Raw genomic sequence first — 72,089 nt, forward strand, 5'->3', positions numbered from 1 at the left:
CAACCTGAGTTCTTCTTGTCAGAATGACCTTGTAGGACTATATAGAGTGATATTGCAACCATAACAGCAATTGAAGAAAGATCCAAAGCCCAGAACTCATAATAAATAGATGAGTCATAAATTGGAAGCAGGCATGTGTGGCACCCATATTTAAAAGGAGCACAGAAATAAATTAAAAAAGTAAAAATGAGATCTGGTAAATTGCCTGTCAGATAGCTGAGATCACTATAGCAAGCATAATCTTAGAATCATTATGACAATGCTGCATATATACAGGTTGAGACACAATGCAAATAATGCTAATTCCTTATATTTAATTAGAAATATTCTTATGTGAACTGAAAATTTATAGTTGCTTTAGGTTTCAAGGCCCAAGGTATATAAGTACAGTTTTCTCAAAGGCACAGTAGTCTCTACTCTTAAATGCATAATCAGATAGACAAACCCATATATGACACCTTGAAAATACTTGACTATGTAATTGCAAAATTCCTATCTGTCTTAGTGGAATGGAAAGAGTGAAGCCTTGAGGTCACCAAAGGATAGTTTTAAAACCTGGTTTTACTGCATACTAGCTGTGTGATATTTCATGAGGGAATTTCACAACTACTCTTGGTTTTCTTATCTGCAAAATGGGAGAAAGTAGATCTACCTTAATGATCTTCTAAGACAATGCTTGGAAGCAAGTGCTAGACACATTTTCTGATCCAGAACAAGATGCCACAAAAGAATCACAGCTGTTGCAACCATTTCTTGTAATTTTCTTTCTCCACTTGTTAGAAAGCAGAAATATATTCTAACAGCAAAGTTTCCTCTGAACACATTTGCATGGATAATAAGAAAATGACATCAAGTGGGGAAATTGAGTTAATTATTGAGTTAAAAACTGAGTTGAAATTAAGTTTAAGGCCTAATTCCTGTTACAGCTTCATCTATTTTCCCTTCTTTCTATTTCCTAGTCTTTTATATATACTGAGTACATGAGCTAGCCCAGGTGTTCAAACTACCCAGGGCGTTTTCATTATATAATGAGGACTAAAATAAATCCTTAGATGTTCAGCCTTACTTGAAAAAAGTGCTGTAGGTTCCTGATTCCTGCTATTAATAATTTTTTAGTTTAATGGTTTGAGTTCTCTGAAACGTAGAATGTGAAACAAGTTGAAGCTACTGTTAGTTATTAACATTTTGGTTCAAATCAGTTCCCAATTCTTTTTTGAGGGCTAATTTTAATAGAAAAATACCTGAGGGCTCTGGTTGAGAAGTAAGGGCCATCCTCTTGGAGAGAAACTGGCAGTACTGATGGCCAACAGCCCACTGCGATTACTGAGGATCGAGGCTAGTTCTACTAATGGTGGCATCTAGCACTGTGATGGATCCATCCACTTGTGGCTATATTTTTATCCCATTTCAGTAAGACACAGGCAAAAGTTGGCAAACACTCTTGGATTTGTAAATTATGTTAGTATGTCACAGAAAAAAGGATAAGCCTGCCAATTTGCACAGTTTTCTATCAGGTTTTCTCATGTTAGTATAGGGGTTTTTTTTAGAATGTTTGGCAACAAACAGATATATTTCCCTATTTTACTCTTGTCTGATCCATTTTTCAGGTAGATGTACATGTAAGTAATTACGATCTGTATTTTATCATGTAAATTTGAGGGTATTGCATGTGTTAGGAGTTCAGATTTGAATCAAAGTCTCCAGCACCTGGGCTTTGCACTTGAGTGATGTGTTCCATTTTTTAATAGCACTTTATTGTCTACTTATGTTGTTTAGTTGTCAGAGGTGACATCCACATTTTCAAATCTCTAGATCTTCTTTTACCTGTGGTGAAATTAAATACAATCATGTGGCACATTATTAATGCCAACTGATTATCTTGTTATATTAGATAAAAGGGATTGCATTTTCTATGTATTGTAAATCTCCTAACATTCAATCATATATACATTTTAGTAAGGTATCAATGATACGTCACATACATGATATATCACTCAATCTTGCTGGTTATAGGTATTGAGGGCAAGATTGTCAATCCTGGAGAAAATGGAGTGTGTTATACAGGAATTACCAATGCTATTATTTTCTAATTGGCTCAATATCTGAGAAAGGATAAATATAAAGATGCCATGAACAATTTTTGAAAATGCATGCTAACACCTCAAATCAAGCTATACAAGTAATTAACCAGGGAATAATTGGTATTTTGTAGTACCTGATTTGCTATTTTATTTTCAGTCAGTCAGTTTTCACATAAAACTTAGATATTAATATGTTTAATTCTGCAGAAAAATTAGTGATTAATACTTCCTATATTATATCACAGAAGAATGAGAAATTTGTCATTTTCAAGCCTGTATATAGTTTTCTATTCTTCTCCTTTTTCCCTATCCCTGCAACACACACCCACATCACACCCATTGCTTCCCAACACATACCCCACAATCCCCACTCATCTCAAGAATGGAGTCTCAGATGCCTTTTCAGGATGTTTGGAGATTTGGGTGAACACAAATGTCTCCAGAATTGCATAGGACACACTGTTTTGATAGACTTTTCAAATCAGTAGGGAGAGGGGGGCAATCTCACTTTTCTGACCTATAGGTTCTTGATCCTTTTTGGGAAGAATAAATGACATCCCCAGGGCACAGATTGTGGGTGCCTATTTCATGCTAACAGGAAATTCCTCAGTTACCTTATATTATTATCAATATTTTTGAGACAGTCTTGCTGTGTCACCCAGGCTGGAGTGCAGTGGCATAATCTTGGCTCACTGCAACCTCCGCCTCCCGGGTTCAAGTGGTTCTCCCGCCTCAGCCCCCAAATAGCTGAGATTATAGGCACATGCCACAATGACTAGCAAATTTTTGTATTTTTAGTAGAGATGGGGACTCCTCATGTTGCCCAGGCTAGTCTTGAACTCCTGAGCTCAGGTAGTCTGCCTGCTTTGGCCTCCCAAAGTGCTGGGATTACAGGTGCGAGCCACCGCACCCGGCCAGGTCACCTTATATTCTAGGCATTGTGTTTCACAGAAAAGAAATGAAGATTCAGAAAAGTTATTTATCCAAAATTGTCACTTATCCATTGTCAACCAACATTTATTCAGCACCTATATTTATCCAGGCAGATCTGAGATTCAAACACAGCTAAACTCATTCCATAAAGTTTTCTATGAGCTGACCAAATTTAATCACTCCCTCTTTTGAAGTACTTTTCTAAAATTATGTATTCACTTATTATGGAATATAGCATATGCTCTCTTATCGTTGTTGAAACATTTGTATTTTGTCCTCTTGTAGGCAATACATTTTTTGAGGGAAAGTCCTTCTCTTACTCTTACTTATCTATATCTCTCTCCCTACTTGGAGCCTTCTAGAATGTCTTTTTTCTTTTTAAATAGAAAGAAACATAATTAACAACATGCCACGTGGTTCCAACATCTAAATACCTGTTTATATCTTTCTTCTCTTAGTGACAGGATCATCCCTGTTAGAGAAAACCAAAGAGGGTTTTCTCTATCTCCAAATCTCTTTTGAATTCATCCCTTTCCTAGCCAGTCTCTTCCTTCATCATTTGTCATCTGGACTAGTACAGTGGTCCAGAGGTGTCCCAATGCATGAAGTCTCTCTCTCCTGTTTAATCTTTCCTGGCAGAACCATCATCATAAGCCTTTTCACAAACTGTCCCGCCACCACCATTGTAGCCTCATCACTACTCCCACCTGCCATGTATCTCAGTCACACCAAGTTGTTCCCTTTCCTTGAATGTGCTATGTTCTTTCTTGGCTCTGTATGTTGTCTCTCATTCTTTTGTTTTCCAGGTAAACTCTTTTCTGTTTATTTATTTATATATCCTGGAGAACCTTCTCTTTCTTCAAGTCTCAAGTCAAATGCCATTGCTTCATAGACACTCTCATAGATGCTCACTCTGATCCTCATTCTCAGACAGTGTCTTCAATGCTTTCTTCTCTTTTCATATTTCTATGATGTCTTAACAAAGTACCACAGACTACATGGCTTAAACAACAGAAATTTATTTTCTCACAGTTCTTGAGGCTGAAAATCCAAGATCAAGGTTCCAGTGGGGTTCAGTTTCTGGTGAGGGCTCCCTCTGACTTGCAGGTGGCTGCTTTGTCCTCACATGCACATGTCTTTTCAGTTTAGGGCCCCATCCTTGTAACCTCATTAACCTTAATTAGCTCCTAAAGACTTTATCTCCAAACCCAGTCATATGAATGGGTGGGGGGACGGAGGGAGTTACACAATTGTACAGCAAATTGAATATATTTTATTTAAGCATTATTCATGTTGAATATTTTTGCTTGTCTCTTGGTGTCACTAAAAAATGAACATTTAAAGCAGAAGGGCAGTGTTTGATTATGTTTGCCCTCTTTATTACAGTGCTGTCACACAGAGGGTGAACAAGGATTGTCAGAATGTGACTATGGAAGCCAAGAACTTGAATGACATGTGATTTATATGATGTATTTATTTCTCCCCCACTACCATTCCTTGAGTATACTGTTTTTTCCACCTTCAATCTGAAGAATTATAGAGATAAAAAAAGTCAAGGTAATCATTAATGAAAAGTGTCATTAGAATGATACCAAATTTCAACTTCCAATGGCACATGCGACACTGTAGAGATCAATGTGATCTGAAATTTTACTAACACTTTTTAATTACTATCTCTCTTTAAAATGATCTGATTGGATTTTCCTGAAATTAATAATCATCTAGAAGCATTGCAATATGCATATTGTTACCCCCACCTTTTATCCATATTGATTAAGCTATCTTTCCTGAGATTAAATTTACAAAATAGATTTAACAAGTTTTGGTGACGTAATATAGCCTCCCAATTATGCAACTGTTACTCCTAATATTACCTAAGAAAGGTGTTTGAATGGAACCACTGAATTAAAGTCTTGGAAGAATTTTATTTAGTCTAGGGCTGATTGCATTTTAATTTTTGTAAACATTTGCTAGTTGTCAATACTCACTTTTACTTCTTGAAAGACTTAATATTCATTCTGGGACCCTAAAGCTAGACAAAGGAATAAAATATTACAGAAAACTCTGTCCTTGTTTAAAAGTATTATTGTTCATAGGTGATTATGATGTTTGACCACATAACCCTGTAACATACAAGGGCCCCTGGCCATCAGCATTTGGTTAGATACTTGCCAATACTCCATAGAATAACTCATTTCAACGAAGATCATTGAGTGTCTAGGTGCCATGTAAGGAGCAAGATTGGGAACACAGAGACAAAGAGAGCATTTTCAGATTATGAGACTGACGTGCTGCCCACTGTGCTAAGAGGGGCTCTAAAGAAAGCATTTTCTTAAGGAGCCTGGTACCTACAGTGGGAGACAGATATGTAAACAAATCACAAGACAGTAAGGCATTTCTTTGCCAGTCTGAAAGCAGGTCAGTAGCTCAAGAGAGGACAGAAGTAAACTCTAGCTAGAGAGGAGAAAAAATGCATCTTATTTGGTGAAAGACAAAGCAGTGTGATTCAGGACTAGAAAAAGAAAGTATAAAATGAGAATATGGTGAGAACAGATTCTCAGAAGAATGACATAATCCCAGGACATTGCTGGATAAATTTGGGAAGGGAAATCTTAGAGGAGTTTGCAAAGATAAGGAGGCATAGAGAAGCACAATTATATAAAATGAAGTCAGATATGGGAACCACTGAAATGAAGGCTAGGTTTTAGGAGAGAAATATATATGTATGTTCTGGAAAGGAGCAACTGTGCTACTGAAACACAGCTTTTATTCTAAGTGCACAGAGATCCATAGCAGTGTTTCCGCAGGGATAGATGAAGGCCAAGTACTCTGATGACTTGGAGAGTCCCAAGGTTCATCCTTAGCAGAAGAGGTTTTAGCAGATAAAGATTTCACAAACTAAAAACATTGTCATAATCCTAGATAATAACAAACACAGGAAGTTAATATTTCCTTCACATCTCAAATAAGTAAGAGCTTTCACTCCTAATGAGGAATGTACCTGCCCATGGTGTTATTCAGAAGGCCCCCCATTCCTTTGAAATGCACATCTTTTCAAAGTTCAGACAAGGGAAGCTGAGATTGTTTTTAATTCTTCCCTAAGTAGTAGAACTTTGCAACTCACGCCCCTCTCCACTAAGCTCATTGCCATATGTGCCCTTGGAAATTAAATCATTTCACAATTTGACTTTTCCTTGAATGTAGAATTAGAAAACCACAATTTTAACAAAGTTGTCCTCACCTTCTAAATCAGAAAGATGTGATCAAGTTAATTATTGTAGATTGGAAATGTTAGGGCCAGTCCTCCCTGTAGAGGGAGCTGAATGTGGACACAATCGGAGCTCCTTGTGACCTGCTTTCAGAAGTGTAGAAAGTACGCAGCTGCGTGCCGTACTGCATAGGTCTCAGGTGATGCTTGTGAGCAGGAGCACTGTGGGGGACAGACAGGATCTGAGCCAGCCAAGCGACAGCACCAGAGGAACTCTCCAGGTCTATTATCACCTGGACTATTTAACTCTGTGTGCTTAAAATAAGCAGGTCCACAAAGATTTCAGACCCAGAAGTCAGGGAGGGGTATGAAGCAAAAGAGAGGGAGATTCTTCTGCTTCTAGGCAGGTTAGTCCAGTAACTGAATAAAATATTCTTAAGCTCTTATGTGCCAGCTATTATATTAGGCAATGGGAGGAACACAACAAATATGACAAGAGTTTCTACCCTCAAGCATCTTACGTTGAGTCCACCTATGGACTACATAGATGAGAAACCAAAAAAATTACATAGCTGTTTAAAAGGCAAAATACAGGACTCCAGGAGATCAACTGAAACTCTTAATTGAGGCTTTGGTTCATGAGAGAAGCTTTCCTAAAGATAATGGCATCTAAGACAAGACTTAAGTCATGAGGTACGGTTAGTCAAAAAGTTGGAAAGAGGGTCCCAAGCAAGTCAAAGACAAAGAGGGAAAGAGACTTACTGTAAATAGACCAAGGTGGCTAGAGCCCAGAGTGGATGTGAAGGTCAAGCCTGGGTTTTCCAGTTTCTTGCATGTGTTGCTTTTCTCCTTAAAGAAAGCTAGGAAGGGCCGGGCGCAGTGACTCATGCCTGTAATCTCAGTACTTTGGGAGGCTGAGGTGGGTGGATCACGAGGTCAAGAAATCAAGACCAGCGTGGCCAACATGGTGAAACCACATCTCTACTAAAAATACAAAAATTAGATGGCTGTGGTGGTGGGTGCCTGTAGTCCCAGCTACTCGGGAGGCTGACCAGGAGAATCGCTTGAACCCATGAGGCGGAAGTTGCAGTGAGCCGAGATCACACCACAGCACTCCAGCCTGGGCAACAGAGTGAGACTCCGTCTCAAAAAAAAGCTAGGAAAGCCTGCCTTTGGGTGTTGATGACTGAACATGAGATGAGAGTTGGATCCGATATGCATAAATCAGAATGCTTTGAACAGGTCAGGCTGACACACAGAAAGGCAGCATACTTATTCTAAGACAAACTCTTTAAAAGAAAATGAGCCTCACAAGTCAAGGAGACCAAAAACAGTCAACTCTGAAGACCAGGATAGTGAATGGGAAATGGAGGAAAAATCAGTAACCTAAAGGATAGAGGGTGAGAGTGGGAATAGGTGAGGAACAACAGCAAAGGGTTTGGTGAGATTCCTACAATCATTGCCTTCATATGTTCAGCTTATGGGATGACAGTTTTAGACCTTGTATGTGTGCCAAGCTGGCTAATGATTGAGAGTGATGTTTTGGGGCTTTTGATTTTTCATGGAGACAGTATTTTGTGAAAAGGCTTTTATTTTGTGCACGTAAGAGAAGACATCTATTTCCTTGGAAGGAGAAATGTTTTTAAAGGATCCACTTCATGTCTTATGTGCTTTTTTATTTTAACCTTTAAATAAAATGCCAAGATAAATGGGAAGAAATCTGCATGTATAGGTTATTCTTAAATCACTTTTTGCATGCACAGATGAATTTATTAATTCTTTTATAAAACGGTTCCAACCACCACACTGTTTTACATGCTGGAGATAGGTGAAGCTTATACCTTAGTGGAAAAGAAAGATGTGTACAAAATTAATAATTTTGTTTACATATTTATATATTAAACTGTTATAAAAAATGACATAGGACAATGGGATGGACGCTGAGGGGTAGCTATGAGTAAGGTGATGCAGCCAGCCACTTATGGATCTAGAGGAAGTTTTCCAGGCACTGAGAATGGTGAATGCAAGTGGCCTAGGCAGGGAACAAGTTTGAGAAGTATCAGGGCTTTTCAAAAGGGAGAATTGTAGAATTGTAGAAGAGAGAGAGAATTGTAGAAGAGGCAGAGGGGGAGAGAAATCATGGAGAATCTCATAGGCCATGGGGTTTTATTCTAGGAGTAGTGGGAAATTACTGAAAGCTTTTAAGCAAGGTTTGCTATGATATGATATGATTTGTAGTTGTATGTGTTGCAAAATAAACTTATGCAGGAAAAGTGGAAGCTGGAAACAAGCTAGCTATCCATTACAGTTGTTCGGTTGAGAGATGACGATGGTCTTAAAGAGTTGCAGTCTTACAGTAGAGATGGTAAATCCTGACTTCACTCTTTATAAGACGCCAGAGGCTTGGGAAATTACCTACTTCTTTGAGTCTCTAATTCTTCCCCTACAGCATAGCATACAATACTGTGCCCCCCCTCCCCCGGTAGAGATGTGGTGACTGTTAAATAAATAAGGTATGTTAAAGTTCCAGAACAGTGTCTGGCAAACAGCAGACTTTAATCTGCATTCATTCCTCCCCTAAGCAGGCATTCTCATTTACCTTCTCACAGAATTTGCAGGTCTGTCATGGAGAAAATGCTCCTTGATGTGGAGTTGTAGTCAAGAGGACACTAAGAAGAGCCTCGATAACTGTGGACCTTGTCCCCAAGATTTCCAGACACTTGGCTCCTCTAGCCATTTACTAAGAACATTTTCGTGAATAAATGAAATAAGAAGCTATGATTCAAGAGGAAATCAGAAATTCTGAGAGTATAATTGGAGTTCATTCAAATACCTAATTTAAAAAGTGGAAACACTGTGGCCTAGAGTAGTTTTGATAGCATAGCAGGAAACAAGCAACTAGTTAATCCTGGCCGGGCACAGTGGCTCACGCCTGTAATCCCAGCACTTTGAGAGGCCGAAGTGGGTGGATCACATAAGGTCAGGAGTTCAAGACCAGCCTAGCCACATGGTGAAAGCCCATCTCTACTAAAAATACAAAAATTAGCCTGGCATGGTGGTGGGCACCTGTAATCCCAGATAATCGGGAGGCTGAGGTCGAATAATTGCTTGAACCTGGGAGGTGGAGGTTGCGTGAGCTGAGGTCGTGCCACTGCACTCGAGCCTGGGTGATACAGTGCAAATCAGTCTCAATCAATCAATCAGTTGGTCCAGATCCCACACACACACAAAAATACACTGTTAGAGACTAGTACAACTCAGTAAATTTTTATTAAGCTGCTACATATGCTTAGTAGTGCGCTAAATAATAATTCAAAAGATCAGAGAATGGATTTCAGGGCTTCCTCCTATTTCCCTCCAGCCAAATGCCAAGCTGTTCACTTACTCTTAAAGTATTCCTTCATAGACACTAAATCTGTAATGGCATTTCCAGACCACAAATACTTCTCCACTGATTGCCACTCATCAGCCCTAGACGACCACCTGGTCATCACTGTGGGTGCTGTCACATGCTCCACTCTGTTCCATCTGGTCTCAACTAGAATAAGCACTGCAAAAACACCAAATGATGGGCAGTATCTAACATAATTTCTAGAGTGTCTTCTTAAAATAAAGATATTTGGACTAACACTGAGGTTTTTAAGCATTTTAATTTTAGCATTTTGTTCAAGATTGGTTTGGGAGGAATGCGATCTCCAGGGCACATCCTTGCCTTGACCCAGAGTCAACTTGGCATTTGACCTAAAATGAACTCAGCCTCCCACCAGGGTAGTTACTCCTATGGACACATTTTCATCAAACAACTTATTCGTTTGAAAATTGCTGTGATTTGGAAGTTAACATCCTGCTTGTCCAGGAGGACCTTGATTTAGTGGTAAGGGGGTTTATCTGCCCACCCATTCTCACTCCAGTAGCATATGTTGGACGGACCATTGCTGCTGGGAGTGAGTATAACCTGGCAACTTGTTGAGATTTTCTCTATACTCTACATCTCAGAAAATCTCAAACAAACAGTGCCCATTAGAAACAAGTTATTGAGCACACATATCTAGGCTGGACATTAGACTTTATTCAGAAACCAATCAATAAGTGTCAAAGTAGTGTTTACTTATAACAACTTGGTGGCATAAGCATTCACTATGCATCATGCTTTTAAAGCCTCCCAGCTGAGATAGATGGGATGGTTAGCATGGCTGGGGCCTTGCTTCTTTCCTTATACTTTCATCATCGAATAGGGAAGCCAGGAATTAGTCACCCAACATCCATGATTTTTTCCCTTAACACAGATGCTCTACACCAGGGAGAAGCTTTTTCTTTTTGTGAATAATTTACATATATATGCAAGCTGTTTTGGTTTTTTTTTCCATAGGCTAGTAGATTATTTCTGCGAATATGGAAATACAACTGCAGCACAGCTGGCAAAAGTCTTGCCAGTGTCATACCTTTGCAACTCATCACTCTGAGGTTGAAGGAAACATGCTTTTGAACCATGGTATTGAATCTATTTCTCCAATAACATTCGCTGGATGATAGTAAACCTATTAATGAGAAAACGGATCCAGAAATGAAATTCTGCACACCTCCCTCCCAAAAAAAATCTCTTGGAAGGATTCTGTGTTTCCTTTAGTGAACCTTGTCAAAGAAAAACTCTTGGCTGTATTCTTTGTAAACTGGTCCAACAAACAGGGAGAGAAATAAAAAGTACAATGTCAGCACTTTCAGCTTTAGGCATTATGTCTTGATTTCCTTGGTACTCCTGGGACAAAAGAACCAGTTTCCTAACTTGTTGAAATTCTTCTACTTTATTATTCCCAGTGTTGGCCAGCATTTCTGGCATTTCACTGCCTTCAAACTGTTGAAGCTAAACAGTAACCTCTTCAGAAAATGAGGTCCTTTTGCTTGAAGATCTCTTTTGGCACTTCAGGATATTTTTGCAAGTCACTTCCTGGCTCTTTTTAAATCTATTGTTTCCAAACTCAACCTCCCCAGTGAAGCACATAATGTCTTTGGCATGCATCCTCATCAAGGTCTTAGTAAACACAAAACAATGTTAGGTATAGATAAAGTAGGAATTTGCATACTTGGAGTGATTTAAGGGCATCATCACCTATCAGTATCTTTATATAATTTTTGTCTTGGTGACTGATATTTCCACCATTCGTGAAGTATTATTTCTGTTGGAGTAGTCTACCTTTTTGTATGTATTAGTTCATCATATAGTAAATAATCCAACCAGTCTTGATAAAATGGAATACAAAAAAAGCAAGGTGGAAAGTGTGAAGAGATTAAAATTAAAAATGGTACAACTAGGCTCTCTATTCAGTAGTGTCACCAACTGGCTGGGTGACTTTGTATGAGTAAGTGCTGAACCCTCTGGCCATCTACAAAATCAAGGCTGTCAACAAGGAGAGTGTTAAGGTTCTCACTGGTGTGATGAGAATGTGCATGAGATGAGCTAGAAGCAGGGCTCACTGACAGGACATGGCCTGTTAGCAGTTTGGATGGGTGTTTTGGAACTTAGGGTCCACAACTGATTACTGCACCCTGAAGAAAGAGGCTCTAATGAAGAGAAAAGTAGCAGTGAAGGAAAGACATTAAAGGTAATGGGGAATTTTGTGTTGTCCAGTTCAGCAACTGTTTATTGAGCATCTACTATGTGTGAAACACTGTGCTAAGTAATAGGGATACAAAGATGAACCTGAGAGAGTCCCTGCATCAAAGAGATCAAAGAGAACCTTACAAAAATGCATAGTAACAAAATATAATGGCCGCACATTAAGCCAGTTCTATGTTCCCCATGCTGTACGAGCCTGGAGGAGGAATCACCGGAAGATGCCTGGAGAAGATGACAACTGGACTAAGGCTAGCAGATAAAATGGAAGTTATCAAGGACAACAGGGAGTGAAAGAATATACCAGAAGAGCATTCTGTGGAGAGGAGAGAGCCAAAGCCAAGTTATGAAGATGTGAAAAGCACAATGTATGTGAGAAGCAGCCTTCTGACGATAAACTTATGGTTTAGCAGATTAGCTCCTGGGCACAAGACACCATGATTTTGTGGGTAGGAAGGAGAAGAAAAAAATATTCTTTTAAAAAATTTTCTCAGTTCTAGTGGGCATCATCATGTATGTTTCTGCTATTTTACTTCCCAGGCCTCAAGGTCATTAACTCCTGATTTCCAGTATATAGATGGAAGAGTTAGTCACATATTAAAGTCTTCAAATCCTTTTATCAAATTTATAGATGGTAGTGTTCATCTGAAGAATTAGGACATACTTTTAAATCCTTGGTTTGCCTCTGAATTCCTATACAGTGAAGCCAGAGACAAGATTTAGCTGAGATAGAAACCAGGGCTCGTTTCCCTGGTTTCAATACTCTACTTGTCACTACACAAATATCAGTTTAATTCACACTTAAATATTTAATAGCCTCTAATCATATTAAAAGCATTTAAATTTGCAGCTGAACTTTCATTTCACCTCTACTGCACAGAGAAATTAAAAAGTCAGTTTCCAGATGGCTGCATCATTCAGTGTGTGCTCTCAGAGGTGGCCTGGTTAATCTGGAATTCAGAGTCTGTTGAATGTGCTGGGAGATATCAGATTTCAATGCCCCAGGTATTCCTGAATCCCATAGCTCAGCTGTGCAGGGATTAGCTAGCCAATCTTTCTATTTCAGAATTTACTGTGTGCCCAGCACTGTACTAGACACAAGTGAGACCAAAGAATAATATTATCTCTAGTACATAATATTTTTCTTGTTACACGGGAGGTAAGCCAGCCTTGCTCACATTAATTATCAAAAATTGGGAAAAATAGTTTTAGTGAACTGCTGTGTAATATCACTTAGTTTTGTTTTGTTTGTTTTTGTTTTGAGATGGAGTCTTGCTCTGTTGCCAGGCTGGAGTGTAGTGGCGTGATCTCGGCTCACTGCAACCTCCGCCTCCTGGGTTCCAGCGATTCTTGTGCCTCAGCCTCCCAAGTAGCTGGGACTACAAGCATGCACCCCTATACCCAGCTAAATTTTGTATTTTTAGTAGAGACGGGGTTTCACCATGTTGGCTAGGATGGTCTCGATCTCCTGACCTCATGATCCACCTGTCTCAGCCTCCCAAAGTCCTGGGATTACAGGCGTGAGCCACTGCACCCAGCCTATCACTTAGTTTTTCAAAGTGAGTATCTTTCACTCGCTGGTGAGAAGCCCATGACAGAAACAGAAAAACGAAATAGGTCAGCTGTAAACTGTTTTGCACACTGAATCTGAGCCAAGTGGAGTCTGCAGGTATCAGGAAGTAATGTAAGTTTTCCTGGTTGAGAAGTGAGATCAGCCTTTAGATGTTGGTGGAAGGGATGGACTACAAAAGGCACCTTTGGCAACCCCTGACACCACTATCTCTCAAGTTCTATTAAAGATGTCTACTATTAAAAATGTCCAAAATGAATTATTTGGGACCGTTCACTGAATCATATATTTAATAAATATTTTTTAGTACACTCTTAAAAATGCCACGGGCTGAAAATGCCAACATGATAGACATAATATTTAGCATCAAGAATCTTACATTCTAGTAGGCATGGAAGACAAATACACAGTAAGCACAGTACAGTGTGAAAAGCACTACAATAAACATACAGTACCAGGTGTGATAACACAGAGGGGAATGTCTCCTAAACCTGCCTAGTCAGTCACAGATGCTGATAACCTTACAGGTGATATGATGCTTAATCTGCAAATAATTAAGCAGAGAAAGGTTTTCTAGGCTGAGAAGTGAGTGGGTCGAGACATACTCTGGAAGTTTTAGTTTAGAATGGCTGAGATGTAGGTATTTGGGGGCGTAGCAAAGATGAGGATGGAAACCAAGCAGGAAGGGGCCATGTCATGATGACAGCACTAAAACCCTTTTGAGAAACAAATTTTGGGAGAAGAAATAAACACGAATCAATTACCTTCCACTTACACTTTGCACCAAATCAGCAAATATATTGACTTCTGTTAAATGAATGACACACAGGATAGTTATGTTTCTGTGTAGCCTTCGAGAAACTACAAGGCGTTGGTACAAGGATTTGGTAAGGCTTACATACTCAGGGTGCCAACTGAAGACACTGGGCCCCTTGGGTCTAAGACAAAATGCGTTTCAATAATAAAGGAATGCTTCCTTTATTATTGAAAGCATTTATTTATCATGCAAGCATTTTAGAAAATACACACTAATTCCCCTAATAGGAAAGTTTCTATTGGTAAATCGCTCCTCTACTTATTCATTAATTTAACATAAATTCTTTTAATGTCCAGTCTATCCTGGGCTCCAAGATGTAAGATGTAGGGCTTTGGGAACCTCATCCCAAATCAATGAAAACATACGGCAGGACTCCTGGCTGGGCTCTCTGCTCTGTTGTCTCACTTTCTCCCTCTTCAGCATTTTATCCAGGTCCCAACTCCCTAGTTACTGCTGGCAGCTCTAAGGAACTTTGCCCTTCTCTATGCCCTGTGTTATATAGAACAAAAATTAAAAGGTAAATAATATATAGCTTTTCCATTCAAGAAGTTCATTTCCTAGGAAAAAGAATAAATGTACAAAATGAAATCCTGCTACAAAATGATTAGAGCTACAAAAATGTACAGGATGAATTAGAAGGCAGGTAGAGACAATGGAGGCAGTGAGACCAGCCAGCAGGCTGCTGAACTAGTCAGGAGGGAAGGGGAGGGAAAAGGTGACGGTGGATAGAACAGGGAAGACTTCAGGTTTTGGAGTTGTCCTGCTGTGTAGATTGTGGCCATGACTCAATGCTTATTAATGCATGGATCACATTTGCCTTCTGGTGACTTCTTTGGCCCAATGCCAGAATGTTAAATCACAAGGGGTAGAAATCAGCAGCAGAGTTTTCAGTGTTTTCCTGCAAATATTGTCAAGCCAGGAGGTCTCGGTTTACAGAGGAACTGGGGAAGTTACTAGGATTCGCTGATGGAAAACACAAAGATCAGATCGGGAGTCAACTATAGTTCCAGTTTGATAAACTGAACATCTCACAGCCACACAGTTGTGATTTTTTTTTTACAGTACAATTTTGAGCAACTCTCTATTATTCAGTTGATGGAGGGAGTGAAGACTCATTACCCTGGGGAATTTACTGTCTCTTATTTTACCTTCTCAAAATCAAAATTATGAAGTGGGAATTAATGCAACACAATGCAACATACCATATGCAACACAATGGAACCAAGCCTCGGCCATTTGCTAAACATTCTCTGCCACATAACACCTAAGTCACAGCTTGCCAGTGCTGGATAGTGTAGTTTTTTGTTCCATCTTAGTTGTGCAGCATTTTTTTTCTTTTCTGGTATTTAACAGTTCCACTAAAGCACTACTTCGGTGGGAAGAGAAATCTTTGAATTTCATCAGCTTGTAACTCATACACCTAGATTCATTTTAGTCCTGGCAAGAGCAATTGGTTCATCCTTAGCACAGGCTGTAACAGGAAGGTGATCTATTTGTTCATCAGGTGCACTATTGTTTTCATCAATGGATTGTCATTTTTAAAATTAAACCCTTAACAGTATACTATCATACCCTTTCTTCTCTGCTAGTTTTCTCTTCTCAGTTTTTCACATATTTGAATATAAACAGAATCGGAAATATGCTGAAATATACGTGATTGTGCTTTCAATGCTACTGCATAGGAGTATTTCTGAGCTTGTCATAAAATGTCGTAAATGACACAGGCACTACCAAGAAGCATTTAAATTCATTTACATATAATGAAAAGTTATTTTTCATAAATCATGCTTTCCCAAGTAAACTTCCTGATGAATCATCAAGCTTTTGTATCATAATTCAAGTACTGACCCTCTGCTATGAGGACAGCTTGCAGCAAAATTGTATTGGGATTAAAAATTTTGTTTTTCTACCATCTTTTGATAGAGCTTATTGATAATCTTACTGTTATTAAAATGAATAGCTAGTATAACTATTATGTATTTCTAAATTCCTTAGAGTCAATAAAAATTACCTCTTTTTTTTGCACAATGGCAATGTCAAGTATTCCTGGGTTTTTATACAATTTCATAAAATCTCTTCATTATGTATTGTTTTACAGTATATGAAAATTGTTATTAGTCAGCTGCCAATTGCTTCCATCTAAAAATAAATAAAACAAAAAATTGAGGAGAATCACACAACAATGGCATATAGAATTTAGCAATGGGAAGAATACGGGTGCCTGTTACTCAGCAGAAAACAGGCTGGAGGGTTGAAGCAGATAATATGGAAAATAAGTAAACAACCTGATTAAATTCCCCTCACATTTTTATTATAGCTTTGCTTTTAGTAAAATAATCTTTGTGTTTGTGTTTTCTTGATGTATTTTTGTTGGGGAAGAAGTTGCTAGCATCTTTATTCATGTTGGAATATCCTGGAGTGAAATTCAATGTCACTAGTTTGGTTTTTCGTATTTTGACTAGATGTCAGTTCACTAGTTGGAAGGTTCTGTGTCTGCAGTATTTGACCAGTTGACATTTCTGAAGGCTTTGCTTATGTAGTGTAAGAGTCATGAATTGAAAATTGGAATACCATGCATGAAAACTACCTTACTAAACATTTACAGTTTATCTTGTTCCAGCACTTAAAAAAAAAAAACCAAAAAACTTCATATTGTGTATGAAAAAGCAATTTAAAACCTTTGAGTATTTAAAGTATATTTATTTATTGCCTACTTAATCATGTTTTTCTTTCACGTCTTAGGCTGGGTTCCCTGGAAATAGACTTGAGATGCAGATGCATATGCAAGTAATATATTGGTATGTGTGCTAAGAGCAAAAAGTATGAGGGATTGAGGGAAGCTGGAGTGGGTATAAGAAGTTGAATTCTGGTGCAATGACAAAACAGAAGCTGTTTGCACAAGGAGCTCTGAAGCTGGCATAGATCTTCAGAGTTTCCCAAACTGGGCTGTGGTTCTTCCACTTCAACCAGTCATTGAATGTAGGCTGCTACTGCGGATGGGATGTCATCATGAGCAACATAACTCCCTTTGGTTCATGGCAATTCCTAGGGAGAAACAAAAGTGTGAACGGCCAGGAGCCAATACTCCTGGCAGTTGGGGGAATATGTACCTTTGTCCTGAAGGGAATATCTGGGCAGCACACCACAATATGGAGAACACCCACTGAAAACCCTGGACGTGGTATTACTACTTTTGGAGAATTTCTATTAAAGCTTATAGACATTTGACACTGAAAGCATTTAACTAAGAAATGGTATAGCATTGCGTATTTCAAAATTCATGGTTTAAAAAAATACAGTCTCTTAAAAACTCCACTGAATTGATGTGGCTTGAAGTTCTGGGTCTTGCTTTCTTCTTGACTCACCTCAGTGTATTAGTCATGGCTGCCTCTACCTTGAAAAATGCTTGAGGCACTGAAAAAGTTAGGATACGTTTACTTCTGAACAAAATGGAGGCTAACGTTATTTTCTGAAAAAATACTATGGTATGGATATTATTGGTATAAAATAATTTAGTAATAATCCTGGTAAAAATCTAAGAGTGAGTTTGAGAAATCAGTTTTGAACTCACAAATTTTATTTGTCCAGAGCAACAGGTATATTTCTGGTCATTTAACCAACATTTATTAAATATCTACCATATGTCAGAAACTACGGAGGAATCAGAAATGATTTCTTATTCTTGAAGAGTTTATAAACTATTTGTGATAATGACAGATTTATGTCATCAATATTGGTTACCCACAGAAAGATGGGATTCTGCCATATTTAGATACAATCACTATGATAGTTCAGAGAGGGGATAGATAAGACAGTTTATTTTGAATCAGTAAGAAAATATGTGTGGAAAATATGGCCTTCGATAGATGGAGGAGAACTGGATATTTGGAGTTTGGAAATGATCAGTATTTCTAGATTTAGGAAAGAATTTGAATGAAAACATTAAGATAGAGGTATGAGATTTCCAGATCAGCTGGAGCTAAGGAGAATTAAGTAAGTAAGTGTTAGACATGGCAAAGAATGCCAGCTAACTGAGGATCTTGAATGCTGGGCTAAGGATTCAAAGTTTGTAATAGACAAGTGGAAATTATTGAGGAGTTTTGACTCCAAGACTGAACAGATTTCACTTGAATTAACTCTAAATAGTTTTGTTTCTCTATTTCTTCTTACTGAAACACAGAACTCTTAATTTCAAACCGTTCAACTAGCATTTGTTGTTCACTTATTATATCCTTACTTTCTCAAAATCAGTTTCTAGTATACTCTATAGGACTATTTAAAAAATAAAAGAAACACATTTCCAATTTAAATGCCTTCTGAACAATTTTTTAAAAAAAATGCCGCTGGCACTTGAAGCTCAATATGTCCTAAACTACTCATAATTTACATCACACTAGCAAACGCACACACGCAAACACACACATACCACAAGCCTCCCATCCTGCTGGTTCTCATCACAATTAATTATATAATGAGGAAAAATGTGCTATTAAGTAAGTCTACCAGTAACCATTTCCACAGTCTAGACAGATTTTCTTTGTGTGTGTAGATGGTGTGGGAGTGGGAAGTTCGATTGTCTGCTTTTTCTTCATTCTGAGAAAACATTAAAATAGGCTTTTTGGTTTGGCCAACACAAGTCTCAGATTGAGACAAAGAAGATCAAAATTATTCTGCACAATAAAGTAAGAGGTTGTCTTCTTTAGATGAAAATATTATTATTATTTTAATAATTTTTTTTTCTGCAGGAGACAGGTTCTTTGAGAATTTGATACAGTGAGCACATTGTATAGGTGATTAATAAATATTTGTGGAATGAATGAATTAACATGCCATTAGGGTAGGTATAATTAGTTGTCAACATTTTATCGTTGTGGAAAATGTGACATAGATTAAATAACTTTCCCAAGAGCATTCCGTTAGGAAGTGGCAGGTCCATGCTCTTGACATATTGCAATATTACTTCTGGCAACATGGCAGGAAGGGATCAACAGAGCTGCTGTAAGCAGTAGTCCTAATCTGAACGTGAGAGGCAAAAGGATATTGGATTTTCTGCAGTTAGACTCCATGGGAGCTTGAGATATTTTAATTGACTATTAACTGAATGGATGATGCTAGAAGAATGGAACACTTGATCACCCAAGGCAAGAATCTTCATGTCTGACTTGACATTTTGTTCACCTCTTATATTCAGTCATTTGTCAGGCTGATCCATTCTTTACCGGTCTTTTCAAATCTATCTTCTTCCTTCTAGTTTCATAATCATTGCTATAAAGTTAATGCACTGAGATGATTTTAATGGCATTCTAAATTATCTATGTCCAGATTCATCTAAATCCTAAACACTTCTCTCAGAATAATCTCTCATTTGTACAATCCTCTAGTTTTTTCCAGACACACATTCTCACTCTTGTATTTTCCCCCCATTTACTAAGTTTTAAAAAGACGTTTCTTTTCAAAATTTAAATTACACTTTCCTTTTCTTGCTTCTTAAAAGAGGAAGAAGCTGTTCTTTCTAAGCAATTTTTCTATCTCTGTCTTTATCATCAATATTGCCATCCATTTTAAACTTCAGGTAAATGAAAATGCTTAAATTAAGATATGTTTCTGCTAAACCACATATCTATCATTTCTCATTTCTATATATTTTGTGTCTTTTACTCTCCCTCTAGGTTTTATCATATTAGACTTAGTCTGTTATTTAAGGTGGCTAACATGTTTGATAATCTTAATTCTGTTATGCAACATTGTCACTATCCCAGTCAGCTCTGAGTTATTTGATGAGCATTCTGCTGATATATCCATTCAAATTATCTAAAAATATCAACCCTAGATTCTGGGAAGATAGACTAGGAACTGGAGATATAGCCAATACATGTACAGCACAAAAGTGAGGCTGGTTAGAAAAGGCCATGGGGCCAATTCTTTTCTTCTTCCTTCTCTCACCATTTGCCATTTCCACCATAAACATTCTCTGCTCCTCTTTTCTCATCTCATCTGTAGGTGGAGATTATCGTAGTACTCACTTTATAGGTATTATAAAATTTAAATGAGATAATGCAGGCAAATAATGCGTGTTAACTATTATCATAATTAAGCTTACTACAAATTAGCAAAAACAACAGTCTGGCACGCATGAAAATCCTGATTATGGCAGGAGGGATTTATGCCAAACAGCTCATGAGAGTTCAGTTTTGTTTTATTATAATATGATTTTTATACCACCTACGCATCCAACAGAAATTATTTCCTCTCTAGTTTGCAAAAGATGCAAAGTCAAAGATCACAAAAGGAAAGTGGCCAAAAGCTATTTGCAAAGCTCTGTTACCTGAATTTACAGTCTTTTTTTTTTTTTTTTTTTTTTTTTTAAGGAATCTAGCTAGTTTGGCAAATCATCTCTACAACATTTGTTTGAGGTCAGTGTTAAGTTTTCATTTACAGCATTAGCCTACTTCATGGACTATTTATGTCAATATTGTAGTTTGGAATTTTAATTAAAGATGCAAAAAAAAAAATGTGACTGCAATGTGAGTAACACCTTTAGTTTACAATCGGATTTAGCTCCCTTTATTTATCAGGGTGAAGAAATTACTTTGTTACTCAAATACTAATACAAGCACTTAGTAATTTATATGTTATTCAAGTTATTATGGAAAAAAAAATCTATAAAAAAGGCTAATGTAACATTTAGGAGATTAGAGTTTTTAAAGTTCCCGTGTTAATATCATATTCATGTAATAATTTTAAACTGGAATTCAACCTCCAGATTTATGGGTTATATAGATATGCAGAATTAGAGCAGAAAATTAATTTCTTCCTCTCTCTCTTGCTCATTCTATATAGCAGCTAAAATTCACTCAGGGTCTTTTGTATACTATGTTTTAACTTATTTTAACAGCATCTTAACAAATTGATAGGTTTAGTAACCAAGTTACATATACACGCAGAGGAAAATATGTACTTCGAATAAAAGTTTCTATTTATTGCCCATGTATCTAATACTATATAAATATATACACACACATATATATACATATATATATTCTCAAATTATCATAACATTTTTGTAACATAAATTTTATTAATCTTATTTGTAAATGATAAAATTGGGGCTTATGGACTATAAATAACTTGCCTTAAGTCACAAATCAAAGATTTAAGGTGTTTATTTAACTTCAAAGCTTGCATATTATCCATTAAAACATAATGCTTCTGTGAGTTTCCTTTACAACTACGTCAAATAACATTTGTTAGGATACAGGTAAGGCTTCCCTAAATTTATGTTTACCAGTAGTATTAGGGATTGGAAGAAATATAAAAATAGAAGGTGGAGCAGAATGGCAGACTGGATTTGCTAAAATTCTACCTGCTAAAAAATACCTATATCTAGTATAAAATATATTTTATTATTTTGCTTGGTCCCAGCTTTAAGGGAGCATGCAAAGGGTTCAAGAAATAGAACAGGAGGCTGATTCTTGAGCAGTAAGCTCTACATTAGGTTTTTCTTGAAGGCAAATACCTATATTAGCACCATAACCAAGAGACTAAGCATTGGATTAGCTGCAAAGTGGGGAGGCTGAACCTGAGCCTCGTGGATTGAAATCAGAAGGGTAATAAAATGACCCCAGTCTGCATTAAAACCAGGGTTCAAAAAAATATAAAAGCAAATCCTCCCTGGGAAAAAAGCATCATAATGTTAGTTGTCTAGATTTTCCATGGATTAACATCTATGGCTCTCAATTGAAATGTACCATACACACAAGAAAATAAACTACTATCAACGAGAATCAGCAGAATAAAACAAACAATAAAGGTACATCTCCAAATAATTCCAATGTTAGATTTTTCAGATAGATAATAGAAAGTAATTCTATACAAAATACATGAAGACATACAAGAGTTAGAAAAATGAGCATGTAAAAAGAAATAACCAAAAATAATACCTAGGAGATTTGAAAAGTCTCCTTTTCAAATATAGAATATAGAACTTTCGTCATAAAATATGATTGATAAATAAAAACTGAATAAATGGGTTAGTTAGATCATATATAACTGAAGAGAAAGTTAACAAACTGGAAAATGGATGTACAGAAATAGCACAAAATATAATACAGACAAGATGAAAACTATGAAAAAGAAAATAAGATTTATGAATGACAGAATAGCAGTTCTAACTATGTTTAATTGTCTTCCCAGAAGGAGGATACAGAGATAATAGAAGAGAGACAATATATTGAGATATATTGTATATTAGTTAGTTTGGCCTGTGCTGTAGTAAAACAACCTCTATCCATCTCCATGGCGTAAAAGTTTGCCATTAGTCAAGTGGATGCTCTCAGTTCTGTTCTTCTGTTCTTCATGTAGTGAGTTCAGTAATCTAAACTGCTTTGATCTTGACACTCTCTACCACCCCTATCCAAAGTCTTCATGTTTGCTTTGAACAGAGATGAAAGAAATGGAGCAATACACAGGACTTTTCACCATCTCAATCTGGAGTGATACATATCTCTTCTGCTCACTTGTCATTGGCCAAAACAGACCCAAAACCTTTACAAAAGTATGACAATTAGACTGAAAGTAGATTTCTCAATAGCAACAATAAAAAGCAGGGAATAAAATAACATATTTGAAGGGCTGAGAGAAAATAATTTTCAACTTAGAATCATGTCCTCAGAAAAAATATGCATCAAGATGGAAGGCAGATTAAGATATTTTCAGAATACATATACATATATATTATTTAAATATAAAACCATAAATGAACTTATACTGAGTGACCTACCAAAGAATCTATTTCAGCAAGATAATAAATTTTCTCAGGAGGAATGCCCATGATGATTGTGGAAGAGTGGTAAAAAAAAGAAATTGGTAAATAAGTAGTGAAATCCAAACAGATATTTTTAAGTAAAATAATATCTAATTTATGGCATTTGAGAAAGGAAGAGAAATAAATTATTGGACAAAATTTTGCCTGTAAAATGAGAGATGATTGATCCAAATAATGTGTTATAAATATCCTTATATTGTTTGAGAGTGTAAATTATGATACTTGGAATAAGTTAGAATATAATGGTAAACCTCTGAGATATTCACCAAAAGAATAGAAAGAGAGGATATACCAGGAGAAGAAAATAATAAATTCAGAAAAATAAACCCAGTAAAAAAACTCAAGGGAGCTAGAAAGCAATAAAATAGAAAACACACACAAAAAATAAAAGCCATTGATTAGATAACACCTTACTTCCTCAGAATTTGTCTTAAATGATATTTTCAAGAACTTGTCAAAACATATTCATAGTAAAGAAATGGGAAAAGCCTACCAGTCTTAAATACTAACTAAAAGAACCTTGAGCAATACTAAGATCAGACAAAACTGACTTTAAGAAAAATGGCAATTTTAGGTTATCAAAAAGATTACTGCATAGTGCTAAAAAGTTCAATTGAAATAGCAAAATGCAACTAGTTTGAATGTGTGTGCATCTAAAGCAATGACATTAAAAAGATATAAATACAAAGCCAAAAGTTTGTTTCTTTAAAACATTAATAAAATAGTTTAACCTCTCTCAACATCAAGAATAATAGGAAAAGTAAGAGATAATTAGTATTATAAATGAAAAGTAGTCATAACCCCAGAATTCATAGAGTCTGAAGAGATAAGAAAATAATGCAAACAACTTTATGCCAACAAAATTTATTTTTAAAAAATCATGGCCAGGCAGGGTGGCTCATGCCTGTAATACCAGTACTTTGAGAGGCTAAGGTGGCAGATCACTGGAGGTCAGGTGTTTGATACCAGCCTCACCAACGTGGTGAAACCCCATCTCTACTATAAATACAAAAATTAGCTGGGCATGGTGGCACATGCCTATAATCCCAGCTACTTGGGAGGCTGAGGCAGGAGAATCGCTTGAACTTAGGAGGCAGAAGTTGCAGTGAGCCAAGATCGCGCCACTGCACTCCAGACTGGGTGACAGTGAGACTCTGTCTCAAAAAATTTTTTAAAAATGGGAAGAAAAATATAACTTACTAACAGTTATTCAAGAATTAGATCAATTACCAATAAAGAAGTTCAATACATAGTTTAAAATCTTCCAACAAAGAAACCAACTAGCCCACTTGGTTTCATAAACAAGTCTAGTGAAACTTCATGGAACAGATAAATATCCTTCACAAAGCTTTTTGGAGAAGAGAAAAAAGTTTACAGACCATTCATTTTAATAGCCTAGTGTAATATTTATAACAAAACACAAGGTGTGACAAATGTAAATCACAGACTAATCTTACTCATTAATACAGACCAACATTCTAAACAGAGTATCAGCAAATCCAGCCATATAAGCATGACAATACATCATGAGTAAGTTGAGCTTATTTCAGAAATAACTTGAGTTCAACACTGAAATTGTTTAAAGAAAAAAAGTGATTAAAAAAAGTGATAAACAGTAAGTGTCTTAAGGAATGCAGCAAAACTGTTCTATGAAATTCAATTTCTGTTTATGACCAGGAAGGCTTATAGCAAATATTCATTCTATTTTTATTTTTATTTTATTTATTTATTTATATTTTTTATTTTGTTTTTTTTTTTGAGACAGAGTCTTACCCTGTCACCCAGGCTGGAGTGCAGTGGCACCATCTCAGCTCACTGCAACCTCCGCCTCCCGGGTTCAAGCGATTCTCCTGCCTCATCCTTCCGAGTAGCTGGGATTGCAGGCGCACACCCTCACACCCGGCTAATTTTGTGTATCTTTAGTGTAGAGACGGGGTTTCACCATGTCGGCCAGGCTGGTCTCAAACTCCTGGCCTCATGGTCCGCCTGCCTCAGCCTCCCAAAGTGCTGGGATTACAGGCGTGAGCCACCGCGCCCAGTCAAGTATTTATTCTTAATATATAAAATGTCTGAAGCATTCCCACTATCACTGTTTCCACGCAACATTGTACTGGAAGTTCTAGAGGTACTATGTATACTAGCTAGTGAGGTAAGACAGTAAACAGGAAGTCAATGGTATCAATAAGAATTAGAGATAAATCATAGATATGATTGTCACAGAAAAAACTCTTGGCCAGGCGCGGAGGCTCACGCCTGCAATCCCAGCACTTTGGGAGGCCAAGGTGGGTGGATCATGAGGTCAGGAGATCGAGACCATCTGGCTAACACAATGAAACCCAGTCTCTACTAAAAATACAAAAATTAGCCGGGCGTGGTGGCGGGCGCCTGTGGTCCCAGCTACTCGGGAGGCTGAGGCAGAATGGCGTGAACCCGGGAGGCGGAGCTTGCAGTGAGCCGAGATCGGGCCACTGTACTCCAGCCTGGGCGACAGAGCGAGACTCCGTCTCAAAAAAACAAAACAAAACAAAACAAAAAACTTTTAAGTCCTTATAGACAAATTATTAGAAATTGTAAGAAACGTAGCACTATAGTTGTCTCTAAGATCAATATACTTAATTTCTATACATCATAATAAAGAGATAGAAAAAGAAACTTTGTAAGTATATGATTTAAAATTGCAATAAAAACATAAGATAACTAGGAATAAATCTAAGAAAGATATATAAGACCTATATTCATGAAACTTTTAAGCTTTGTCAAATGACCTTTTAAAGAAGAGCTAAATAAATTAAGAGTTTTTCTAACTTAACAAATAGAGAAATTGATCTCATTACACTTTTGATCACTTTGGTAAATTATATTTTTCCAGACAATTTTCCATTTTGTATAGATTTTTAAATTTACTTGCATTGAGTTATTAAAAGTAGCCTCTTGATTTTTAAAATTCTGTTTTGGCTACTTTTATATTTTTTATTTTGTATCTTAAGTTTTGAAAATACATAAAATAACAAGAAAAATGAATCATCTTTTTTTAAGCATCGTCTTTTTGATCATCATTCAATGTATCTTATACTGGTGGGATATGGCCTTGGGCGAGCCCATAAAGAAATTCAAAGTATCGTAAAAACAAGAGCCTTGCTTCTTTGTAACCTCAGTCCTCTACATGTATCCTACTCTCTGGCCATATTCATATTATGAAAAATATTTTTTGCAAAATTAGGGATATGCTTGGTAAAATTTTTATAAGTACATCTTTTTTATCCAGTGAAATACTGAAAAATTTATCTTTCACTGAACCAACACTCTGCAGACTTTGCTCATTAGGGTGTAGATGTCTCACATTGGCAATTGAAAACAGAATTGAAATGGAATAGGAAACCAATTTAAATAAATTCATAGAAGCAATTCTTTTCTAATATAAAAGTTATTTTCTTAAAGGGAGGAAACTTCAAGTTTAAGAATGACTTCTTATAAGAGAACATGGAAGAAGCCCTTCCTATTATAGTCACAACAAACAGATTTGATTTCCTCCACCAAAAAAAAAGTCTCAACATTAGGCTCATCAAATCTATCAGAATGGTATATTTTTCAAAAGAAAACTTGTCATCGAATGATCATGCGCATTCAATGCTTCTGAAAGCAGTGCTCCCCAATGTAAACATAGCTTTCATACTGAATATAATGTTGCAGTGTTTATCTTTCTTCTAGGAATTTCAGCAAACAAGTCAGAAAAGAAAATCTGTCTATTCACAACAGGTATCCCTTATTGTGTAAACTTTGCATATGCCCAACATTAAAGGACTGCAGCTAGACAGAGGTGAACATGGATAACATTGTTCTAAATTTCATGTGTATACACAAAAATATTCAGCATGACTGCATAGGTGCTTCTGCCTGGCTGGTCGACATTAAAAAGAATGTTAGTGGTGTCCAGTGCATAATAACAGTATCACCAATGCATGTGCCAGCAACATTCTTGCTCTAACTAATATCTAAGCAGCAGTGAATGGGCTTAGTGATGTCTAATACAGCCTTAGAGAATGATCAATAACATGTATACAGAAAGCAAATAATAAAAGTACAACTAGTACTAATGATAACATCTATGTAATAACAGATTTCTCTATGCCAGGTGCTCTGCTGAACACTTTAAATATATTATTCCACTTAATTTAGTAAATCCCTTATAAGGTAAATATTTTCATCCCCATTTACATATGACCTAAAAAACAAAGTTTAGAATGGCTAAGTAATTTGCTCTAGGTCATATTGCTAGTCCCTAGCAGAGGATTCAAAGGCATTATATCTGTCTGCCTGTAAGCATGTGCCACTATGCAGCACTGATTTTTAAAATATACGCATAGACAAATAAGCAGAACAACAGGAAAGAAAACCAGAATGGGGAAATTGATCAAGGATATACATTTTTTATAGATAGGAAGGTTTATAACACACTGTATAGTACAAATCTGGACACACAGTTTTAGTGAAGTGAATGTCTCTCACTTATGTCTCTCCTCTCTCTCTCTCTCATCTATTTATCTATTATCCACCTGTCTGTCTTTTTGTCATCTATATTATCTATCTTCCTATCTACTTAGCTATCTATTTTTGCCTACCCAGCATGTCTTCTTTACAAAATCACGGCATGAACATGTTAGGCAGCCTGGCTAGTCAGCGTACCTCACTATCCTAGCACAGTGATTCAACCAGTGATGGGCACATGTCCCAAGAAGGGCCAGAGTCTTTTGGTAGGATCGGTCTGGACACAGAAGAATAGAAGTATCCTGACATATCTGAGACCATAATTGCTAAAGGCTACATAAATATGGAACTGCCGTGAGCTGTTTTTGCTGCCCAGAAAGAAAGCTTATTTAGACATGAGGCAAACCAGGAGACTACGGATGGACTAAATAAAAATGTGTCATGATACAATTTTAATTCTGAGAGCCAGCTGTGTACAGAATTCATGCCACCCCTTAGTTATTCAAGTAGAATAAGTCAAAATATTTTTTTTTAAAAAAATGTAATTTGAAATCAGCTTCTGATATGGTTTGAATTTGTGTCCCCGCCCAAATCTCATCTCCAACTGTAATCCCCAGTGTTACAGGAGTAGCCTGTTAGGAGGTGGTTATATCACGGGGGCAGACTTCCCCTTGCTGTTCTTTTGATAGTGAGTGAGTTCTCTCAAGATCTGGTTGTTTAAAACTGTGTAGCAGCTCCCCCTTTGCTCTCTTCCTACGTCTCCAGCCATATAAGATGTGCCTGTTTCCCCTTCACCTTCTTCTATGATTGTAAGTTTTCTGAGGCTTCCCCAGCCATGCTTCTTGTACAGTTGCAGAACTGTGAGTCAATTAAACTCCTTTTCTTTATTAATTACCCAGTCTTAGGTAGTTATAGCAGTGCAAGAACAGACTAATACAGCTTCCCTCTAAGGCAAAGAGCGCTGTCTCATTTCCATTTAAACTATATCCTTTTATATTTTTCTGAAGATTTCATACTCTTCTCCACTTTTTTTGTATGCTCTTTCTGCATTGTTAGTCTCCAATCTCCCTTTTGGCTAAGATGAGTAATGTAGTGCATCCATGGAGAAACAATTTTGGTGCCTTTTAATGCAAGTTAATACATGCTAGTTATCAGATGAGATTCTAGCTGTATGCTGGAGAATAAAAAAGTACCGTAAAATTAGGTAGTTTTTGTCCCAAATATCAGGCCACAAAGATATAAACATTAAAATCTGAATTGCAAATGCATTATAGCAAATACAGTCAAAACATGTTTGAGCCTGCTCTAGCTATGATCATCACATAAGCCTAGTTTAATTCCTTCAGGCTGCTATAACAGTATTTCATAAACACCTATTCCAGAATTCCCAAGAGTTGCACATTTCTCTATGTGGTATTCACTTGAGGAATCTCTGATATATAACCTTTGATAATCAACTGATGCCTCAGCTGAGTTAATGTCTTTATCAGTATGATTTAAATTAACTTTAACATTTTGGTGGCAAATTCAGTATAGTATTTGGCTGCTTTATTAATAAATATTTGTCAAATGATGTATATATGTATATACTAGTGGAATGAAAAGTATATCCCTGCTACACGCTTTCTGTAATAGAAGAGATATACGCTAGCCATTATTGTGAACACAAGGACTATTATTTCACTTTAGATGAAAATTACATCTGTGGAATTACGAGGTGTGTTATGTAAAGCTCTCAATGAAACATACAAACAGGATGTCTATTGAGTATTGGTTCGTAATTAGATACACAAATATTAAGAGATTGTTGAGTAATTAAATAAGAACACTGAAAATACCATGTATAGTGCTTCACACTGCAAGTTTTTCTTGGTTGCAGCTAGAGTAAGTTAAGAAGGGAATAAATCTTAAGATGTTTTGAAGGAGGATTTTTTTTTTCATAAATCAGATTAGGAAATACAAGTTTTTAGTTTTGAAGAAAAGTTGGTTCAATTTACTTAAAATTAGGAAAGTAGTTCCTGTACAAGAAAGGAATACTTTCCTTTTGGGAAAAGCCAAATAGGACTAATCATTGGTGAAACTTAGGAATCAAACTCTCAAACCCTCAATTTTAATTATTTATAAAAACAATTTATTTAGAGATTGTTACTAAAGTGCTTCCAAATTGCCTAAGCAAGTTGAAAGTAATTTCAGTAAAAGTGACTTTGTGGGTCATTTCTGAAGAATTGCTTTGAGAACAATGACGATAAGATGGAAAACCATCTGGCACAAGGGCATGTGGAATACAGGTAAGATACGAAAATTGTTCTGCGAAAATCCTTCAGCTTTTAATCTCACTGGGTTTCAATTCACAGAAGTTGATGGAAGCTTCGCTCCTTACAGAGTAGCTGAGTGGATTTCTTTAGCACAAGTGAAGGACACCAAAGACTTTCAATTCAAGGCATGTAGAAGAGATATTATTTGATATGAAAGATATTGTAATTCATATATGGTTTTTAAGTTACATAACTTTTAGCTTCCAGAATTTTTCCAAGAATCAAGACTTTACTTTTCTAATAAATCAAAAATGTTGTTTTTATTAATTGTCCATGTATTTTCTCTAAAACTTTGCTGTTTAGGGTTCAAGACAACTAAATAAATCAAGAAATAAAGCATATTTTAAACAGCCTTGTCAGGTATGCCCCACCACCTAGCCTCTCACTGACATTTCCATTACCTGGAATGTATAAAGAAAAGAGTTGTTGAGCTCTTCAAAGATTAAATGGTATATAAATAGCAATGTGATCGAAGGGAAATTGGAAAGTCGAAGGGAATAAATTTGAAATATGTGCATTGACTTGATCTATGAGCACATTTTAGAATAATAAATATTCCTGTGATAGCAACTTTATGCAGATAGCACCACAAAGAAGAAAAGCAATCATTCAAAGCAGCTGAGGATAAAGCAGATCATAAGTCAGAAGATAGAACTTTAAAACGGAAATTTCCCACCAAACGGTGAAGGTAGAAATTGTTCTTTTCAGTGACCCTGAGTTTAACCACACAGACACCCATCTAAAACAATCACATTAAATATCAACACCAGATTATATGAACAGGAACATCGCTGATTGACATCAAGACTAAAGAATACCCCCTTCAAAATGTCTATAGAGTTTGGAAAAATACATTTTCCTCAGCTCCCTGTTTCCACCAACCCTTTGGTTTTTATGTAGATTGGTATAAAAATTTTTGTCTTATGAAATTGACTAAAAATAGATTAATTTTGTACAATTTATATGGAAGTAAACAAATTTTAAAGGAATAATTTGATGATATGTTTAATAAGTGAAAGAACAATTTCACTGAGTATATTAGTATCTCCCAAAAAGCATCCTTTTGAACACACACAGTCTTAGTAATGGTTGGTATATATTTTGTTTTATCCATTGATGTGTTCATTAGAGTACTGAGAGAACTCATTAGCTAAAGAAACAAATCAGCAAATGTCTTTGTAAAGTGAGGAATTACTTCCCATTATGTGTCACAAAATTTTTGTAAGAGTTTTTCTTCAAGTAAAGTAGAACTATAGTGTCATTCTAGCTGATGAGACATGAAGATGAAACAATATGGTTGATTGTATTTAATAGTGTGTGTTAAACAGGAATGTGAAACTTGGATGTTTAATTGATATCAGAAAATATCAATTATCTGTAGCCAAAACATTTTTTCTCCTGTGAAATACATTGTGCTGTATTACATTTACATTTTTGTAAATTTTCTTCTAGTGTCTTTGTACTCATTTTTTTAATTTGGAAAATATATGAGTATAAGGGAAACTTGGAAAAATAGTACAAGGTATACCATATACCCTTACCTAGATTCATCATTAACATTTTGCCATAGTTGCTTGTGTTTTCTCTCTCTCTGAATTATGTTTATCATTATTTTAAGCTGAAAATAAAATTTGGCCAGTGGGATCCTAATTACATACTAGGATCTGTGTACATGTACATGCACACACACATACACACACTTTTTTTCCCAACCATTTGAAAGTAAGAATCTGACATCATGGCATTCTATCCCTAAATATGTCGACAAACAGATACTAACAATCAGATATTCTTCAACAGAGTAGAAGCACCATCATTACAGCCAAAATAAAACCCTCAATAATATTATCTAATATGAAGCCTTTATTTAAGCTTTCTCAATTGTCTTCAAAACGTTTGTTATGGCTTTTTAAATTTTCATGATAGTAAAAATTTTTTGAGTCAAACTAGCTGTCTTGAAGAATGTTCCACATTTCAAACTGGTCTGATTGCTTCCTTATGATGAGCTCCAGGTTGAACGTGATTGGCAAAAATACTTCTCATGGAGTAAGCACCTAAAGAGACACAAATGTCAGGCTGTCTCATTATTAGTGATACGAAGGTTCATCATTTGGTTAGTATTTGTGCTACACATGTATTTCTTTTCTTATAAAGATAAGTTTTTGTTTTTTCATAAGTTACAAGCTATCTGTTTGGTAACATTTCCAGACTGAATTAATAATGTACATGCCAATAACTTTTCATCCAGTGTTGTGGGTATGTGTGTGCTAATTTGGATTCATGGATTCTTTTTTTTTTTAATTTTATTATTCTTTTGGATGCTCAAGATACTCCATATCTGGCCCGTGAAAATCCCTTCAGACGGGCTTCTATGTTGTTTTAACATGACTTCATTTGTTTTTGAATATTTTCTTGCCTTCTGGCATAACAATATGTCCTAGGCTCGTCTTGTACTTTCCCTGACCCAAATATGTCATTTTTCTAAGAGGACTTGATTTTAGTTGGAAATGAAATATAGAAACCAAGATGTGGGCTCTACGTGTGCTTATTGTTAATGAGTTGTCAGGGCTCCTAGGCATTTCAGTGAACAGAGCTAGAACATATGTATACACACATACATATATATTTAAAAATTGTGGATTTACTGTGTTTAGCAGTGGTTGAGTACAGGGGAGGAACTGACTAAAAAGGAAAAACAAGGGTATTTGAAAAAACTGTTCTGTATCTTGATGGTGGTGGTGGTTACATAAGTTTATGTATATAAACGTAAAAAACATATGAGTTCATACTCATACATTAAATTCAAGTCCAACTCCAATTAGACTTCTCACTTTTCTTTACTTCAAAGTTGTATCTCCCTTCCCCATTGAAAACCCTGGTTCTCAACAACACCAGTATATTTACTCATATGCTCTCCCTTACAGCAAATATAAAACAGATTAAAATAGTTTCAAATTTCAACATCAATGTAACTACCAACGATGGCAAATTTAGTAAGTAAAATTTAAGATTTTTTGCATTCCTTATAAATGTCACAATAGATCCAATTAATTGGTAAAGTTTATGTACTGTGTTCAAAAGTCACTTGGATTACTTTATGTGAATAAGAAAACCACATAATAAAACTATATGTTTTTACAAATATACAGTGAGGTTTATATGTATTCAATTTCACGGTTTGCTTCTTTACATTATAATTTTTTTGAACATGTAAAGCCTTTTCCTGGTTCAAAAATGAAAAATAATAGAAGAGAAACCATATTCCCATCCAGTCTCCTACATTCTATTTCAATTTTGTTTGCAAAAATAAGCATTTATTTTTATTTCTTTCTTGCCCAAATGTTAGTACGTCATAAATACTCTTTTGAACCATGCTTTATTCGTTAACACTGTATTCATACAAATATTCCTCATTCCTCTTCACCCTATTGCGTGAATGTGCCAAAAATATTCAACCAGTCTCCAATGGACATTAATTTCTCATCTTTTACTGTAATGTACATTGCCCCAGAGAATGCCCCAGAGAATAATCTGGTGACATGTTTTGTATTTAAGGAGGTTTACTTATAAAGTGCATCCCTAGATGTAAGAAGGCTAAGTTAAATGGTAAATACATATATAATTTTGTCACGTATTACTAAATTCCTCTGCAGAGCAGATGTACCATTTTATCCTCCTACCACCAATGGAGGTGCTGAGAGATCTGTTTTCTCACAATCCCACAGGCTCACCAAAGGAGTGTATTATCAATTTTAGCTAATCCTATATGTGAGAAATTATAGCTTAGTGCAGTTTTAATTTCCGCTTCTCTTATGTGTAAAGCTGAGTATATCTCTATATGTTTAGTACTGATTTTAATGCATTTTTCCATTCATACTTTTGTTTAATGTTTGGTGGAAATTATAGCCTTTTTTACCTTGATTTTAAGATACCTTTGAGAATTAAAGAGATTCATCTAACTACGAATAGATTGTAAATATTCTCTCATTTTTAATTTTGACAATATTTTATGCAGTGATGTTTCTTATTGAATATTATTGAATATAAATAACTTTTTTATTTCTACAAGGTAGAATTTATAAAATTTTCTTTATTTTTTTCTCAATTTTTAATCAAATTAGAAATGCTTTTCCCTCAACCACACTTAGGTTAAAAAGGATTCTTATTTTTCTAGTAACTTATATAGTTTCATTTGTTGCATTTAGATATCGGATGGAATTGCAGTTTGTTTCTTTACATGATCTTCATTTTGGAATCAGTGTTGTCATTTTTAAATGGCTAACCACTTGTTCCAATCTACTTATTGAAAAACGATTTGGACGCCACCTTCATAATGCAGTAAATTTCCAAATATACTTGGGCCAGTTTGAGGGACTTCCGCTTTAATGTCTGTCTGTCTGTTCATGTACCAGTTCAACACTGTTTCACCTTAACAGGATTTATGATACCATAGTCTATAGGTGCTTTTTCTCAGTCAAGAATAGGTGTTCAATTTTGTTAAAGCTTTTTAAGTATCCATCATATGATTTTTCTTCTTAAATATATTAAGATGACAAATTATAGTTATGGTTTTTAAAAAATTAAACCATCCTAACATTTCTGGAATAAATCCCCCTCAATCCTAGTGAATTATTTTTCATGTGGTATTGGATTATATTTGCTAATATTTTATTGAAAAAAATTGCTATTGATAGTCATAAGTAAAATATGAAGTAAAACTGTAAAGTAAAATATAAACATAAAGTAAAATATAAAGTGAAAACTTTGTAGAATTATCTTTTTTGCTTTTAGAAAAGTTACTTCGTGTTGAGAATAACTCTTTTTTGACAATTTGACAGATATCTTCTATGAAATTTTTGAGTCCTTTTTTTGTTTTGATATATTCTTCAATAGCTTTCTTTATTTATTATAAGAAAACTATTTTTGTTTCAAAATTTTATCTTACCTGATTTCTTTTTCTGTGTCAACATTTTCTTTCTTCTCTGTTCAGAGACAGGGTCTTGCTCTGTCACCCAGGCTGGAGTTCATTGGCACGATCATAACTCACTGCAGCATCAAACTCCTGGACGCAAGCAATCCTCTCATCTCAGCCTCCCAAGTAGCAGGGGCTGTAGGCATGCACAACCATGTGTAGCTAACTTTTTCCTTTTTTTTGTTTGCAAAGATGGGGGTCTCACTATGTTGTCCAGGCTAGTCTTGAACTGCTGGTCTCAAGCAATTATCTCATCTCTGTCTCTCAAAGTGCTGGGATTACAGGTGTGAGCAACAATCTATTTTTTTTTTTTTTTTGAGTTGGAGTTTCACTGTTGTATCCCAGGCTGGAGTGCAGTGGCATGATCTTGGCTCACTGCAACCTACACCTCCCAGGTTCAAGCAATTCTCCTGCCTCAGCCTCCCAAGTAGCTGGGATTACAGGTGCTCCCCACCATGCCTGGCTAAGTTTTGTATTTTTAGTAGAGACGGTGTTTCACCATGTTAGCCAGGCTGGTCTCAAACTCCTGACCTCAGGTGATCAGCCCACCTTGGCCTCCCAAAGTGCTGGGATTACAGCCGTGAACCACCACGCCTGTCCCCACCATCCTTTTTAACTCAATAAAGCATAGCGGTTAAGAGCATACACTCTGGTATTAAATTTGGCTTTAGTTAAAATCTTAGTTTAAACTCCCACTATATGATCTTGAGAAATTTAATTTACTCCTTACACTTCAGTTTCTAGATCTATGTATTACCTAACTTACAAAGTTTCTGTGAGGAATAAATTAGTCAATATGTAGGCACCAGCACATAATAAGTGCTCAATAAGTATTAGCTATTGTTATTCTTATCATTCGCTCATTTATTCATCAATTCATTAAACATGTCAAAACAGCGTTGAGAAACTGAAAATGCCAGATATTGTGTTTGATGCTAATGCCACAAACGTGAATGACATAGATCATATTCTAAAGATAAGATCACACTGTAAAGAGAAATCCAGACAAATGTGGTGATCAGGAGAGGTACAAAGAGAGACCAGAAAGAAAACTGAACTTTGATTATCATTTCATGTGGAGCAAATGACATATTTGAGGGCCCGGAAGTATTTAATATTTCAGGAAATCACCTGGTCTGAGCATGTGTACTGAAAGGGTATGCAAGTGCTAGATGTTGAAGGGCCTTTTAAATCATATCATAGAGTTCGAACTTTATCTCTGCAGTGATGGACAATAATTAAGCATGTAAAACAATGTCAAATTATGATCTGATTTGTGTTCATGAGAGATTATTTTGTCAGCAATGTGGAGAATGGGCGGGAAGAGGAAAGACAAAATAACCAGCAGAAGAAACAGTTGTCAAACTTTACAGTACATAAGAATTATCTGGGGAACTTGTGTAATAGTATAAATTGTCAAGCCCTATTCTCAAAGATTTCTAATTAGCAAGGCTAGTGTAAGACCCTGAATAAGAATTTTCAAGGAATTTTGCTGCTAATGGTTTCTGATGGTTGTCATACCCTGAAATAGAAGGCCATTGTAATTGTCCAGATAAGAGATATTTAAAATGTTGTACAGCAGAAGTGGTAGGGATGGAGATCAGAACTAATTATGTCTATATCTATGTCTATCCATTTATCTATGTGGATGCATGTTATGGACTCCAGATTTGTGTCCCTACAAGATTCATATGTTGAAATCCTAACCCCCAATGGGATAGTATTGGAATGTGAGGCCTCCGGGAGGTAATTAGGTTATGAGGACAGGGACCCTATAATGGGATTAATGTCCTTATTAAAACAAGAAGAAAGTCAGCTAGGATACAAAGAGAAGATGGCTATCTGCAAACCAGGAAGAGAGCCCTTATCAGAACCCAGCCATGCTGGTACCTTGATCTTGAACTTCCCAGCCTCCAGAACTATGAGACATGAATGTTGTTTAAACCACCCAGTCTGTGGTATTCTGTTATAGCAGTCCAAACTAAGGATACACACACACACACACCCCAAAATTTTTAGTCAAACTTATGGTTTAATAAATTCTATAAATTTACAAACAACATATCTTGTTAATTATTTACATTTCTTCTACACTTTGGGGAAATTTTAGTATATCCTTAAATTCAAGTTTTGTTTCAGTCTTAGAACAAAAACTGCTGACAGCACAGTTTAGCTGCCAGGAAGGTTGTAGAAGGAGAAGATTAAAATCAAATACAAAGAGAGAACTAATGTTATCAATACCAAAACCAAAAGGAATATAAAATAAGATTTGCAGAAGATGAGTTATCTTCCTGTTGTAGTGAGTTTAAAGTTTTTCTGAGCCATCTGGGAAGCCTTCAATGGCATTAGGGATCTAGATCTAGATCTCAGAGAATAGATTCAGGCTGGGGATAATATTCAGGAACCATCAGCATATTCGTAGTGCCAGCTGAAGCCAGAAGAGTGGACAACACTGCCCAGGGAAATTGATAGAGTGAGAAGACGACTCAGGAAAGAATTTTGTGAAAGCATCAGAGGCAGAAAGGGGAAAATAATTTGTAAAGAGGCTAAGTAAAGCTATATTAAGGCTTAAAAAACGTACAATAGAAGAAGTGGTACTGTGTAAACCATGAGAGATGGAATTTGAAGAGATAAAATGATGGTGGAGGGTGTCAGATGCCTCAGGGAAGTCTGTAAATAAAAGAGAGTTCAGAAAATGCAAGCCGAAGATGCTCCAGGGATATGAATAAGCTCCAGTGGCTGCTGCTGAGTTTCAGTGAGATCAGTTGCACTGCAATGCTGAGAGCAACAGCCAGGTTCTCATAGTACATGAGCGAAGGAATGTAAGCAAGGGAAGGCAGCATATAGAAACAAACAATTGTTTTGAATTGCTGCAGAACAGAGGGAGAAAATGGGGTGAAACCTCAGGAGGGATGTGGCGTGTTTTCTAAGATAGGAGATACCTGAACCTATTCTGTAAGCAGAGAAGGGTCTGGTCAGGAAGAAAAGAGTAAGGGAATAATCATAAAGATAGCATTATGTAAAACCTAGGGAGGGGATAGGACCTCTTGTATTCTGAAACTGCATGAAGAAAGAAAGCAGGTATGTGAGCACAGATTTGTTTGGAGATTAGGGTTCTGTGAGGTAGAGCGAGGTGATGCCTGACATTCTCCATTCTTTTTTTGCAGTAAAACGAACAGGGTTGTCTGCTGAGAGTAAAAGGATTAAAGCCTTTAAAGGCACTAAGTGTTGATAATATCACGGTGCATTGCTCTTACTCCACTGTATTGAACTGTCCGGGGGAGGGGGGTGAAGAAAATCTGACTTATCTTCAAATAATACAAACCAATAACGTGACAAGATTAAAGTAGACAGATTTTCTGATTGTTTCTCTTCTTTATTGATGCTGCTGCTGTGCTAAGCATGTGCTTAGCTTGCCTTTGAGTCATTCAGCAATAAAAAGTTTGAGAAAAGCCACTAAGGTCTGGAACAGCTGCATTTAGGAATGGAAGAGCAGAGGAAAGAACATGCAAAGTTCGTGTAGGAGGCCTTGATCAAGTTTGCAACTGAAACATTTTTGCGATTCCAATCCTCATGGCTCTGTGACTTGCCTCCAATTGCTGTTGGCAGCCCTTACGTGTACATAGCCATGGGAAAGGCTGCAGTGGGGGCCGCAGAGCCATTGGCTCAGGCCTCACTTTGTGGGATCATCTTATTCTGGTACAGTTTGAGTTTCTGCAAGTCACCAAGGCCTTAGCTAGACACTCAGAGAGGATGAAACTACTCGTGCTAAGTAATGGATTTAATTAAGTTTTGTGCTTCTTCTGAGCCCTGTTTCAGAAATTTTACATGTATTAACTAATTCAGTATTCCTCACAGCCCTATGAGACAGGCACTAATATTAGCTTAATAAGTAATTTGCCCATGGCTAAGGCTACTAAATGGCAAGGTTAGGATTTAAACCTAGCCATTGTCCCTTTCCTTGTTACAGTGAGAAATAATTAGGAAAATATGAACTAATGTTTGACAGTTAAAACCCGTTTCAGTAAAGAAACATATGTGGGAGAAAGGGTGAGGTGGGGAGAAGGGGACATTCTATAGTAGCAAGAATCTCAGCTTTGACATTGTTCTTAAAAGGAAAAAAAACAAGTCATCTTAGTTCACACGCAGAGGTAAGTTTTCAAGGTCCAGTCATGCTAATTTCTCCTTGTAAAAAAAATCAGTAAAACTATTAAATGAGTGTTTAGTGTTTAATAATTTTGAATTAATGCCCTGTGACCACTTCTTGGTGTTCAATGGCCCTGACAGTTTGGGTGACTGGCTGGGGAACAGTGACTGCATGTTAGGGTTAGGTACATGCTTCATGCATGGGAGAAAGTTCAACTGCCCCTAAAAGCAGTCCCATAAGTACACTGCAGAAAATTTCACCAGTTTGACCACTCAGGTATCCATTATTCTTTTGCTTATGTTTAGTAAGTTGGAAAGAAGAAAGAAGGCAAACTTGGAGAAAAATTAAAAAGCAAATGGAAACTTACATAGATTTCTTATAGAAAAAGAAGGAAAGCATCAGAAGAGCAACAGTGGGAATGGTTCTCCCCTCTCTCGTTTGCCTCCCCAGCCTCCCCAGCAACGCATAGGTCCATTTTGATTATACCAGATATTCTGATTGAGCACTGTGTCATGTCTTTCTTTCCACTTACCCTGTAGAATACTCTTTTTTTTTTTTTTTTTTTGAGATGGAGTCTCACTCTGTCACCCAGGCTGGAGTGCAGTAGCATGATCTCGGCTCACTGCAACCTCCACCTCCCAGGTTCAAGAGATTCTCCTGCCTCAGCCTCCTGAGTACCTGGCATTACAGGCACGTGCCACCATGCCTGGCCAATTTTTTTTGTATAAATTTTAGTAGAGATGGGGTTTTATCATGTTGGCCGGGCTGGTCTTGAACTCCTGGCCTCAAGTGATCCATCTGCCTCAGCCTCCCAAAATGCTGGGATTACAGGTGTGAGCCACTGTGCCTGGCCCTGTAGGATACTTTTAACAGTGAAACTTTCCATTGTGTGTTTTTTTTTTTTTTTTTTGAGACAGAGTCTTGCTCTGTCGCCCAGGCTGGAGTGCAGTGGCGTGATCTTGGCTCGCTGCAACCTCTGTCTCCCAGGTTCATGCCATTTTCCTGCCTCAGCCTCCAGAGTAGCTGGGACTACAGGCACCCACGACCACGCCTGGCTAATTTTTTGTATTTTTTTTTTTAGTAGAGACGGGGTTTCACAGTGTTAGCCAGGATGGTCTCCATCTCCTGACCTCATGATCTGCCCACCTCGGCCTCCCAAAGTGCTGGGATTACAGGCGTGAGCCACAACGCCCGGCTCCATTGTTTTCTTTTTGTGTAGATTCTCCTCCTCTTTCTCATTTGGTGAAAACTTACACTGGAAATCATTTTAGTTCCAAATTAAAATCCTACCTCTTCATGAAGATTTGCTGATTATCTTCAATTGTAAGAGATTTTCTACTCTTCTGAACCCCACTCATATTTCATTTATACCAATTGTGCAGCATTTAACAAAGTCTGCTTTTTATGTTTATTTGCACAGGTTGCACAACTGGCTTTGAAGTAGAGAGTGGTGGTAGTTATGGTATTTGCATGCCTGGCCTGTTGGGACTGTCAGTGTTAGCATCCTGTCCCTTCCCACTCCTCCCCACCAGTTGCCCACTGACAACTTCACAGGGCGATGCGTACATGGCTCAGCTAATTGTAATCTTCACTGGGATCAATTTATCAACTTTGCAAGGAAGAGGCTCTCTTTCTGTTGAGGTTGCTAACCTGAAAATATGCGAGCATGGAGCTACTGGCAGCCATTTGTCAGCCCTTGCATAAAGCTCATCTGAGAAAGGTGCCAATCAAAGAGAAACAGAGTCAAGAGAAAAGGGAGACTGAGCCCTGAACTCCAGGAGTAAGGCTTGCCTGGAGTGAGTTTCCTTGTATAATACTTCCCATTTACCTTAGTCATATTTTTCTACTTTTTTGCTTACAATCATTTGTGTTATGTTTTCAGTTTTATCAAGAGTCATAAGTAATAAACTGACAAATTTGTAAGTAATTTAAGATCAAGATTCAGATGTGATTTATCTCTTTTCATCTTTGATATAGACAACTGGAAAAGTGAATGAATTAATGAAGGAGTGGTGCTTCAGAAAACTGTCTTTAGTTCTCCCAATTGCATGCACTGGGAAAATCCAAGATCTTGCTTTCTACTCCAGCCAGTCGAGCCTATATTTGTGATTCCGCCGCTTAGTATTTATTTACCTAGGAATCTAAACTGTTTGTTGGACACTCTCCCTTCTGACATGTTTTCCAGAGTGATACTTTATCTATTGAATGTAAAAGAACAAGTAGTTCACCTGCTCTGTTCAAGCGCCAGGCATAGAGAGGAAAATGCTGGATTTTAAACAGGTCAATAGATGTTAAGTCAGAGGGGCTCTGATGCATTTTGTGCACACTGCACACACATTTCAAGGACTCACATGTATTATGCTTCTATCATTTAATTTTTCCTGGTTTCTGTGATTAAATCTTTATAGCATTTTTCTACTTTTTAATTCTTTATTATAGCTTTATAAGATATATTTCACATATCATAAAATTCACCCATTTAAAGTATATAGTTCAGTAGGTTTTAGTATATTCAGTGTTATGCAACTATCACCACTATCTACTTTCTGGACATCTCATGATTACCAAAAGAAACTCCATACATATTAGCATTCATTTCCTGTCCCTGAACAATCCCACTCCCTGGCAACTACTGATCTGTTTTCTGTCTGTATGGATTTGTCTGTGGTAGACACTGCACAGACAGAATCTTATCAGTCTTTTGTGTCTGACTTCTTTCACTTATCACAATGTGTCAAGGTTCATCCATGTTGTAGCATGTATCAATACTTCATTATTTTTTATTGACTGATATTTCATTGTATATATATACTACTTATTGTTATACGTTTATCGGTTGATGGACATTTATATTGTTTTCACATTTTGCTATTATGAATAATGTTTCTACAAATACTCATGTACAAGTCTTTGCATAAGCATTTCTTTTGGGTGTACACCAAGGAATGGAATTACTGGGTACTATGGTAATCATATTCTTCACTTTTTGAGGAAGTGCCAACTGTTTTCCAAAGGTGCTACACCTTTTTACTTACACTAGCAATGTATGAGGGTTTCCACTTTTTCTGCATCTTCACCAACAATTGCTAATGTCTTCATTACTGTAATCATTCTGGCGGATGTGAAGTAGTATCTCATTTTGGCTCTTATTTACATTTATGTAATGACTAATAATGTTCAGCATATTTTAATTTGTTTATTCGCTGTTTTTTTTTTTTTTTTTTTTTTTTGAGACAGGGTTTCGCTCATGTTGCCCAGGCTGGAGTGGAATGGCGTATTCTTGCCTCACTGCAACCTCCACCTCCCGAGTTGAAGCAATTCTCCTGCTTCAGTCTCCCGAGTAGCTGGGATTACAGGCATGCGCCACCACGCCCAGCTAATTTTGTACTTCTAGTAGAGACGGGGTTTCTCCGTGTTGGTCAGGCTGGTCTTGAACTTCTGACCTCAGGTGATCCGCTGCCTTGGCCTCCCAGTGTGCTGGGATTATAGGCGTGAGCCACCACGCCCCGCCTATTGGCTGTTTTTATATTATCTTTGGAGAAATACCCATTCAAATCTCTCACTGATTTATTCCTTGGGCTATTTTATCTTTTTATTGTTGAGTTCAAGGAAGTCTTTGTGTATTCTGGATACAGGTACCTTGGCAGATATAATATATTCAAATGTCAAGTATTTTCTCCCTGTGGGTCGTCTTTTCACTTTCTTAATGATGTCCTTTGATACACAAGTTTTTATTTTAATGAATTCCATTTCATGTATTTTTTATTTTGTCTTTTGTGCTTTAATTGTCATTTCTAAGAAACCATGGAGTAACCCAAGGTGGTGAAGATTTCAGGAATTTCTTAACTGTAGTAAATGATCTGTGGAGGTAGTTGTTCACAGACGTCTGATGAGGCCTTTTTATCTTTCCAGGGGGATCTGGCTCAGACATGATTTTAGTAACAGCTAATCATGGAGGAGGCTGTTGCAAGGATCTCATGCACAAGAAGCTTGGAGGTCTCCCAAGATTTAACAAATTTTTCTTTACACAGCTCTTGATGTAATTGCACACATCACAGGCTGTGACACTCAGGGCATTCTCTCAATCACCTACACGTTTCTTCAATAACACACATACCTTCTCCCCAAGGTATAATCCCTGGGTCTGGGGCAGTTGTGGCATAGAGATGTACTTGTCTTGCTGGTGCCCAAGACCATGGTTCTGTCTTTAAGTTCACGCAATAAATCACCCTTTACTGACAAACTGGATGTCTGCCTCCATTTTTTGGTTTCTTGATTCCTTCAGCATTTGGGGGCAGCTTTGCATATACAGCCTTTCCATGGGATAAATCCCACATTGAAAGTGGCATATTAAAATCTCCAATTAATAAACCTGCGATTTTTTTGTCTTTGATTCTGTCAGGTTTTCCAATATGTATTTTGGTGCACTGCTGTTAGGTGAATATATTTTTATAATCATATCTTCCTGATGAATTTATGGTATTATATAAAATATCCTTCCTTATGTCTAGTAATGACTTTTCTTATAAAGTCTCTTTTGCCTGATATCAGTATTATTATTCCAGCTCTCTTTTGGTTACTGTTTGCTTGATGCATCTTTTTCAATTTTTGTACTTTTAATCGGTTTCTGTTTTTGAATTTAGAGTATATCACTTGTAGACAACATAGAGCTGGAACATTTTTTAAAAATCCATTCATCCAATCTCTGCCTGTTGATTGGAGTGTTTAGTCCATTTACATTTAATGTGATTACTGATAATGGAGGATTTACATCTGCTATTTTTCTATTAATATTTGTTTTCTATTGGACTATGTTTCTTCTTATTCCTGTCTTTCAAAAATATTAAATGGATATAATCCAGTTTATTTTTAATTTCCTTTTTCTTTTAGTCCATATTTTTAGTAACTTTCTTAATGGTTGTTCTAGAGGTTTCAGTTAGCATCTTAATTAATGCAATCTAGTTGAGAATATTACTAACTTAATTTTACAGTGTATAAAAATCGTTTTGCTCTAATATAACTTCATTCTTTTGTCCGTGTTTTGTATTATTATTATACAAACTACATCTTTATATGTTACACGATTATCAATACACATATATAATCTTCCTTCATGTCATCTTTTAAAATAGGAAAAGAGAAGAGTGACAAACAAAAAATACATTTTTATTGTCTTTTATAGTACCTATATGGTTAGCTTTACTGGTGCTCTCACATCATCATGTGGATTCGAGTTACCATCTAGTGTTCTTTTATTTCATCCTGAAAGTCTCCTTTAACTATTTTGTAGAGCAGGTCTGCTAGCTATGAATTCTATTTTTGATAATTTAGAAATGTCCTAACTTTCACTTCTGAAGCACAGTTTAACTGTATATAGAATTTTGAGCTGACAGTCTCTTTTTTAACACTTTGAAACTTTGACAATGTCATTATTTAGTTTTCTGGCTTACATGCTTTCTGATGTCAATTCAGCTATTAATTTTATTAAGGCTGTCTTTTATGTAGTAAGGTTTTCCCCTACTGCTGTTTTTAAGATTTTCCTCTTTGTCTTTTTGCCATTTTGAATACAATATGTCATAGGTATTGATCTCTTTGAATTTATTCTATTTGGAGTTCATTAAACTTTTTGAATGTACAGATTCATATCTTTCTTTAAATTTAGGAAGGTTTTGGCTATTTTCTCAAAATTTTTAATCCTTTTTTTGTTTTTCTTCTATTTCTGGAAATTCCATTATACATAGTTTGGTACACTTAATGGTGTTTTTCAGTTCCCTAAGGTTTGTTTATTTTTCTTTCTTTTGTTTTTCTTCATGCTCATCAGATTGGGTAGTCTCTATTGACATATCTTCATATTTGATAATTCTTTCTTATTCCAGCTGAAATCTGTTGTTGAATCTTTCTATTAAAATTTTTACTTCAGTTGTACTTTTCAACTTTATACTTTCTTTTTGGTTCTTTTAAGATAATTTTTTTCTTAATATTTTCTCTTTAATGAGACATCATTGTCACTCTTTCCTTGAATTTTTTAGACATGGTTTCCTTTAGTATACATATATTGATAATAGTTGATTTAATGTCTTTGTAAACTACGTTCATACTTAAAGTTTCCTTATGAAATGTGGTGTTTGCTGCTTTTTCTTTGTGCATGTGGCTTACTTTACCATTTGTTTGCATGTTTATATATATTTTTTGAGTACTGGTCATTAATACATTGTGGCAATATTTCTGTCTCACAAAGATGTATTGTGTTCCTATTTTTATGTTGTCATTTTAGGTTTTCTTTTTGCTTCTTATTTGCTTGTGACTTTCATGGAGTCATTCTGTACATTCTGTCTGTCCTGCTGTGTGTGTCTACTTAGTTCTCTACTAGCTTCTTAATAAATGTTTTTCTCTTTATTTTTAAGCTTGGCTTTCTGAGAGTAAGCCCTTGATGATTATAACCTCGTGGTCAATGATTGGCCAGAAGATTTCTTTAAATGAGTTTCCTATATGTGTCCCACTTTTTATTTTTTGGCATCAGTTTACAAGATAACCTTAGCTTTTATTTCCTGTTTGATCATGGCCTTAAGGCCAAGAAGAGATGAGTGACTATTGACTTTTCCTTCCTCAGGTGTTTGCTATGAATGCACACAGCATTGCACATGTTCTGTCTTTTAGAGTCCTAGGAATATGTAGGAGCTTTCAAAGTTCCTCACTCTGATCCTTGTACCCCTGCTGAGCTGAGCCTGCGTCAAATCGAATAGCTGCCACATCCTGAGAATACCCACTTTCTAGGAATCTACAACTTTGTGCAAGAGTTTGACTGTACTTTAGGGATGGTGCTTTTCACAAAATTTCAAAAGTAATCAGATTTATCTATTGTCTGCAATTTGCCTGCTTTTGGTTACGGAGCTCCTGAGCAGGGGAGGGAGAGAAGATGCAGATAGCCCCAAGTTAAAATGTTACGGAGTATGCTGTCTTATTGAAATTCACTGGGTATCTTGGGTAGATGATTCTCGGTTCATTTTGCAGCTTTGGTTAATTGCCTGCATTCTGCAGTGGTTTATTTCTGTTTTGTTTTGTTTTGTTGTTTTTTGTCTATACTGCCATAGTTTTAGAGGGAGAGCGAATTCACAGAGGTGGTCACTGGGCCATTCCAGAAGTTGATTGCTGCTTTTTGTTTCTTGATTATGTATTTTTCCTTATACTGTTATCAAACTCTTCTTCTATCTGTTTAGTATTTTCCAAGATAATAATCATATAATGAACTTATAATCCTTTGTATTTTCCTCTTATTATAGTGCATATAGTAAATATTCAACAAATAATTGAAGGTTGCTATATGATATGTTGCCAGATGTTCTACAGGGAGGAAAATCATGCATGATTGAGAACTACTGATATACAATTATTTCATTTAATCCCTGCCACAATTCTGTTAGGAAAGTGTTATTATCTCCATTTTACAGTGGCCTAGAGATCTACATATTTACCTAACTAAAGTTACACAGCTAGTTAAGTTACAAAGGTTGATTTTAAATCTAGCCTTCTCTGACTCCAAGGCCAATCTTAGTTATAGTTTATAAATTAAGAGGAAGGACTTCGTTATTTTTATTTTTTAAATTATGACACACCTTTGATCTTGTCAGTATTCCAGGACATTACATTTTATTTGTTCTATAATTTTGGCAATAGTTTTTGGATTAAAGTATGATACATTCTTATGAGGTTTTAGGGCTCCAATTAATTGTGCATTCAGCTATGAGTACTAGGTTATCTTAGCCCTTTTTTTTTTTCCAATGAAATGACCTTGAACTCAGTATGACTGAGTTTGTGAGATGTAGGGTGCTCACATTGCAAGAACTGGTAATATTATTCTTCTGTACTTTCCTTCTGCTTTAACAATAAGTTCTCAAAGGAGGCTAGCTTTGGGTTGTGCACACTCACCTACATCCTGTTTGTCTTGTCAATAGAATACATGGAGTGCATGGAAATGCCCCAGGCAGGCTTCCTTACATCCTGTTGCCAAGGCAGCAATGCCATGATTCCCCACGTCCTATGTCTAAGATAGCAGCAGGCCAGCACACACAGAAACTCCACACACCCACCTGTGTCTTACTATCTTGGGAGAGCATAAGAAAAACTGTGCTTTAGTTGGTCTTGGCCAGGATTCTTTATGATTAAGATTTGACTCAGACAATGGGTGAACCTTTGATGCTTTTTTTCATACAAAGTTCTGTCTACAAAATCGTGTCCAATAAACCACGTAGCTGCTAGAGGGCTCCTTGGAGTCCTAGAACATGTATTGGAATCCTGATTTTGTCACTAATGCATACCCAAGTCTTGAACAAGATCTCAATAACTCTTTACAAGCCTCAGTTTTCCCTTATGAGGGAAATGAAATAAACCTCAATTACATCATTGAAAAGTTCTAGAAATGAAAAGAGTGAATAGCTCTCAAATCAGTTCATAAATGATAGTTATTCGGATGCTAATTTTAATTGTTTTAAACCCCATGCTTCTTTTTTGATATCACTTTATCCCCATGTGAAGAAATTAATCAGTGACAAGGAAGAAAAGATGTTGAGCTGTTTAAGGTCAGGAATCATATTTATAAGGAGGGTAAAGTGGTTCCTTGACTAATGATGATTAGTGCATGGATGTGACTTCCCTAAGCTCATAGTCACTGCCACTTAGAGACCAGGCTCAGAAGGACTCATTAGTGAATACCGTAGTAGTGAACACTGTATATTCTTCTTGTCTTTAGGATACCTCAGAAGCAGTCCCCAATTTTCAATGAAAGTTTTGTGTCTATAAATATAAGCATTTATGGTAGATTTGTTTGTCATTTTTGTAAGGTTTATATGTGTGTTTAAAGTCCTATCATTTTGATGTACATTAATATTTTATTCAATTAGATGAAGGATGAGCTATATTTTATGAATAATCTTTGGCAAATATACACACACAGCTGTGTTTAGCCTCAGCACTACACATTGTAATTGAAGTAAAAAATAAAGGCTCACATGCTAGGAAGCAGAGTAGTTCCAGCTTTCACCTTTGCACCTTCTAAACCATTTCAGCCTGTTAAAAGCAGGTTAGAAACTGTTTTAATTTGAGTCAGTGTGAATCAATTATAGAAATTGACACAGTATATTGAGAAACAAGATAGTGGGTCTGAGCAATGAGATATTTTCACTATATCCTTGGAAACTATGCACATATTCTCAACATTCTCAAGCAAGTTTCCAGTCTCTTTCTGACTTTAAACTAATTTTTCTTTAATTTACATTTGGAATTTATAAATTCAAAATGTTCACAATTGCAGAGGATATATAGAAATAATTAGTCATATTATATATGACTCCTTTTGAATTCATCACTTGCATATAAACACATAAATACTTGCTTTGTCCATCTCATAAACTATGAAATGATAGAGACCATTTTAAGTTCACTCAACTTAATGTCTAGAGCTGCATCAGGTATAGGTAAACAAGCATTCAATAACTTTTTATTATGAATGAGAGCAGCACTACCTCTGTTTTTGAAACAGATCTTTCATTGCCTAGATTAAAAGTAGGCACCTTGGCTGGGTGCGGTGGTCACACCTGTAATCCCAGCACTTTGGGAGGCCGAGGCGGGCAGATCACAAGGTCAGGAGATCAAGACCATCCTGGCTAACACAGTGAAACCCCATCTCTACTAAAAAAAAAAAAAAAAAAAAAATTAGCCGGGCATGGTGGTGGGCTCCTGTAGTCCCAACTACTCGGGAGGCTGAGGCAGGAGAATCGCGTGAACCCAGGAGGCGGAGGTTGCAGTGAGCTGAGATCGAGCCACTGCACTCCAGCTTGGGTGACAAACCAAGACTCCGTCTCAAAAAAAAAAAAAAAACAGTAGGCGCCTAATAAGCATTTCTGAATAAAAAGTTAAGGCACAAATTAAAAGGCATCCGCGGAACAAAAATACTGGATCACTGCACAAACAATAGCACAGACATATCTTTATTAGTGATTTGCAGTTGCCTGTGTGTATCAGCAGCAAAAGGTCATCTTAAATCCACAAAGAAATGAAGATTCTCACAGTCTACTTTCCCAATATATGTAGATCTGAGAACTTGATCTATAGTGATTTAAATGTTAATATTGTGGTACTGCATTTAAGTCAGAAATTTAATCAAAATATTAACATATGTGTGTAAAAATATGTATATTTACTTTCAACACCTTAACAGCAGGGATAATATTTGGCTTCACATTTTTCTCTTATATTGTCCAACAAGAAACCTTATTATTTTGTATCAGGGAGCTGGCAGCTAGTCATCAATTTCAACTAATCAAGATGCTTCAAGTAGTCTGGAACGTTTTTGCATTATTAAATGCTTTAGCAGCACGTGGGACTTTTACTCTGCTATCCTCAGAATGATTTAGCATTATTATTTTTGAATAGATTCCCACACATGTTCATCTCTTTCAACTGAAAGTCCCTTGGTAGGGAAAAGAGCCACACAAACCACTTCCTTCTGACCCCATCAACCAGCCAGATCCAGAATCACAGTAGCATCTAAAATAAGTCCACTTATGTCCATCCACAAAGAACAAATTGTTGTGGCCTAAAGGATTTTCATTGAGTAAATACTAAAACACTACATAAAATCCACTTTCCCATGACATCACATTTCCATCCCCTCTGGTTAATTAATGTCTGTTGATAGGTTGTGTTTTATACATTCGGATAGAACATATACACCATTGAAGGGTTTTTCCGGAAGCTTGCCTTTGAAGTACTTGATCCATGTACATCATATCTCTAGCAAGATGGACTGTACAATGATATTCTGGTCATTATAAATTTAGCTTAAAATAAATTCTTAATTCATTTAAAGCAGATCTTATGGGAAGGACTATTTCTTTCTTATTGTCTGAGAGGGATAATTCTGATTCTTTCAACCGGGTTAAGGACAGTTATTTGTTGAAAGCAGCACATTAAGGCAAGTATTAAGTAGAGTAAGGGAATTTTTAATGAATGGAAGATAAAAGCTTATCCAAGCTGAGTGAGTGTGAAATGGAGAGAACTTTAGAGTCCTAAGTGAAAACAGATTATTATACATTAGAGGATTGAAAGAGGCTCACTCTGTTGAATGTCATGGTGATATTGAAACAGAAATCAAATATTAAAAAATACACAAAAATAGGCTTGCTCTATTTAAGAAAACTATAAAATCATAGATCATGGTATTTACTAGTTTCATATGACACGCCTCAGAAGACATTACTCCAAATTATAGCTCCTTAGCATACTGAGTAGTTTAAGCTGAAGGAAATTGAGAAAAACCACAGAAGCATGAAGGTCACTCTGTGACATGCTTCTGCCCTTCTCCCCTGAAGGAGATGATAAGACCCTCATTACCATCTTTATCTCTGAAGACACAGGGATATAGACAAGAATCTGTAAACACAAGCCTGGCTAAGTCACCCTCCCCAAGTTTATTACCATTAGTTAAAACTCTTGTCCTCCAATCATACTTCTGCATGACTGTCCATAAAAATACATAGATATTCTCAAAAAACAGGCCTGGCACGGTGGCTCACACCTGTAATCCCAGCAGTTTGGGAAGCTGAGGTGAGTGGATCACCTGGGGTCAGGAGTTCGAGACCAGCCTGACATGGTGAAACCCCATCTCTACTAAAAATACAAAAATTAGCTGTGTATAGTGGTACGTGCCTGTAATCCCAGCTACTCGAGAGTCTGAGGCAGGAGCATCACTTGAACCTGGGTGTTGGAAGTTGCAGTGAGCTGAGATTGCACCATTGCACTCCAGCCTTGGTGACAGAGCAAGACTCCATCTCAGGAAAAAAACCAAACTTTTGTTAAATGCATTTGTATACTTTCGTTAATATGTCTTTTGTTACTGGAGGCTCAGCTATGAATCTTGCAATGGGTGAAGAAAAGATAATATTTTTTCTCCCCTATACTAGAATGCATGGCTTCATCAAGGCAGACAATTTTATTTGTTGGAAGCACCACTGTGTCCTTGCCCAGAGCCTTCCTCTAGGACTGGTGGCTTGCTGTAAAGATGGAGAAAGTAAGATAGAGGAGATCAGGTCAGCAAAACTGGTCTACGATGGCTGTGTTGCTGATGAGGTAAATTTGTCTCCTGTATCTTATTCCTGTATGTTCTTACAATCAAATTCCTTCTGTGGGGGCCAAGGGGAAAGGTCCACTGAAAAACCAGCTTGCAAAACGCAGGTTAATAGGAGAAAAGGCACAAATATTTATTTGGCGTGTATACACGGGAGCCTTCAGAATGAAGATAGAAAGGTACTGGGGAAAATTGTGCATTTTTCTGGTTGTATTCAACAAAATATGGATAGCTGTGTGGAAATATGATTGGACAAAAAGGGTATGATCTAATGTTAATAGACTGAGTGAGGGAACCTGGCAAGTCCTCTTTCCAGATTCTTCTTGGTGTCTCTGAACATGCATTCCTTCCTTCTGGGTGTCAGCGTGACCCTGTCTGAAATGGGGGCGTTATGACCTACAATCAAACAAGATAGGTCAGATAATTTCTTTATGGCCAGTTTTTACAGAGAATATTTTTAGGTTTTATGTCTGGCTTTTGAGAAAAGGGTTCTGGTTTTTATGACCCACTTTCAGGAAGAATGATTCTCGTTTCTATGGCTAGCCTCTGGGGAGAATGGGCCCGAGACGAGAGGACAGGAATAGGTCAGAGAAGAACTTTTGCTTGTGAGACTGCTGCTGAGGCTTTCACTTTGGGGAATTGTTTTCTGATCCCTAACTCTTCACTGCACGTGATTGTAAATATTCCTTATCAGACCAGTACATGAACCAGAGATTTCTATGTTGGGATTGAGAGGATAAGGTACTTTGAAAGAAAAAACACAAACTTGGAGAAAGAAATCTGTTTCTAAATTTGCCCTCAGCCCTTTTCTGGAAATCACCAAAAATGAATCTCTAGATGAATGGTGTCCAATAGAATTTTTCTGACCATGAAAATGTTCTATAATATGTACTGCTCTGTAGCTACATATTATACTTAAACTGACCCTCACTTGAAATATAACTAACATAACTGAGAAACTGAATTTTCAATTTTAGTTATGGTTAATTAATTTGAACTTAAATAGCCACATGTGGCTAGTGGCTACTGTGTAGGACAGCACAGATCTCCATCTATGTTACCTGAAGTGGTATGTTTATTGCTGGGGGAGGACGGGGGCTCCTGACAGTAGAATACTCTCTGCTAATTGGTGCCGGGGTCAAAGAGGGCTGGTGCTGGGTCACAACACAGTACATAGCTTTTTGGAATGGATATTCTTTCAGATAAGGAAGTTGCGTTTTCTTTTACAAGAAGAAAGCAAAATCAATCTTTCCCTTATCACATAGTGGCAGGTCATTATACAGAACCCAAAGGAGGCTATAACAAATCAACGGTTCCCAGAAGTGCATTTAGTAAGAGAAAACAATGAAGGTTTGTGATGTTTCAGATGAAAAGGGAGTGTTTGGCTTTCTTTGTCAAAAAAGCACTTAGATTTGCAACCATACCTTTGACCTTCAGATCTGATAAGGAAGATAAGAGGAATTTATTGCTAAACCTCATATCTGTCAAGTCAGGGTCAGATGAAACATTGCATTCCTCTCTGATAAAGAAAAAAGCATTTGCAGAGAAAAGGGCCAGCTCCATTAGACCACACATGGAGATGGAGATGGGAAAAATTTCAAGCAGCGTTCTGAGAGGAAGATAGGAGACCAAGCAGGGGGAAAATGAGCAATAGTTGGTTTATGTTTGTGCGAAGGAAATAAGAAATAAAATTAAGATTTTTGTATTTTTATTTAGAACATGTCCCCAGAAAATATGGTTTCTCATCAATCACGCTGTTTGGAGTGAACAGAAGTACCCCTTCTGAAGGGAAATTTGGCAGTAATTACTCAAGAACCATTCAAATATGTAAATTTTGACTTAGCAATTCAATTTTTAGAAGGATATCATAAGAAATAATCTTAACTATCAATGATACAGCTAAACTCAGTTAGCTGAAGCAGCAGTTATTGCAACATTAATTATAATGGACAAAAATAATAATCGAAATGTCTGTCAGCAGAAGGTTGGCTGGTTAAATTATATTACTTCTGTACAAAGAAACATTATGCAATCAAAAAACATGTTGGGAGAGGCCTATAAACGTGTAACAATTTAATATTATATGCATACATACTGTTTTTCCTCATCAGTATTTTAAAAATATTCTTCATTACATTTTCAAATTTTCTTAAATAAACAATCTTTTCAAGTATATTAGTTTTATAATTAAAAGTTATTTTTTTCAAAGTGTTAATGATATTTTTGTTTTTTTTACCATCCAGGTTTTTCTATTCTATGAACTCCTTGTCTTGGGCTGTCAAAAAGATCTATTTGAATCTGTAAACAAGTAGAGATTACAGTGTGCAAAAAGTAATCCTTTTTGGCACCTCTAGTAAGCTCTGCTTCTTGCAGATCTCGGAGGATCTTAAGCCGTATAAGCCATCACTAAAAACCATAGTTAGTGTGTAAGCTGCTTTATCCACTTATGATTTTCTTTTGGCTCAGGAGATTTACATTCTGCCTATTCATCACATTTACTAAGTAGAGAGCTATTTCACAGCTACCATTCTACAATTACTCCCTGCTGATTGTTTCCTAATTCTCCTTGGAGAGATCTGAGTCTCTAATTGGATGGCTAGAGGAAATTATCCTCAGAGGTCATGTCACTATTCTGGTCAGTGAAAATTTGCAATGGATTTTCCAGAAAGTATAAAGTCTGGGCAGTAGAGGCCCACTGCCTCTGTCTCTGCAATGCCATTTCTGAACACAAGGAATTTTGGCTTCTCAATTCTTTCGAACAGTACTAAAGTAACACTAAAAAGGGTGAGAAAGAGAGATAACAGTACTAGAAGAGGAAAAAGAAGAAGAAGAGGAAAAGAAAAGAAAAACAATAAGAAAAAAAACCCAACCTGTATTTCACATATAATGGTCATGGGAAGCACTAGAAGTCTGGAGTCATCCTTATTTGTTTTGATTGCTCACGTTGAAAACCACAGCCAATTTTCCAATCTATCACCTTCACTCTAACTGGGTTAAAGTAGTATGCATTAGGAAGCTTTTGCAGAAATGAAATTATTTTGCCAGGAATGATCCCAGAAAGAATGTTCTCATAACAAAAGGCCATGTTAGGTCTTTCTCATTTCTTTTGGGGAAGCCAAATCTCATGAAACAACAACACATATATTCCCAGGAGTGACAGGACGTGCCTTTCCTATCAGTGTCATGTTGGACAGAATGTACGCAAGTCGTGGGAATATCCAGAAAGCTGAGTCTACTGCAGGAATGCTGATAGCTTAGCTAGACTTCAACTCATACCAATATTACTGTGTAATTTGCAGACTGTAGATATTTTCTTAAGCAGATTTTATCAGACAGACTAAAGGTACCACTTGACACCCACACTCAGGTTTTGTAATACAGGCTCTCAAAGTAACTTATACCTCTGCACAGCACATATACCATATATATAAAATCACTTGTTCAATGTCTGTCTTTCTCTTTATCATTATAAGCCTCCTGCTTTCAGGAACTATGCACTTTTTGTTCACTCTTGTGTTCCTTGGGCCTGGTGCTGTGCCTAGGACAGAGTTGACACTCACATAAACCCTACATATTGAATGAATGAAGGAGGAGAGTTTGAGGGAACCTGAGAAAAGAAGACCCCACTAAAATGGCATAAAGAGCAGTGCTGATAAAATGTCGTGTCCATCACAAAGTACTACAGGTCTATTTGCTGTCACTCTCCATTAACATGAAAATAATAATAGTTATCATTTATTGAGTAGCTACTATATATTGCAAGGTCTTTGCATACATTATGCCATTTAATTCTGAGAATGCTACAAGGTAGCGATTATTATTTCATTTTGTAGATTAAAAAACTGATGTGCAAAAAATTTACTTAAGATCACAGCTGCAGAGCACATAGTAGACTCTTAACAATGACTTATCAAAAAAGAAATGCAAGGGAAGAAGAATTTAACCAGTCATTTTAACCTAAAGCCTATTTTTTTTCTACTCATTGTATCCCACACCTTCCCAGATAGGAAATTTAGGTGAATCATATTTGTAGAATGCATATACCTATGTAATACTGAGCTAGCTACTGCTAACTAGGCTTCTGCAGAGATGGCCAGGATGCTTCTAGAGTGGTACTTAGGCCTTTTGCATCATGAGAAGACAGGGTGCTCAGAAAGATGGGATAAAATTCCACTCAGGTAAGCTTCCTGGGTGTAAAACTTAGGGATGAGTTTTTCTGTCTCTGAGAGTGAAACTTAATGAGAAACACTGCTAAGGGTTTCAGCATTTTCCTGATGGGAGTGAGGAGCAGCTCCATGGCAGCATGGTGGTAGAAACCAAGAACCCCCAAAGAGACAGCAAAGATGAAGTGGCAGTAGCAAGGCATGGATGAGGCCAAGGCCACATCTGGAAGAATTAGGAGAAACCATGGACGAACAACTCCAACTGGGCTCATCTAAATCTCACAGAAGCAAATGCCCACACATAAAGGGCCAGTCTATGTGTGATCAGTTAGATTTGTCATTTTCTAGGCACTAGTGAGCTTGCTTCCAGAGGACGTGGGGGAAATGTGAAATCCTAAGCAAGCCTCTGACTCCAAGGTCTGGTTCCCGGGCCCTGGAAACTTGTTTGGGGAATGAAGACCTTGAGGGGGTAGGTGGTTGTGTCAGAAAGCACCCCTGTTGATTGTGGCAAGATGAACTTAATTTTTCTATTTAATTTCTTGCACACTTGGCTTCTTCCACACTATGCTTACGGGGAACAATAGATCCTTGCAGGATGGGGCTCTCTGTGCCATTCACAATGGTTGAGCTTATTCTATACATCAGTCCCCTGCCAAGAGACAAATAGCAGGAAAAGAACTCAATGCTTGTTAGGACTTTTTTGTTACAGAGATTAGGGACTGATAGCTAAACTAGATTTAGGTTGTTGTGGCCTAATGTGTCCCATCCCTATCCATATGTTGAAGTCCTAACCCCCAGTCTCTCAGAATGTATTTGGAGATAAGGTCTTTAGATAGGTCATTAAGTTCAAGTGAGGTTCTTAGGGCTGGCTCTAGTCTAATACAACAGGTGTCCTAAGAAGAGAATTGGATATTGACATGAACAGAGCGATGACCATATGAAGACACCAGAAGAAGACAACCATCTATAAGCCAAGGAGAGAGGCCTCAGAAAAAATCAACCCCTTTGACACCTTGATCTCGGACTTCTAGCTTCCAGAACTGTAATAAAATAAATTTCTGATGTTTAAGTCACCCAGTCTGTGGTACTTTAATGTCAGCCCTAGCAAATGAATGCAGTGGTCCAGGATTCTGAAGATATTTCAAAAAGGCTTAGGGTAGATGAAGCAAGGCTGAGGGGGAAGATGAAATACCTGTGGCCCCAAACCTTGCCTGTATAATTCAGTCATCAGATTTTGGTGTACTTTAAAGCAATGCACAAGCAGAATATACAACTGTTCATGAAAAACAATATTATAGAAATGATAGTCACAGTGATTTGTGGAATGTTTATTGCATGCCAGCCTCTGTTCCAAGTACTGTAGAAATGCTGTTTTATTTAATTTTCACAACAGCATTCTGAGGTAGGTAGCCTAAGTATTCCCATTTTATGTGTATGGAAACCGTCATGGATGATTAATTTAGCCACAGAGAGTAATTTACTCAAGGTCTCCCAGCTAGTTGCAGGGTCTGGGCTCTGACAGGTGAATGGGCTAAATAAGACTCAAAGGCACTTAGTAGTTATTCCGAGTCATGAAATGAGCAAGGAAGTAGCAGAGCTAAGACTTCCAGTCAGCTGCTTTGTCTTCAGATGTTCCCTTTTGAGTTCCTCACAGGCTGCCATGAGTTAGACAAATGGCACTAACGCACCGAGTGTGTCTCCATTACTCTTGAAAAGAACAGTCTTTCATAAGCAAGAAAGTTAAAACAGCAGTGATGGTCAGTTAAATATGGCCTCCTTCAATTCTATTTTTGTTCAAAACTTTTCTTCCTCACTTCTGAAACCCCTCAGAAAAAAACTCTTCTGCTCATGCTTAGTGTTTATTTTACGTGATTGATCTCACCACTGGAATTATGCTATGCTATAAGGCTGCAGTAATCCTTAACCAGTGACTCACAAACCCAGCTGGTGCTTAATTTGTATTGCAATCAGCAGTGTGGAAGCACGTTTTTCTATTTTTCAGACTGAGTAAACATACGAACCCAGGATCAATATAGATTGGAGACTGTTTGCAATTAAAAAAAGATGAGTTCAATGATAATATGGGGGTGGGGGGGAGAAGAAAAGCAAGGTGCTCTCCAGGTGCTCTCATGTTGAAATGTCTGAATAAATTATTACAGAATTAGAAAATTGTGTATAATTAAGGTTTTTTAATGCATCTGTGTTAAGTATTAAAACACAAACATACAGAAAAAGAAGCTTTTGAGAACACGTATTTGTTTTGATTAAGGATAAGACATTTGATAAAAGTTAATATATTTGCCAACACTTTACAAATGAGCATGAAGATGATAGATTTTTTTGGTGTGTATCTTCACTCCTATTTGTGTGATAAACAACTACCATGTATTCCATATTTTCTACGGATATTGTTAAGACTTGGACTGACCTCTCAATCATATTTTACTCACTTATTTAATCTGTAAACCAAAAATAAAATTCTACACCTGCCTCAACCATCTTAATGGACTTCCTTCTCAGCCAGGGCACTCTTAAAACTTAACATGAAGGACTGGTTCAGGCCATGATGGGAAGTGGGGATCAGGTATGCCTCATTATACCTCTCCATCATTAACATCAACACCTACTTTAGGTCTGATAAGCAACTTTTTACAGCCTATTTTCTCTGAAGCCTACTACCTGAAGGCTTCCTCTGCAAATAAGAACTCTGGTCTCCACAATCCTTTATCTTAACCCAGGCGTTCCTTTCTATTAATTCCAGGTCTTTAGATAAACTCAACCAATTGTCAACTAGAAAAATTGTAAATCTGTCTATAAGCTGGAAGCCCCCACTTCAAGTTGTCCCACCTTTCTGGACCAAACCAACGTATTTCTTAAATGTATTTAATTGAAGTTTGTATCTCTCTAAACTGCATAAAACCAAGCTGCACCCCAACCATCTTGGGCACATGTTCTCAGGACCTTCTGAGGGCTGTGCCACAGGCCATGGTTACTCATTGTTGGCTCAAAATAAATCTCTTCCAGTATTTTACAGAGTTTGACTCTTTTCATTAACACTTCTATTCACCCATTCAAAAATATTTATTTCTGGCCTACTCATGCTCAAAACTGGAGATAAGGCAGTCAGTATAACAAAATATGGTCCTGTTTGTTGAAGATCTTAGGGTCTGGAGAGGCAGTGAGTCACCAAACAATCATGTGAATGCAATGTTGATAAATGCTGTGAAGGAGGCATAAATGGTGTTCCAGCTACAAAAATAGCTGGCTCTAACTCCCAAACTAGAATTATTTCTCCGACGTGTTTGCAGAGGTGATATGAAATGCTGTTAAAGTGAACAGAGGTGATATGAAATGCTGTTAAAGTGAAAGTTAAAGAATAGTCAATGTGTTCATCTAGAAATATTTTTCTTTTGCCACATTTAGCTTTGGGTTAATTGTTTGGTAGAACTTATTTTGTGGCTGCCTGAAAATATGAAATCTTCTAGCTCAGCGGTCTTACACACTGCTCATTCACAACGATTTGTACTATCATCAAGTGGTTAATGTGAATTAAACCAACTAAAGGACTAATTGAAAAGTTTCTTCTTCTGCTTTTTTTTTTCTGGGAACCCAGTGGCATCCTAGGGATTTGTCAGAACACTGTCAACAGAGGAAGAATCAGGAAAAGAATGAAAAGTCCAGCTGCTCCCGGCCCTTTCCAGCCTCCATTCATTATGCTTAAGTCTGTTCCTACATAGTGGGCTGTTTCATTGCGGCTGCATGGTGTTTGTCCCTGACTGGAGTGGAAGTTTCAGAAGAGTGAGCTCTTGGAGAACTGAGAGTTAAGTTTGCCTCTTTACAAACTAAATAGACGTTTTTTCATTGGAAATGAGTTCTTTTCTACACAACTTATATCTAGAAAGTCAGTTAACCAGTAAATATATGAAGTTCAAAAAAGGTCTGAAGGAAGTATGAATGGTAGGGAGAAAGGAAGGCAGGCAGAGAAGTCAAGATTTTGAAAATCAATAAAAACTATTATGAGCAAAAGCATTTCTTTTTGACCAGCTAACTTTGTTCTGTCAAACTAAGTTCTAGCCAGATAATCATAGCTACTGCATAATAATGGAATTTTTTTTATTGTGCTGTGACATGCCTGAAATAAATTTCATTAGAACTGGTTATTGATATGAGACTTAAGTAGCAGAGGAAGCTTAAGCTGTAATCAGCCAATGTTTTAGTATTTTTCTCAGTATTTTACAGCATTAGTATTCTTTATCAATATAAATATTTAAAACCTATGAATTGAAAAAATAAGCAAAAAGAAATGGAAGTTAAAGATGATATTTCTATTGGATGCCTGTAATGTTAAGAGGAACTAAGTATAGAAGATAAGACTTCTAGAGTTTCCTAAATCTCTAAATGTTTCACACTGAATTTTATCTAAATAGTTACTATGTGCCCTATAAGAGAAACTGATAAATGATTCACACTGAGGGGAAAAAAATCAGGAAATATTCAGACTTTAGTTTCTGGCAGACTAGAAATGGTACATTTTCACATTGCTTTAATCTCTAATCAACATTAAATTAGAAAATGAAACAAATGTTCTGAAACAAAGAAAAATCAGTGAAAAGACACAAAGAGCATAAATATGTGGAATGTAATCAAAATTGTACCTAATTGTTATGCTGAAAAAATTAGCTACATGTGGACTGAATAAAATAAACTGTATGAAATTGCAGACATTTGTAGTTTGTTCAATATGCAGCATTGTTCAAAATGCCAAGTGTTAGAAATGACTGTTGTAGTCACTGTTTTGATCTCAAAGAAGCCAACTGAACAAAAGTGATGAAGTTTAAGAATAGGAAATTTTGGGGAGCTATACATTTATAATAAAATTAACAAATGAAATAGAATACATCCTGGACTTAAAAATGGAATAATCTAAACTCTAGCTAGTGTTTTCATCTGAATTCACTTTCAACAAACATGAAAAATGGGGATAATTATGTTTTTTTAATCCCCTATTGCACCAAGGACAAACAAACCAATATATTAAAAGCCCTTTGTGGTCCTCAGTGGAAAGGCAAAGAAAATTCATCGATGACTTCAAGCTCTAAGCTTGTGGTAAATGGAAACACTGACATTCTGTTGGGTTAACACTGAACTAAGATACATGGTGAAGTGTCCTCTTGTGATATCATTCAGGATTGAGCAAAGTTGTGGACAATAGCATAAGCAAAGTGGAAGTTTCTTTCATGTACCTATGAATCTCTTAGTAAGACTCATGCAAAGCTTGGAAATTTTCTCCAAGTTATATAGCTACATGGGGCAGCTCGGGGCAGAAGGTTATCCTTGTAGCCACCTCCTATCATCTCCTCTTATCATCTGGCAGCCATTTTGTGAGGCAGAAATGTAACCCCACATAGTCCTTCCTTAACTGTCTCTTACAAGCTTGGAATCTTCTTAAATTTGACATGCAGGCCTGAAGGTAGCTTATTAAACTAAGTCATCTCTTAGGTATAACTTTCTCCACAACCGATGAATCTCTGTTGTCACTTGACACATGGAGGAATAAAGATAGGTGTTTTCCTGCCCTCATTGTTGGAGATAATTGAGAGAATATAAACAGTGAAGAAACAAATCAAGTTATGAATGCCATAGGGGCATTGCTTCACATCTTTAAATTGGTACAACATGTTCTGAAAGGAATTGGTTGCTATGAATCAATGATCAAAAAATGTTTAAATCCATTGATTTAGTCATCTCATTCTAAGGAAATACAGTAATTCAAAAGAAGGTAAATTGTATGCAAAAAGGTATCAAATACACGTTTGGTAAAAGTTTTGTCATAACAATAAACCAACTGGAAATAAATTAGATGTCCAGAAATAGTGATATACTTATGGCACTCAGCTAGAAGAAATATTAAGCAGTTATTTAAATGTATCATTATAAAGGTGTGGCTACATCAGTGCTTATAATATTTAGTAGAAAAAAATCTAAAAAGTTATATGCATAGGATAATTGCAAATATATGTGAATATATATGCAGAAGAAAAATAGAAGGGAAACACACACACAAAATTTAGTAAATGTTGACTTAGTGCCAGACTCTCTTCTAAAAACTGAAAGAAAGCAGTGAAAAACGACAGGACACTGTTCCCTTCACATTTACATTTAGTGAGAGGAAATAACAAGCAGTAAAAATGAATAAACAAGAATATGTCAGATAGTGACAAGTGGTATAAAGAAAATGATTTTGATAGAGTATGTAGGGAGGGGGTTATTTTGGATTGCAGAGTTGAGGAAGACCTCTGAGTGGATGGACTGTCATCAGCGGTCCAGAAGCTCTGACTGTGAGCTACTTTAGGCACTTGTTGTGACCTCAGCCCTCTTCACATCCTTCCCAGCTGCCAAATGGAAGTCATCATCTTATCTACATCCTGGAGGAGGTTCCTGAGAATGGAGTCATTCTCGTGTACAGGGGCAAAGGTTTTCTTCTACAAGAACAGAGTGACCAGAACTTCACCTTGTTTTCTGCAAGTCCTACGTCCTATGTGGCATTCCTCAGGGGCAGTTATCTGAAGGGTAGTCAGCATTTGTAGGTCCATCCAGTAGAAGCTGCTGACCTGAGCATGATTTCTTGCATCTTCAGTTTATACAGTCTCCAGTTCAAATCAGAACCAAATGCTAACCCCATGTGGTGACCACAACCTTGTATTGCATTTGGAATCAGCTCTTTTTCCTTCCACCTGCCCAGTGTTCTATCTGAATGCATCTTTCTCTGACTTGTTTCCTCTAGTGGGGAGCTGGAGGGATTCAATCCTGGTGAATCCCTCATGGAGGACTCAGATGCTGCACTTAGCTGCCTGCTCCTTTACCTGCAAAATGTGCACAGTGCCTGGAGCAGAAAGAGGAAATGTGATGTAGTTTGCTCTGCTAGCATCTCCAGCAGGAGGAGTACAAATAAAGGCATTTTTCTTACTAAAGTTTGTTAAGCCTGGATTCTTCCCTCCTCTCCTCCTCATAAATAGCATACTTAATGGCCAAGTGGCTATAAAGTCATTCTAATTGCTAAAGTTCAGCAGTTAGATGGCCTTGAATAGGGCTCCTGTCCCCAGTGTGTGTATGACAACAGTCCAAGGGCCTTAACTCTTCTCAAAGTCACCAGTATTTATTTTTGTTTTTATGACTGAAATGAGGCCTAAAGTTCTGCAAAGAGAGACCTGATGAAACGGTGGCTTTCTACCCACCACTAGACTGGGAGTTTGCACAGAACTGTGAGGGGAGTGGGTAGTAAATTGCTGGTATTGATGAATGTAGGATTGATTTCTCATTTACCTTGAGACTCATATTACATTTAAGATCATCTAGATCGTGTTGAAGAAGAGGCACAATACTCTTGGCAAACCTGATGTATTAAAATAAAGCTGTCCCCTACAACCTCTCAGTCACACATGGTATTACTGTAGCCAAACCAGTGTGTGTCTCAGCCATGGAGAGAGACTGCTCTTAACTTGCACAGCACCTTGAGGGAGCAGGCAATATGTGGATAAGGATCAGGGTACAGAAGGACCAATGGGAATGTTGTCATCCTGGTGGTCAGAGCGTCTGGAGGAGGCAGATGGACCTCACCAGGGAAGTTTCATTGGGTCAGTTTTGTGCAGAAATTTCCTATAGCTAAGTTACCAACCCTCCAACTCCTCTCCCTAGTATATAATGCCTGAATGGAATTATAATCAACTGCATTGCATCAAAAGCCTTAAAATGAGTTAGAGGCTCCTCCCACCCAATGCCATTTCTCACCCTCTAATCCTACCTAATCTTTAACAAAACCGCAGTAATTCTAATGACAATCTATTTTGTTGGACTTTCTTATAGCTGTTAAACTAGTTGTGCTATAATAAATTAATGAATTAATGAATAAACCAACAAACAAAGGCCTGAATAAGAGGAATGACAAGGACTATTTTAGGGTGAGATTTTAGGGAATTTGCTCTCCCAACAAATTATCTAAAATGCTATATTTAAAAAGAATCATTACACGCAACTATGTTTAAGAATATTAAGGTGAGAAATTTCTTATACTTTATGTGTGCACAGCATCTGGTTCTTAGAGCAGATTTGAGATTGGACCTGCTTGAGAGTATCCACTATGAGTAATTTTATTTATTTCCTTGTTTCCTCCCCACCCTTTCCTTTGCCCTCATCTCTGTCTGTTTCAGAGACAATGCTTGCTTCACACCTGCTTGGTATTCTGGCTCTGTCTTGTCTTATCAAAATGCTAAGGCTGTGCTCACTGCAGCCTCAGGTCATGACTTTTAAATAACAATAGGAAATTGCTATGAGGATGTATATAATGTTGCATTGTCTAAAATTTTTCTCCACAAAAGATACATTTTTGGCATCTATAGATATTTCTTAGTCTTATTTCATTGTAAATATAATGCATTGTATAAACCCATGAGTCATTTTACATCACTCAACAGATTGTACTCAAAAGACTGTTTGGCAAGTCCCCAACATAATGCATAGTTAGTCATCTGCTCCACCATCTGTCACAAATATGTTATTTGGATACCCTTAAAGCTTTGATCTAGATCAATTCATTGTGATTGACAGGAATCCATCTTAGAACCTTAAAATGTTGTCTGCCTGATTTTTTACAGCTTTCTTTACAACAAAATTCAGACACATAAATATACTGTGTTTTCTATGCTCAAAACATCAAGTTGGGGAGATATCAGTTTGTGGATTAAGGTCTGATTTGCTTCAATTATATAAACATTAACTGAATATTAGGTCACTGAGGTTGTTCCATTTGTATGTAACCGTCTCAGTCAGATTAATATCAAAATTTCAACTCCTCCAAAAAGTCTCCCATGTTTGTATCTGCTTCTAATCATTTGTGGCTCTATGTCAACAGGACACTTTTATACTCAATATGTATGATATTTACCAAGTGTCCCTTAATGGGAAGATTTCAGGGGCATTTGGAGGTGGTCATATCTATAGCTTCTCTATCTGTCAAAGGTGCAACTTTTATAGGAGCTGGACTCCAAAGATGACTTCCAACAATTCCTCCCTCTATATATGTTCATGCTTATGCTCAAATCAAGAAGTAAAACATATTTTTCTTCTTTCTAAATCTAGATGAGCCAACAGAAAGCAGTGAAAGTGGCATACTGGGACTTCTAAACTGAGATATTAGAGAGTTAGCAACTTCCTTTTGGAATGTTTTTATCAAAATGGCCCCTCATAGAACTCAACAGCTATTCTGTGAAAAACTCAACCCGTATGGGAAGGCCATTTCACTTCAGCTGACAGCTTCAGCTGAACTCCCAGCTGAGAGCCAGTATCTACTGCCATCCATGTTAGTAAGCCCACTTGGACATTCCAGCTTAATTAGCCCCTCGATGGCTAAAGCTCTTTGATGAAATTGTGTGGAGCAGAAGAACCATCCAGCTGAGCCCAGTCAAGTCAAAGAATCATGACAGATAATAAAATGGCTGTTCTTTTACACTACTCAGCTGGATGCTGCATAGCATTAGATAAATAAAAGCCTTGTAAGGTCTCTATGCCTATCAGGAGCCAGGGTCTTCAGTGGACAGGTGTCTTCTGTGGGGAAAAAAATGTTACCAGCCCTGAGAATAAAACTTACAAAGCGGGCTCCTGATGGACCTATAGTCAGGGTTTCCCAGAAAACCACAACTCTATTGAAGTTCCTCACTCTGGGACAGAGAAAAACAGATGAAAAGCCTATGAGTAGATGTATTCTTGCTTTCACCAATTTCATTCCTACACCTGTTGGCACATTATTTTTACAGGTGTTTTGTAACTTCCATGCATTTTCTTTCATATTGCATTATAAGCTATTTGCGGTAAAGGGGGGAAAAGTACAAGCTCCTTCCCAGGAGTATAGCCTTGGCATGATACTTGGATCTCCTGTAGTCTGTTTCTCTTTCAGTTAGATGAGGTTAATAATATCCACTTTGCAAGATTATTGTTAGGATCAAGTGAACAAACTTAACTGTTTTCTCTTTTACAATACCCTAAATGCACTTCTAAATTTTTTTGATATGCAGAGTTTTGCTATATTTCTCTTTTTTCTTTCTTGTTTGCCTTGTCTTGTATATTACAGAGACTTGACCTGTTTAAATGATGAAAACATTGATTTAGGTTTGGAAACAATGTGATATTTATCTCATTTTTTTCTTCCTGGAGGATTTTCTGGCAGTATATAAATGGATACTTTGCCTCATATGATAAATTATAGCACCACAACAGAGTGAATAGTCCCAAGGCACATAGTTTCCCAAAGTGAATATGATTACACTCAGTAGGAGGGTGACGGATCACTGGCTCTCCTGAACGTTTGGATATGCAACTATTAGAATGACCTTCCTGGCCAAGTAAGGCTGAAGAGTTTTACAAATGGTTCTGGTAGATAAGCAATGAAACTAATCAGAAGTCTTTTCAGGATGCAGAAGTTCAAAATGGTGCCATTTTATAATCAAGTACAACACTGAAATTGGAGTTTCTTGTTTCCTATTTTCTCATTGTTTAGAAATAAAATCCATTTGAGCAAATAATTCAGATAATGGTATCTTGCCATGCATATGAGCATGACACCTTTAAAAATGAACTTTGAGATTGGTATGCTTCTTTTGGCTTGGCTTGAGATGCAGGAAATCTGAGCTCTTTTTATCCAGACTTACCTGTGAGAAGATTATATTTCTGATCTTCTCAGTTTATTTAACACTCTGTGTCCCAGGACACTGTCACTTCTGTAAAAAGAGAAAAGAAAAAAAGAACTGTCTCCTGGGGTCTCCTGAGTTGCATATCCTTTAAGATAAGAGAGTAAATGTTCTTAAATAGTTTTACTGCTCTTTAAGGAATGAGCCTACTATATAAAAATTTAAAGAGACACATCATGAAGTTGTTGTTTTTTTGTGTGTGTATAAATGCCTGTATTTAATTTAATTTTTAACAGCTTTTTCAAGGTGTAATTGCTATACAAAAAACTACACTTATTTAATGTACATGATTTGATGGGTTTGAACATATGTATGTATCTGTGAAACCATCACCAAAATCAAGATAATAAACATTATCACTTCCAAAAGTTTCCTTCTGTTTCACCTTCTTTTTTTGTGGTAAGAACCCTTAGCTTGAGATCTGTCCTCACAACAAACTTTTTTTTTTTTTTTTTTTTTGAGACGGAGTCTCACTCTGTCACCCGGGCTGGAGTGCAGTGGTGTGATCTTGGCTCACTGCAACCTCTGCCTCCCAGGTTCAAGTGGTTCTCATGCCTCAGCCTCCGGAGTAGCTGGGATTACAGGCGCACACCACCACGCCGGCTAATTTATGTATTTAGTAGAGACAGGGTTTCACCATGTTGGCCAGGCTGGTTTTGAACTCCTGACCTCAGGTGATCCATCCACCTTGGCCTCCTCATAACAAACTTTTAAGTGAACATTTTAGTATTAGTTATAGGCACTATGTTGGATAGTAGATCTCTAGAAATTATTCATCTTGCATAACTGAACATTTATATTTGTTGAATAACATCTCTCCATTTCCCCTCCTCCTAGTCCCTGGTAACAATCATTCTACCTTCTGCTTCTGAGTTTGACTATTTTAGATACCTTATATAAGGGAGACTGTGCAATATTTGTCCTTCTGTCCTTATTTCACTTGTCTTTATTTCACTTGCCACATTGTCCTCCAGTTTCATCCATGTTGTCACATATGGCAGGATTTTCTTACAATAATATTACATTGTTTGTATATACCACATTTTCTTTGTCTATTCATCTACTTATGAGCATTTAAGTTGTTTCCATATCATGAATATTGAGAATAATGCTACAATAAACATATGAGTGAACATATCTCTTTGAGACCCTATTTCAATTTAATTAAATATATACCCAGAAATGAGATTACTGAATACATAGTATTTTTTTTTTTATTTTTAGAGGAATCTTCATACTGTTTTGCATAGTGGCCACACCATTGTACATTCATACCAACAGTGCACAAGGCTTTAACTTTCTATACATTCTCATCAACACTTGTTACCTTTTGTCTTTTGGATAATAGCCATCCTAACAGGTGTGAAGTGATATCTTGCTTGTTTTGGTTTCAGTTTGCATTTTCCTGATGATTAGTAATGTTGAGCACTTTTTCGTATACCTGTTGACCATTTATATATCCTCTTTGAAAAAATGTCTACTCAGGTCCTCTGTTATTTGCTTTGTTATGGAGTTATAGGCATTCCTTATATATTTTTGATATTAACTCCTTATCAGATACATGGCTTACAAACATTTTCTCCTATTTCATAAGGTGCCTTTTTATTCTATTGATTATTTCCTTCCTTTGCTGTGCAGAAGTTTTTAGTTTGCTGTAATCCCACTTGTCTATTTTTTCTTTTGTTATCTGTGCTTCTGGTGTCATATCAAAATCATTGACAAGACCACTGTTATAAAGAGTTTTCCCTAAGTTTTATTCTATGAGCTTTATAGTTTCCAATCATGTGTAAGTCTTTAATTCATTCTGAGTTGATTTGGGGGTATGGCGTAAGAAAGGGTTCAGTTTTATTTCATGTTTTGTATGTGGATATCCAGTTTTCCCAATACCATTTATTGAAGAGTTTATTCATTCCCTGTTGTGTATGCTAAGCATCCTTGTCAAAGACATGTTGAGCAGATATGGATGTGCCTATTTCTGGGCTCTCTATTCTGCTCTATTGGTCTCTCTATTCTGCTCTATTGGTCTCTATGTTTATATGCCGATACTATATCATTTTATTTACTGTAGCTGTATTATATTTTGAAATGAAGAAGTGTGATGCTCCAGCCTTCTTTGTCCAGAAAAATTTGGCTAGTCAAGGTCTTTTGCAGTCTCGTAGGAATTTTAGGATTGTTTTTCTATTTCAGTGAAGAATGTCATTGGTATTTTGATCAAGATTTCATTGAATCTGTACATTGCTTGGATAGTGTGGTCATTGTAACAGTATTATGTCTTCCAATCCATGAATATGGGGTGTCTTTTCATTTCATTTGTCTTTTAAAAATTTATTTCACCAATGTTTTATAGTTTTCAGTCTACAAGTATTTTACCTGCTTAGTTAAGTTTGTTTCTAAGTATTTTATTCTTCATGATGCTATTGTAAATGAGATTGTTTTCTTAATTTCCTTTTAAAAGAGTTCATTGTTAGTGTATAAAAATGCAACTGATTTTCGTGCAGAGATTTCAAATCCTACAACTTTCTGATTTCATTTATTAATTCTAACCATTTTGTGGTGTTGTTTTTAGGGCTTTCTATCCATAAAATTGTCATCTGCAAACAGAAATAATATTACTTCTTCATTTCTGATTTGGATGTCTTTCATTTCTTTCCCATACCTAATTGTTCTTGTTAGAGCTTCCAGTACTATGTTGAATAAAAGTGGTGAATGGGCATCCTTGTCTTGTTTCTCATCTTAGCAGGAAAGCTTTCAGTTTTTTATTTTTGAGTGTGAGGGCAGCTGTGGACTTGTCATATATGACCATTATACTAAGGTAAATTCCTTCTATACTTAATTTGTTGACAGTTTTTTATCACGAAAGTATGTTGAGTTCTATCAGAGGTTTTTTATGCATCTTTTGAGATGATCATGAGATTTTTACCCTTCATTCTGTTAATGTGATGTATCACATTAATTAATTTGCATATGTTAAACCATCATCCCAGGGATACAATCCACTTGATTATAGTGTTGATAACATTATTGGAGTTGTTTTAACATAGAAGAATTATTTGCTTTTTCTTTACCTCCAAATGGCAAGTTTCCTTAAGGTTTTTGAAACTGAATTTGATTTATAAATCATACAGGCACCCAACTTTTTCAGGCATGCTTTCATATTCTATAACTCATATGTATATAACTGTAAATTGCTATATATTGTATGGTTATATGTAAGAGTGGATGAGTACTGACTACCTTCCAAAGGAAGAAAATCTAGAGACACACGAGCAAATAAAACAGGAAGCAAATCACATGCAGTAATCACTGGACTTACTATTCCTATCCAAAGCTTCAGAAATAAGTTGTTTCTAGGTTGGAAGGGCTAAATTACTTTCTCTCTTGCTCTTCTCAGATATTTGAACCAACACTGAAATATACAAAGAACAGCTAAAACGTTCTTTTCTTTCCAGACTCTTCACTTCCTCTTTCGCCTATCTGGAAGTTTTTCCTCTTATCTTTCTCACCTAGGGTTCTTTTCATCTGCCATATTCTGGTCCAAATATTACCCCTTCAGAGAGGCCTTCAATCATCACTTTACCCGAGGAACGTACTCACTGTATTCTGTAGCACACCCTCTTTATTTACCTCATAGCAGTTATTGCTGTCTTTGATTATTTATTTTCTTATCTATTGTCTATCCATCCCACTACCACGTGACATCCTCAAAGCTAGGAATTATTCATTTAATCTGTTTATATCCACAGTTTAAATAAAAGAATATTTACTTGAATACTTGTCAAATAAATGAATGAGACTTAGGGAGACTTACAAAGTGACATATTTATTAAACTGCATTGTCTACAAAATTGAGTGGGGGTAAAGGTAGCTTCTAGAGACTATTTAAGGGAATAAGATTCATTGCTTAGTTTTCTGCATATGCCTTACTTTGTAGATGTTCTTTGGCTAGCTTTAGTATTCCACAGCACTTCCTGCTGCCACCTAGAACATGTCTTGACTGTCTTCCTCTGCTCTGATTAGAGATGTGCTGTCTGAGCACTCATTTCAGTATCAGTTAAGCCAGACATAATTGAGGAGGGAAATGAGCTGCTATGCATGCAGATGCATGTTTCCCCAAAACAAACAAACAAAGCTAGTGAGCAAGAAAAAATCAGTGAATTGTAGCCAGGAAAAAAAAAAAAAAAGATTTGGTCTTAGAAAGAAAAGATCCAAGGCTCAAGTCTTTCTCTGCAACTCAAATTCACAAGGCATTTTTGAAGCTCAATTTTGTTAACTATTATGTGGGTATAATAGCAACTGCCCTATGCTCTTAGAGTTTCTAGGAGAAATGTATGGCATGGAAAGCACTTGGAAAACTGTAAAGCTCCCTCTCCACAAAAGGAATTGTTTTTAGAGTATAATTTAAATATTAGGCTCTATAATATGTAAACAAAATCCTGTGAAGTAAGGATGTAACATCCTACATGAATCCCACAATCTCATATGGTCCTGGCCACTAAGAAACTCAATATTATATGTTTATTCAACAAACATCCAGGCTGTAGGATTGACACTGTAAGAATAAGAAAGATATAGTATCTGTCTCACATAGCTTACAATCCAATGGTGAGAATGAGCTAAGCGTAATAATAGCATGTAATAAGTGCAAAGTCATAGTTACCGTAATAAGTGCAATGTCATAATTCGTGCTAGAAGAAGTACCAGGACTCCTGGAAGGGCATGAAAATATTTCTCTGAAGGAGATATATATATAAAATCTAAGACCTGAAATATATATAAGAATAATGAGGTTAAATGGTAGGAGAATGCTCCAAAAAATGATAGCATTTTTGAAGTCCAGGAGTAAATAAAAGAGAGAACAAAGAGGTTTTGAGGAAAATATAAGATGTCATTATGGGTGAAGCTCAGTGTGTGAGGTTGGGGTTGATAAGAGGTAAGGTTGAGAAGCTCTGCTGGAGCCATGAACTGAAGGAGTTTAACTTTATTGTGAAATCAGTGCAGGGATTTTCAAGCATTTCAAAGCACAGTGGTAAAATAAGATTTTGTTTTAGAAGGGTTACTCTGACTACAGTATAGAAAATTATTAGGCAAGGGTGGGAATAGGCATATGAGTTAGGAGTTTGATTAAGTGTCCTAGGTAAGACATAGAACTGAGTGTTGGCAATGGGGATGGAGAGAGTTTTAGATGCTTGGTTTAGTGAGAGGAATGAGTCAGGTTCTCTAAATTGTGATAACCCCTATGTCTTCAGACTTCAAACCATTCCACATTCTCCACTGGGAAGTAGAAGAAAGCTTCATAGTGGTTTGACTTTTTTTTTTTTTTTTTTTTAATTTCTGGATCTATCTTTAAATATCCCAATGAGCTTAGGAAGAAAAACTCAGTGCATAAGAAATTTTGTGCTGTGGCTTCTTCAGAGAAGCTCATAAAGAAAAACTACATCTTTAAGAAATAGGAATAAAATGTGTAGATTTCTATTTATCCATAAGATTTCAGGTTATTTGCTTATTTAACCAAGTATTCAGCAACAGAGAGATTGTCATTATTGCTCAAACGATTACAACACTGTGTTAATATGTTTTGTACTGCTCTAACAGAGTACCTGAGACAGGGAATGTCATTTTGTGCTGCCATAGCAGAATGTTGAAGCTTTATAAAAAAACAAATTTATTTCTCACAGAGCTGGAGATGGAAAAGTCCAAGATCAAGGTCCAGCTTCTGGTGTTAAATGAGGGCCTTCGTACTGTGTCATCTCATAGCAGAATGCAGAAGGGCAAAAAGGGACAAACTCTGTGTCCTCATTTGGCAGATGAGCAGCAAAGACAGAACGCACTCCCACAGCCCTTTTTATAGTGGCATTAATCCATTCAGGAAGGTGAAGCCCTCATGACCTAAACACTTTCTATTAGGCCCCACCTCCTAACACTGTTGCAATAGGGATTAAATTTCCATTGCATGAATTTGGATTATAGCCAACACAACAATACATTTAATGCTAAAATACTTGACATTATTTACTATTTTTATTGACATTCTTTACAGACTTACAGAGGCACAAGTCATTATTATAAACCCTACCTTTTACTTACAGTTGTGGGTGTCAAAGGA

The sequence above is a fragment of the Pongo abelii genome, chromosome 9 (genome assembly GCF_028885655.2).
Source record: "Pongo abelii isolate AG06213 chromosome 9, NHGRI_mPonAbe1-v2.0_pri, whole genome shotgun sequence".
Taxonomy (NCBI): Eukaryota; Metazoa; Chordata; class Mammalia; order Primates; family Hominidae; genus Pongo; species Pongo abelii.